Source organism: Staurois parvus, unplaced genomic scaffold (assembly GCF_062004578.1).
Source record: "Staurois parvus isolate SC_StPar_1 unplaced genomic scaffold, SC_StPar_1.0 ptg003732l, whole genome shotgun sequence".
In the NCBI taxonomy this organism is placed as follows: domain Eukaryota; kingdom Metazoa; phylum Chordata; class Amphibia; order Anura; family Ranidae; genus Staurois; species Staurois parvus.
In genome coordinates, this window is record NW_028321528.1 from 22,501 (window position 1) to 85,544 (window position 63,044).

At 48.4% G+C, this 63,044-nt stretch overlaps 1 protein-coding gene across 1 annotated transcript; it reads right to left on the bottom strand.

The window, feature by feature from the left end:
- Nucleotides 1-41,524: 41,524 nt before the first annotated feature.
- LOC149427471 (uncharacterized) lies at nucleotides 41,525-57,410 on the bottom strand. The gene is made up of 3 exons (XM_089667996.1): nucleotides 57,179-57,410; nucleotides 55,808-55,934; nucleotides 41,525-52,306 (listed from the first exon to the last, which is right to left on the bottom strand). Exons 1-3 carry the CDS (start codon nucleotides 57,269-57,271, stop codon nucleotides 50,490-50,492), a joined length of 2,037 nt encoding a protein of 678 aa, XP_089524122.1. The 5' UTR covers nucleotides 57,272-57,410; the 3' UTR covers nucleotides 41,525-50,489.
- Nucleotides 57,411-63,044: the final 5,634 nt, after the last annotated feature.

Here is a 63,044-nt window from a genome sequence, read left to right on the forward strand (position 1 = left end):
ACTGGCTCGTGTTCACTATCAACAATTGCCAATTTTTACATAAAATAATGTTTTCACTGGTTTTTTTAGTCTTTTCTCCCGTCTCGGTGTTGCTGATCTCCTCCAGAGCCTTCTGGCCACCTCCTCACTACAGGCACTCCCTCCAGTGTCGGCTCTGGACAATGGTGGACCATGGTGGACAATGGTGGATCATGGTGGACAATGGTGGACCATGGTGGACCATGGTGGACAATGGTGGACCATGATGGACAATGGTGGACCATGATTATTATTATTATTATTACTACGAGTTTATATAGCGCCAAAGGGTTTGCTCAGCGCTGTACAATAGGGGGGACAATACATGGCACAGTACAACAAAGACAGACAGCGTACGAGGGGTAAGAGGGCCCTACTCTTACGAGCTTACAATCTAGGAGGTGGACAATGGTGGACCATGGTGGACACTAGTGGACCATGGTGGACAATGGTGGACAATGGTGGACAATGATGGACAATGGTGGACCATGATGGACCATGGTGGACCATGATGGACCATGGTGGACTATGGTGGATAATGGTGGACCATGATGGACAATGGTGGATAATGGTGGACCATGATGGACAATGATGGACCATGGTGGACAATTGTGGACAATGGTGGACCATGGTGGACCATGGTGGACCATGGTGGACAATGGTGGACCATGGTGGACAATCGTGGACCATGGTGGACCATGGTGGACCATGGTGGACAATGGTGGACTATGGTGGACCATAATGGACAATGGTGGATAATGGTGGACCATGATGGACAATGGTGGATAATGGTGGACCATGATGGACAATGATGGACCATGGTGGACAATGGTGGACTATGGTGGAGAATGGCGGACTATGGTGGACAATGGTGGACCATGATGGACAATGGCGGACTATGGTGGACAATGGTGGACCATGGTGGACAATGGTGGACAATGGCAGACTATGGTGGACAATGGTGGACCATGGTGGACAATGGCGGACTATGGTGGACAATGGTGGACCATGGTGGACAATAGCGGACTATGGTGGACAATGGTGGACTATGGTGGACCATGATGGACAATGGTGGACTATGGTGGACAATGATGGACAATGGCAGACTATGGTGGATCATGCCTGTGCAGCTTGTATGGACTTGTAGTCTACTTCTAGGGCGCATGTGACAAGGTGACAACACCGGAGCACAGTCGGGGGAAAAGGGACAGAGCGTTGTCACTAGGAACCCGCGTCGTTTGGTCTGCACTGGACATGTGCGGAACAAAAAAAATTGTCTCCTTTATTTAGATCATTTTGTTTCGTTAAATACGTTCAGTTTGCTTTCAGAACTCATTTTGTTCCGTTTTCTAATTAAATTCGATCTAAACTTTGACTGAACTGGGAAAATTCGAATCGGCATTTGAATTCGAACTTATTCTCTTTTCTTTCATTCTATTTATTGGGTTTTTTTTCTATTCTGTTCTCATCTATTTGAATTTATTCTATTCGAAATTTGAATTTCGGAAAATGACGATCATATTCTATTTAGTTTTGTTTTATTTTATTGGGTTTTTTTCTATTCTGTTCTCTTATTTTCTATTCTAATCTATTAGAATTTCAGAAGACGAACATGTTATATTTTATTTCATTCTATTTTATTGTTTTTTTATATAATAATAATAAGAAGAAGAATAATATTAGTGATGATAATAAATAATAAATAAGAATAATAATAAGAATAATAATAGTAGTAATAAAAAAAAATAATAGTATTATTATCACTAATATTTTAATTATTATTATCATCATCACTACTATAATTTTTTTGTAATTATTGCTTTTATGATTCCTAATAATAGTAGCAATGAATAATAATAATAATAATAATAATAATGTTGTGTGTTGCAGGCTCGGTGATGCGGCAGTCAGCGCTGAGAGTTGGATTTGCGCTCCTCGCGCCGCGTTCTCTTTGTTGCCTCCATATTGCATTTCTCTTCTCTGCTGTTTTCTATGTTGGACAGTTGGGTGATTTGCACCCCGGGGGGGGGGGGACGCGGTAATTGTTGTCTGCAGCCTTTGTGCCATATCACCCATCGCACCCCCGGGGACACGTCAGGGGACACGTCAGGGGAGAGGTCAGGCTGGTGACGGGAAGGCTGTAATGTGTGACGCGGCGAGGAGGAGAGCGGGAAATCCTCCGGTGGGGACAAAACTCCTCCGACTTTGTAGAGATTTTCTCTTACCTTTGGTGTCACCGGGACAGGAAGTGCAGATAAATCTCCCCGATGGAAAGACTGACGGGGGGGGGGTCTAACCCTTTCCCACTCCCACCAAAGCAAGATTGGTTTGGGCTTTGGGCGGACTTTATCTGGGGGGGGTCAGTATGCAGGGGGGGGTCAGTATGCGGGGGGGTCAGTACGCAGGGGGGGTCAGTACGCAGGGGGGTGGGGTCAGTACGCGGGGGGTCAGTACACGGGGGGTCAGTACGCAGGGGGGTGGGGTCAGTACGCGGGGGGTCAGTACACGGGGGGTCAGTACGCGGGGGGGTCAGTACACGGGGGGGCAGTACGGGGTCTAGATATAAATATCCGGCAGATCTGCATTCATTCTGTGTAAATCGGGCAAAAAGGAGGAATTTCTCTTCTGTAACAATCGATGTTCCATTTAGGAGCGCAGGGAACCGCTGACTCCTCCCCCGCAGCACATCGATGCCCCCACCGCTGGCGTCCTTTCAGGGGGTCACCCTGCTGTCAGAGAGGTGGGCGGGCCAGGCTCTGAGTGATCAGTCCGTTACAGCCAATGGCAGTGGCCTCAGCGGCAGCAAATCAGACACAAGACCCGTCCATAGAAAAGAAAACTTTATTCATAAAATGACATTTCCATCGGGTACAAAAGTCTCATTTCCTGAGATATATATACAGCCCCCCCCCCCATATATTACAGGACCATCGCCAGACGGGGGCGCCGCCCACCACAGGCAACGCTTCATGCACATTCACCGTATGAAGTCCACTGTCCTCGCAAAAATCAAACGCCCATCGCCCTTCCTGACACCGCCACAGAGCTCCCTCCTGATTGGCTGACGGATGACATCTCATTCTGTTATTTCATATATTTTCTTGTTAATAAATTAAATCGGCGATCTGACGCTTCGTCTCCACGCAACGCCGGCGCCGGGCAAGAACAGAATATGCTGGAATTTATTTTTTTTTTTTCGTTTTGGGTGGAGTAGGGAAGGGCGGGACCCTCTGCCCGTGTCCCCGCCCATATGGAGGAAAATTATATTTGAAATGCTACAATTTTGGCCGTATTCAATATATGAAAAATATATTTCGATAAATAAATATATATACTGCGTGCTGAAATGCATTTTTATTACAAAATATATGAAAAATATTTTTAAAAATACATTTCAAGTACACTGCATGTCATTTACATAGTATATATTAAAGTGTATGTTTGTATCTCTATATATATATATACACACACTGCGTGTTGAAATGTGTTTTTATTACAAAAAATATATGAAAAATATTTTTAAAAATACATTGCAAATATACTGTACGTCTTTAAAAATACAAATCTACATTTTTGGAATGAATTTATAAATATATGTAAAAATATATGTTAAAATTCCTTTTTTATATGTTAAAACAAATCTGAAGAATATATTTAAAAAAATTTTTTTTAATATATATATATATATATATATATATATATATATATATATATATATATATATATATATATATATGTACACAAAATATTTTTTTTTAAAATATATCCTCCAAATTTTTTTTAACATATAAAAAAGTCATTTTAACCTATTTTTACATATATTTGTAAATGCCATTCCAAAAATGTAGATTAAAACCCTGCAATCCATCTATTATAATCATTATTTATTACAGGTACTTATATAATGCTGTGTATTTGTTGTCTATCTCTATATACTGTGTGATGAAATGCATTTTTATTACAAAATATATCAAAAATATTTTAAAAAATAGATTTTAAATATACTGTATGTCTTTAAAAATATAAATTTAAATTTTTGGAATGAATTTACAAATATATGTAAAAATATATGTTAAAACGACTTTTTTATAAGGTAGAAAAAATCTGCCGAATATATTTTAAAAAATATATTTCTAAAAATATTTTTTATATATTTTGTAATATATAAACAAACGCATTTCAACATGCAGTATATATATATATATATATATATATATATATATATATATATATTTATAGATATACACATACATACATACATACAAAATATTTTTTTTTAAATATATTCTCCAAATTTTTTTTAACATATAAAAAATTTATTTTAACATATAAAAAATTTATTTTAACATATATTTTTACATATATTTGTAAATGCATTCCAAAAATGTAGATTTTAGTAGTTATATAGTGCTGTCTATTTGTCTATGTTAAAAAAAAATCTGAAGAACATATTAAAAAAAAATATATATTTTTTAAAAAATATTTTTCAGATATTTTGTATTTAAAAAAAAAGTATTTCAACATTATATATATATATACTGCATGTTGAAATGTGTTTTTTATATATTACAAAATATATGAAAAATATTTGTAAAAATATAATTATTTAAATATATTCTTGATATTTTTTTTAACTAAAAAAAAAAGTCATTTTAACATATATTTTTACATCTATTTGTAAATTCATTCCAAAAATGTAGATTTGTATTTTTGAAGACATACAGTATATTTGAAATGTATTTTTTAAAATATTTTTCATATATTTTGTAATAAAACTGCATTTCAACATGCAGTGTATACATATATATATATATTGAAATATATTAAATAGGGCCAAAATTGTAGCATTTCAAATATATTTTTCTTCCGTGTGGCCGTTGGGGAGATTCACCCTCTCCATTTGTTCTGGCCGCCATCGTCACAGAGATGGGAAACCCCAAAATGTTGCAGTTTTCACTGTAACAGGAACAGTTGGGAAATCTTCCAATGGGGAAGATGAAGGGAATTTCCTTGGCCTTGAGATTAATTTCATACCACTTCCTGTTGTGTCAATGGGACAGGAAGTGAAGGGAAAACTCCCCAATGGGGACACAGAGATAAAAAAAGAGAGACAAGAAAACTGAGGGGTTCCAATCATACTGTAGACTATTATTTACTGCTTTTGTCTTCTGCCTGGTTCCCTTCTATCGAGATTTTATATTTTATTTTATTTTGTAATTTTGTGAAAAGGAAAATTGAAAATCTGAATAAAGATAATTAAAAAAAAAAAAAAAGTTCTTACAGATACACTGAGCCCCCTTCCCCCTCATGAGCATTTTAATAAAATGATTCAGTAAAACTTTTCCATTTTTATTACACATCTTACTTTGGTCTCAGTGATGTCATCACTGGGCCTCTGTGCTTCTCTATGCAATGCAGGCAGATCGTGGCTGGTGGGAGGGGCCGGCAGGGGGCTGTACATAGCTTCCTGAAAACATCCCAGGACTCCTCTCAAGAGCCCTTAGTCTCAAGCAGGGGGAGGGGTTATGCAAATATCATAATGCCTTGATGGGTGGGTGTCAGTCTAGAAGAGTGGGCGTTCCTAGACAGGCTGTATTTGCATAGGTAACGCCCACCTATAATGCTACAGTACAAGGGCCAACCAAAACAACCCATACAACTGATATCCAGTCGGGTAGGTATAGCAGTCGGCCAATCGGATTGTACCACATCCGGCCAACTTGGCAGGTCCAATCCAATACTCAGCTCCTCCAGGGCAAGATTTACAGAACAAGAAAATTAAATAATGGAACGTTCCTTTAAGGAGACCGCCCACTTCAAAGAGACCACCCACTCATTACATATAGGCGGTCACGGCATCCAATCAATTGAGTGCCCCCCCCCCCCACTCATGAGATATTGGCCTCCATTGTATACAAGCAGCATGAACGGCAACTAACTGGACTCAGCAGGAGCATAGTCAAATTGGAAAAAAGGGTGGAGCTACGTAGTCTAGCGGCCAATCAGATTTCCGGTTCCTGGGTAATGAAGGGTGAAACCTGACGGGTTTTCTCTATATTACTTTGCTCCAATCGGTTCAAATAAATATGGAAAGGAAAAAAAAAAAGTAATACGCCATCACACAATGTATTGTGGCTCCAGGGCCCTTGGGGCCCCGGAATATCATCTAACGAAGCACCAAATTCTAACTCAGGTGCCCGTGGCCAGCAAGTCCATACTTAGCAACCCTATGGTCCCAGGACACTATTAACCCCACCCACAGTCTGCATTTCCAGGTGGGCATGCCAAAATTACACCAACTTTATAGGATGGTACCACTCAGACCACACCTCTAAATATCTGAGGACCAACCATCAGGCCTACTTTATGGTTGGTCCCACCCAGACCCCCTCTGGTTAAAATGTGGAACCACTCATTCATTGCAAGTAACGCCTTTTTTGAGTTATTACATAGTAACTGAGGTTGATGCTGTAATCCCGTGACATGGCCCAGGACACAAGATAGGCAGGATGGAGGACCAAGATGCTGGACTGTTCCAACATATCGGGGACAGTTGGCATGTATGTAAGGAATACCAGAAAAGAGGTCCACTAAAATTTGCCAGTCATTAATAAATCCAGAAATAGTCAATACAGAAAGTACGGGCGATGCATACTGCATGTAGAGACACCAAGTGCTGACGGGCACCACAGAAATGATACTTTACAATCCATCTGTGAAGGTTCTCCTTTATCCATGGTAGGTTGGAGAGGTTTTTTGCTTGTCCAAGCCACCAAAAGAAGTGAAGAAGTTCCTTGGAGAAGCTATGAAACATCTTCAACGTTACAGAACAAATCCAGTAGAATGCAACCAACTTCTACTACTGGATATTTCACAATCCATCCATAAACGTTCTCCTTCATTCAGGTCACGATATGTTGGAGACATTTTGTAGCTTGTACAAGCCACTGAAGAAGTGGTCTGGAGAAGTTACAAACCATCTTCAACATCACAGAACAAGTCCAGTAGAATGTGACCAACTAGTACTACTGAATATTTTACAACCCATCCATGAAGGTTCTCCTTAAATTCAGGTCATGGTATCTTGGGAACGTTTCATAGCTTGTCCAAGCTGCTGAAGAAGTGAAGAAGTGGCCTGAAGAAGCTACAAAACGTCTCCAGCACCACAGAGCAAGTCTAGTAGAATATGACTTTCTATTACTGGATATATTTTACAATCCAACCCTGAAGGTTCTGGAGATGTTTCGTAGCTTGTCCAAAATACTGAAGTGAAGAAAAATAGTGACTTATAAAGGTTCTCCTTTATCCATGGTAGGTTGGAGAGGTTTTTTGCTTGTCCAAGCCACCAAAAGAAGTGAAGAAGTTCCTTGGAGAAGCTATGAAACATCTTCAACGTTACAGAACAAATCCAGTAGAATGCAACCAACTTCTACTACTGGATATTTCACAACCCATCCATAAAAGTTCTCCTTCATTCAGGTCACGATATGTTGGAGAAATTTTGTAGCTTGTTCAAGCCACTGAAGAAGAAGTGGCTTGCAGAAGCTACGAAACATCTTCAACATCACAGAACAAGTCCAGTAGAATGTGACCAACTAGTACTACTAAATATTTCACAACCCATCCATGAAGGTTCTCCTTTTATTCAGGTCATGGTATCTTGGGAACGTTTCATAGCTTGTCCAAGCTGCTGAAGAAGTGAAGAAGTGGCCTGAAGAAGCTACAAAACGTCTCCAGCACCACAGAGCAAGTCTAGTAGAATATAACTTTCTATTACTGGATATATTTTACAATCCATCCCTGAAGGTTCTAGAGATGTTTCGAAACTTGTCCAAGCAGAAAAAATCAAGCAGAATGCGACCAACTACTCCTACCGGATAATTTACAATCCATCCATGAAGGTCCTCCTATTTTCAGGTCATGGTATGTTGAAGACATTTGGTAGCTTGTCCAAAATACTGAAGAAGTGAAGAAAAATAAGTGGCTTGGAGAAGCTATAAAACATCTTCAAAATTACAGAAAAAATCCAGCAGAATGTGACCAACTAGTATTACTGTATACTTCACAACCCATCCATGAAGGTTCTCCTTTATTCAGGTCATGGTATCTTGGGAACGTTTCATAGCTTGTCCAAGCTTCTGAAGAAGTGGCCTGAAAGGCTACAAAACATCTCCAGCATCACAGAACAAGTCTAGTAGAATATGACTTTCTATTACTGGATATATTTTACAACCCATCCCTGAAAGTTCTGGAGATGTTTCGAAGCTTGTCCAAGCCACTGAAGAAGTGGTCTGGAAACGTTATAAAACATTCTCCTATTTTCAGGCCATGGTATGCTGGAGACATTTCGCAGCTTGTCTAAGCCACTAAATAAGTGAAGAAGAAGAAAAAGAAGCTTGTTCAAGCCACTGAAGAAGAAGTGCTCTGGAGAAGTTATGAAACATTTTTAACATTACAAAACAAGTCCAGCAGAATGTGACCAATTACTACTACTGGATATTTCACAATCCATCCATGAAGATTCTCCTATTTTCAGGGTAAGGTATGTTGGAGACATTTCGTATTTTGTCCAATCCATTGAAGAAGTGAAGAAGAAGAAGTGGCTTTGGGAAGCTACAAAACATTTTCGACATTACAAAACAAGTCCAGTCAAATGTGACCATCTAGTACTACTGGATATTTCACAACCCATCCATAAAGGTTCTCCTTTTATTCAGGTCAAGGTATGTTGGAGACGTTTTGCAGCTTGTCTAAGTCACTGAAGAAGAAGAAGTGGCTTGGAGAAGCTACAAAACATCTTCAGCATTACAGAACAAGTCCAACAGAATGTAACCCACTACTACTACTGGATATTTCACAACCCAGCCATAAAAGTTATTTTATTCAGGTCAAGGTATGTTGGAGACGTTTTGTAGCTTGCCCAAGCCACTGAAGTGAAGAAGTGACTTGAGGAAGCTACGAAACATCAACATTACACAACAAGTCCAGAAGAATGTGACCTTCTAGCACTGCTGGATATTTCACAATCCATTCATGAAGGTTCTCCTTTTATTCAGGTCATGGTATGTTGGGGATGTTTCACAACTTGTCCAAGTCACAGAAGAAGTGAAAAAGAAGTGGTTTGGAGAAGCTATGAAACATCTCCAGTATTACAGAACAAGTCCAGTAAAATGTGACCAACTACTACTGGATATTTCACAACCCATCCATAAAGGTTCTCCTTTTATTCAGGTCAAGGTATGTTGGAGACGTTTTGCAGCTTGTCTAAGTCACTGAAGAAGAAGAAGTGGCTTGGAGTGGCTACAAAACATCTTCAGCATTACAGAACAAGTCCAACAGAATGTAACCCACTACTACTACTGGATATTTCACAACCCAGCCGTAAAAGTTATTTTATTCAGGTCAAGGTATGTTGGAGACGTTTTTCAGCTTGTCCAAGCCTCTTCATGCCACTTCTTCAGCAGCTTGGACAAGCTATGAAACGTTCCCAAGATACCATGACCTGAATAAAGGAGAACCTGAATGGATGGATTGTTAATTATCCAGTAGTAGTGGGTCACATTCTGTTGGACTTGTTCTGTGATGTTGAAGATGTTTTCTAGCTTCTTCAGGCCGCGTTTTCTTCTTCAGTGACTTGGACAAGCTGCAAAACGTCTCCAACATACCTTGACCTGAATAAAAGGAGAACTTTTATGGCTGGGTTGTGAAGTATCCAGTAGTAGTAGTAGGTCACATTCTGTTGGACTTGTTCTGTAATGCTGAAGATGTTTTGTAGCTTCTCCAAGCCACTTCTTCTTCGTCAGTGACTTAGACAAGCTGCAAAAGGCCTCCAACATACCTTGACCTGAATAAAAGGAGAACCTTTATGTATGGGTTGTGAAAGAAGAAGTAAAAGAAGTGGCCTGGAGAAGCTTTAAAACATCTTCAAAATTACAGAACAAGTCCAGTAGAATGTGACCAACTAGTACTACTGGATATTTCACAACCCATCCATGAAGGTTCTTCTTTTATTCAGGTCATGGTATCTTGGGAATGTTTCATAGCTTGTCCAAGCTGCTGAAAAAGTGGCCTGAAGAGGCTACAAAACATCTCCAGCATCACAGAACATGTCTAGTAGAATATGACTTTCTATTACTGGATATATTTTACAATCCATCCCTGAAGGTTCTGGAGATGTTTCGAAGCTTGTCCAAGCCACTGAAGAAGTGGTCTGGAAACGTTATAAAACATTCTCCTATTTTCAGGCCATGGTATGTTGGAGACATTTCGTAGCTTGTCTAAGCCACTGAATAAGTTAAGAAGAAGCTATAAAACATCTTCAACATTACAGAACAAATCCAGTAGAATGCAACCAACTTCTACTACTGGATATTTCACAATCCATCCATAAATGTTCTCCTTCATTCAGGTCATGATATGTTGGAGACGTTTTGTAGCTTGTATAAGCCACTGAAGAAGTGGCTTGGAGAAGCTACAAATCATCTTCAACATCACAGAGCAAGTCTAGTAGAATATGATTTTCTGTTACTGAATATATTTTACAATCCATCCCTGAAGGTTCTGGAGATGTTTCGAAGCTTGTCCAAGCAGAAAAAGTCAAGCAGAATGTGACCAACTACTCCTACCGGATAATTTACAATCCATCCATGAAGGTCCTCCTATTTTCAGGTCATGGTATGGTAAAGACATTTCATAGCTTGTCCAAAATACTGAGTGAAGAAAAAGAAGTGGCCTGGAGAAGCTTTAAAACATCTTCAATATTACAGAAAATGTCCGGCAGAATGTGACCAACTACTACTACTGGATATCTCACAATCCATTCATAAAGATTCTCCTTTATTCAGGTCACAGTATGTTGGAGACTTTTCGTAGCTTGTCCAAGCCACTAAAGGAGTGAAGAAGAAGTGGCCTGGAGATGCTACAAAACGTCAACATTACAGATCAAGTCCGGAAGAATTTAACCCACTACTACTACTGCTGGATATTTTACAATCCAGTTCCTCAGACTCCTCTTCTTGGAAGATCAGCTCAAGGAACTGACCACCAGACCACCTACATGGTTAGGGTTAGGTTGGCGTCAGTACTGGCCTGCTTCAAGTGGTCTTCACACTAACGCACTGTGGTAAAATGCAGTAATAAATGCACATAATCACACGCTACTGCAACAAAATAGAACACGCGGCTCTTTGTAACGTGTTGCAGCACCAATTATTTAAGATGAGAAGCCAACACACAGGTAAGGTAGCTTACAACCCAACTGTGCCACAGTGCCCAACAAGGTTTCTTTTCGGCCCTTGCCGTGCATTGGCAGTCCATTTAACTAAGGGAAGAATGTCCCTTACATTGGGAGTCAGTGGGAAGAATGTCCCTTACATTGGTGGTCAGTGGGAAGAATGTCCCTTACATTGGGGGTCAGTGGGAAGAATGTCCCTTACATTGGGGGTCAGTGGGAAGAATGTCCCTTACATTGGAGGTCAGTGGGAAGAATGTCCCTTACATTGGTGGTCAGTGGGAAGAATGTCCCTTACATTGGGGGGTCAGTGGGAAGAATGTCCCTTACATTGGGGGTCAGTGGGAAGAATGTCCCTTACATTGGGGGTCAGTGGGAAGAATGTCCCTTACATTGGTGGTCAGTGGGAAGAATGTCCCTTACATTGGTGGTCAGTGGGAAGAATGTCCCTTACATTGGGGGTCAGTGGGAAGAATGTCCCTTACATTGGGGGTCAGTGGGAAGAATGTCCCTTACATTGGTGATCAGTGGGAAGAATGTCCCTTACATTGGGGGTCAGTGGGAAGAATGTCCCTTACATTGGGAGTCAGTGGGAAGAATGTCCCTTACATTGGGGGTCAGTGGGAAGAATGTCCCTTACATTGGGAGTCAGTGGGAAGAATGTCCCTTACATTGGGGGTCAGTGGGAAGAATGTCCCTTACATTGGGGGTCAGTGGGAAGAATGTCCCTTACATTGGTGATCAGTGGGAAGAACGTCCCTTACATTGGTGATCAGTGGGAAGAATGTCCCTTACATTGGGGGTCAGTGGGAAGAATGTCCCTTACATTGGGGGTCAGTGGGAAGAATGTCCCTTACATTGGGGGTCAGTGGGAAGAATGTCCCTTACATTGGGAGTCAGTGGGAAGAATGTCCCTTACATTGGGGGTCAGTGGGAAGAATGTCCCTTACATTGGGGGTCAGTGGGAAGAATGTCCCTTACATTGGGGGTCAGTGTGAAGAATGTCCCTTACATTGGTGGTCAGTGGGAAGAATGTCCCTTACATTGGAGGTTAGTGGGAAGAATGTCCCTTACATTGTAGATCAGTGGGAAGAATGTCCCTTACATTGGGGGTCAGTGGGAAGAATGTCCCTTACATTGGTGATCAGTGGGAAGAATGTCCCTTACATTGGGGGTCAGTGGGAAGAATGTCCCTTACATTGGGGGTCAGTGGGAAGAATGTCCCTTACATTGGTGGTCAGTGGGAAGAATGTCCCTTACATTGGGGGTCAGTGGGAAGAATGTCCCTTACATTGGTGATCAGTGGGAAGAATGTCCCTTACATTGGTGATCAGTGGGAAGAATGTCCCTTACATTGGTGATCAGTGGGAAGAATGTCCCTTACATTGGGAGTCAGTGGGAAGAATGTCCCTTACATTGGGGGTCAGTGGGAAGAATGTCCCTTACATTGGGGGTCAGTGGGAAGAATGTCCCTTACATTGGGGGTAAATGGGAAGAATGTCCCTTACATTGGGGGTCAGTGGGAAGAATGTCCCTTACATTGGAGGTCAGTGGGAAGAATGTCCCTTACATTGGGGGGTCAGTGAGAAGAATGTCCCTTACATTGGGGGTCAGTGAGAAGAATGTCCCTTACATTGGGGGTCAGTGGGAAGAATGTCCCTTACATTGGTGGTCAGTGGGAAGAATGTCCCCTTACATTGGGGGTCAGTGGGAAGAACAACTCTTACATTGGGGATCAGTGGGAAGAATGTCCCTTACATTGGGGGTCGGTGGGAAGAATGTCCCTTACATTGGGGGTCAGTGGGAAGAATGCCCCTTACATTGGTGATCAGTGGGAAGAATGTCCCTTACATTGGAGGTCAGTGGGAAGAATGACCCTTACATTGGGGGTCAGTGGGAAGAATGTCCCTTACATTGGGGGTCAGTGGGAAGAATGTCCCTTACATTGGGGGTCAGTGGGAAGAATGTCCCTTACATTGGTTGTCAGTGGGAAGAATGTCCCTTACATTGGTGGTCAGTGGGAAGAATGTCCCTTACATTGGGGGTCAGTGGGAAGAATGTCCCTTACATTGGTGATCAGTGGGAAGAATGTCCCTTACATTGGGGGTCAGTGGGAAGAATGTCCCTTACATTGGGAGTCAGTGGGAAGAATGTCCCTTACATTGGGGGTCAGTGGGAAGAATGTCCCTTACATTGGGAGTCAGTGGGAAGAATGTCCCTTACATTGGGGGTCAGTGGGAAGAATGTCCCTTACATTGGGGGTCAGTGGGAAGAATGTCCCTTACATTGGGAGTCAGTGGGAAGAATGCCCCTTACATTGGGGGTCAGTGGGAAGAATGTCCCTTACATTGGGGGTCAGTGGGAAGAATGTCCCTTACATTTGGGGTCAGTGGGAAGAATGTCCCTTACATTGGGGGTCAGTGGGAAGAATGTTCCTTACATTGGGGGTCAGTGGGAAGAATGTCCCTTACATTGGGGGGTCAGTGGGAAGAATGTACCTTACATTGGGGGTCAGTGGGAAGAATGTCCCTTACATTGGGGGTCAGTGGGAAGAATGTCCCTTACATTGGTGATCAGTGGGAAGAATGTCCCTTACATTGGTGATCACTGGGAAGAACGTCCCTTACATTGGTGATCAGTGGGAAGAATGTCCCTTACATTGGGAGTCAGTGGGAAGAATGTCCCTTACATTGGGGGTCAGTGGGAAGAATGTCCCTTACATTGGGGGGTCAGTGGGAAGAATGTCCCTTACATTGGGGGTAAATGGGAAGAATGTCCCTTACATTGGGGGTCAGTGGGAAGAATGTCCCTTACATTGGTGATCAGTGGGAAGAATGTCCCTTACATTGGTGGTCAGTGGGAAGAATGTCCCTTACATTGGGCGTCAGTGGGAAGAATGACCCTTACATTGGGGGTCAGTGGGAAGAATGTCCCTTACATTGGGGGTCAGTGGGAAGAATGTCCCTTACATTGGGGGTCAGTGGGAAGAATGTCCCTTACATTGGTGATCAGTGGGAAGAATGTCCCTTACATTGGGAGTCAGTGGGAAGAATGTCCCTTACATTGGGGGTCAGTGGGAAGAATGTCCCTTACATTGGGGGGTCAGTGGGAAGAATGTCCCTTACATTGGGGGTAAATGGGAAGAATGTCCCTTACATTGGGGGTCAGTGGGAAGAATGTCCCTTACATTGGAGGTCAGTGGGAAGAATGTCCCTTACATTGGGGGGTCAGTGAGAAGAATGTCCCTTACATTGGGGGTCAGTGAGAAGAATGTCCCTTACATTGGGGGTCAGTGGGAAGAATGTCCCTTACATTGGTGGTCAGTGGGAAGAATGTCCCCTTACATTGGGGGTCAGTGGGAAGAACAACCCTTACATTGGGGATCAGTGGGAAGAATGTCCCTTACATTGGGGGTCGGTGGGAAGAATGTCCCTTACATTGGGGGTCAGTGGGAAGAATGCCCCTTACATTGGTGATCAGTGGGAAGAATGTCCCTTACATTGGAGGTCAGTGGGAAGAATGACCCTTACATTGGGGGTCAGTGGGAAGAATGTCCCTTACATTGGGGGTCAGTGGGAAGAATGTCCCTTACATTGGGGGTCAGTGGGAAGAATGTCCCTTACATTGGTTGTCAGTGGGAAGAATGTCCCTTACATTGGTGGTCAGTGGGAAGAATGTCCCTTACATTGGGGGTCAGTGGGAAGAATGTCCCTTACATTGGTGATCAGAGGGAAGAATGTCCCTTACATTGGGGGTCAGTGGGAAGAATGTCCCTTACATTGGGGGTCAGTGGGAAGAATGTCCCTTACATTGGTGATCAGTGGGAAGAATGTCCCTTACATTGGGGGTCAGTGGGAAGAATGTCCCTTACATTGGGAGTCAGTGGGAAGAATGTCCCTTACATTGGGAGTCAGTGGGAAGAATGTCCCTTACATTGGGGGTCAGTGGGAAGAATGTCCCTTACATTGGGGGTCAGTGGGAAGAATGTCCCTTACATTGGGGGTCAGTGGGAAGAATGTCCCTTACATTGGGGGTCAGTGGGAAGAATGTCCCTTACATTGGGAGTCAGTGGGAAGAATGCCCCTTACATTGGGGGTCAGTGGGAAGAATGTCCCTTACATTGGGGGTCAGTGGGAAGAATGTCCCTTACATTTGGGGTCAGTGGGAAGAATGTCCCTTACATTGGGGGTCAGTGGGAAGAATGTTCCTTACATTGGGGGTCAGTGGGAAGAATGTCCCTTACATTGGGGGGTCAGTGGGAAGAATGTCCCTTACATTGGGGGTCAGTGGGAAGAATGTCCCTTACATTGGGGGTCAGTGGGAAGAATGTCCCTTACATTGGGGGTCAGTGGGAAGAATGTCCCTTACATTGGTGATCAGTGGGAAGAATGTCCCTTACATTGGGGGTCAGTGGGGAGAATGTCCCTTACATTGGGGGTCAGTGGGAAGAATGTCCCTTACATTGGTGGTCAGTGGGAAGAATGTCCCTTACATTGGTGGTCAGTGGGAAGAATGTCCCTTACATTGGGGGTCAGTGGGAAGAATGTACCTTACATTGGGGGTCAGTGGGAAGAATGTCCCTTACATTGGGGGTCAGTGGGAAGAATGTCCCTTACATTGGTGATCAGTGGGAAGAATGTCCCTTACATTGGTGATCACTGGGAAGAACGTCCCTTACATTGGTGATCAGTGGGAAGAATGTCCCTTACATTGGGGGTCAGTGGGAAGAATGTCCCTTACATTGGGGGGTCAGTGGGAAGAATGTCCCTTACATTGGGGGTAAATGGGAAGAATGTCCCTTACATTGGGGGTCAGTGGGAAGAATTTCCCTTACATTGGGGGTCAGTGGGAAGAATGTCCCTTACATTGGGGGTCAGTGGGAAGAATGTCCCTTACATTGGGCGTCAGTGGGAAGAATGTCCCTTACATTGGGGGGTCAGTGAGAAGAATGCCCCTTACATTGGTGATCAGTGGGAAGAATGTCCCTTACATTGGTGATCAGTGGGAAGAATGTCCCTTACATTGGTGGTCAGTGGGAAGAATGTCCCTTACATTGGGCGTCAGTGGGAAGAATGACCCTTACATTGGGGGTCAGTGGGAAGAATGTCCCTTACATTGGGGGTCAGTGGGAAGAATGTCCCTTACATTGGGGGTCAGTGGGAAGAATGTCCCTTACATTGGTGATCAGTGGGAAGAATGTCCCTTACATTGGTGATCAGTGGGAAGAATGTCCCTTACATTGGGAGTCAGTGGGAAGAATGTCCCTTACATTGGGGGTCAGTGGGAAGAATGTCCCTTACATTGGGGGGTCAGTGGGAAGAATGTCCCTTACATTGGGGGTAAATGGGAAGAATGTCCCTTACATTGGGGGTCAGTGGGAAGAATGTCCCTTACATTGGAGGTCAGTGGGAAGAATGTCCCTTACATTGGGGGGTCAGTGAGAAGAATGTCCCTTACATTGGGGGTCAGTGAGAAGAATGTCCCTTACATTGGGGGTCAGTGGGAAGAATGTCCCTTACATTGGTGGTCAGTGGGAAGAATGTCCCCTTACATTGGGGGTCAGTGGGAAGAATGCCCCTTACATTGGTGATCAGTGGGAAGAATGTCCCTTACATTGGAGGTCAGTGGGAAGAATGACCCTTACATTGGGGGTCAGTGGGAAGAATGTCCCTTACATTGGGGGTCAGTGGGAAGAATGTCCCTTACATTGGGGGTCAGTGGGAAGAATGTCCCTTACATTGGTTGTCAGTGGGAAGAATGTCCCTTACATTGGTGGTCAGTGGGAAGAATGTCCCTTACATTGGGGGTCAGTGGGAAGAATGTCCTTTACATTTGGGGTCAGTGGGAAGAATGTCCCTTACATTGGGGGTCAGTGGGAAGAATGTCCCTTACATTGGGGGTCAGTGGGAAGAATGTCCCTTACTTTGGGGGTCAGTGGGAAGAATGTCCCTTACATTGGGGGTCAGTGGGAAGAATGTTCCTTACATTGGGGGTCAGTGGGAAAAATGTCCCTTACATTGGGGGGTCAGTGGGAAGAATGTCCCTTACATTGGGGGTCAGTGGGAAGAATGTCCCTTACATTGGGGGTCAGTGGGAACAATGCTACCCTTACATTGGGGGTCAGTGGGAACAATGCTCCCCTTACAGTGGTGGTAAAAATGCCATCGTTACAGATAGCTAAAAAGATCACTGACGTCATGCCGCTGGTTTTGCCAATTGCATTGCACCCGGGACTCTGCAGGCACCAGATGGAAGGTGAATCGGCCTCAGTTTCAGAAACTCCTAGACACTTCAGGAGGAACTTCGGGGGGGTTTCATGGAACCCTGGTTGGGAATGGTTGCCGTAAACTGAATTTATTACTCCTTCAATATAACTACTCTTGGTGGCTAATCATTGTAGATGGCAAATAGCCCCGCCCCCATCGATATCTGATGATCTGCCGCCATATTGTATACGGTATAACTCATCACCAACCTGCGAGCTGCTGCCACATTCTGAAACTTCCAATGTAGTGGCCATTTACTCACCATGCTCAGAAGCAGATGAAGGGCCCTTTAACTCATTTAACACAACTCCCTGTATTCCAGGAAGGATAAGTAATCCCTCCCTAATTCCTACCAGAGTACACCAGGTCCTGCGGGGTGCCCCAATCCCATATCCTTGGTTCCCTCCAGCAGTACACCTGTGTTATCAGAGTACTGTAGTTCTACTTGAAGGATCCAATACCCCCCTCCCCCATGTCCTTGGTTCCCTCCAGCAGTACACCTCTATTATTGGAGCACTCTAGTTCCACTGGAGGGATCAAGGCCTCCCAGCATCCTCAAGCCTTGGATCCCTTCAGCTGTTCACCTGTGTTATCAGAGTACTCTAGTTCCACTTGAAAAATCTAATACCCCCCTCCCCCGTGTCATTTGTTCCCTCCAGCAGTACACCTGTGTTATTAGAGTACTCTAGCTCCACTGGAGGGGTCCAGGCCTCCCTGCATCCTCAGCCCTTGGATCCCTTCAGCTGTTCACCTGTGTCACCGGAGTACTCTACTTTCAGTGGAGGGATCTAATACCCCTCTTAATCCTCAGACCTTGGATCCCTTCAGCTGTTCACCTGTGTTACAAGAGTACTCTAGTTCCACTGGAGGAATCCAATGCCCCTATGTGTCCTTGGATTTTGGATCCCTCAGCTGTTCACCTGTGTTGACAGAGTACTCTAGTTACACTGGAGGGATCCAATGCCCCCCTGTGTCCATAAGCCTTGTGTCCCTTCAGCTGTTCACCTGTGTTATCAGAGTACTCTAGCTCCACTGGAGGGGTCCAGGCCTCCCTGCATCCTCAACCCTTGGATCCCTTCAGCTGTTCACCTGTGTCACCAGAGTACTCTAGTTCCACTGGAGGCATCCAATGCCCCCCCCCCCACCATGTCCATAAGCCCTGGGTTCCTTCAGCTGTTCATCTGTGTTACCAGAGTACTCTAGTTCCACTTGAAGGATCCAATACCCCCCTCCCCCCGTGTCCTTGGTTCCCTCCAGCAGTACACCTGCGTTATTAGAGTACTCTAGCTCCACTGGAGGGGTCCAGGCCTCCCTGCATCCTCAACCCTTGGATCCCTTCAGCTGTTCACCTGTGTTACAAGAGTACTCTAGTTCCACTGGAGGGATCCCAGGCTTCCCTGCATTCTCAGGCCTTGGGTTCCTTCAGCTGTTCACCTGTGTTACAAGAGTACTCTAGTTCCACTTGAAGGATCCAATACCCCCCTCCCCCCGTGTCCTTGGTTCCCTCCAGCAGTACACCTGCGTTATTAGAGTACTCTAGTTCCACTGGAGGGGTCCAGGCCTCCCTGCATTCTCAGGCCTTGGGTTCCTTCAGCTGCTCACCTGTGTTACCAGACTACTCTAGTTCCACTGGAGGGATCCAATGCCCCCCATGTGTCCTCAGATCTTGGATCCCTTCAGCTGTTCACCTGTGTTGCCAGAGTACTCTAGTTCAGCGGTTCTCAACCTGGGGGTCGCGACCCCTTTGGGGGTCGAACGACCATTTCCCAGGGGTCGCCTAAGACCATCGGAAAACACATATTTCCGATGGTCTTAGGAACCCAGACACCGCTCCTGTTTCCGGCGATGTGTGGGCGGGATGATATGCTGCCCCTGTCACCGCCTCCTCGCCGCTGATTGGCCACCGGAACTGTAGCTCAGGAGAGGCACACAGGCGGCCAATCACCGGCGAGAAGGTGGAGCTTGGAGAGGAGGAGCCGAGCGGCAGCGCGCGGAGATCGAAGAAGATCGAGGGAGCTGCAGGAGCGAGTGAAGAGAGAGGCCAGAGAAGGAAGACAGCTGACAGGTAAGTGCAAATTTTGCTGCTGCAGCCAGGAATGCAGATTGTAGATGGGGGAGGGAGAGAGCGAGCCCAGGCTGGAGCAGGGGTCAGCAAGGTAAGTATCATTGGTGTCAGTGGGAGGGATAGTGCCCCATGATTGGTGTCAGTGGGAGGGATAGTGCCCCATGATTGGTGTCACTAATACCAACGATGGGGCACTATTCCTCCCCCCACTGACACCAACGATGAGACACTATTCCTCCCCCCACTGACACCAACGATGAGACACTATTCCTCCCCCCACTGACACCAACGATGAGACACTATTCCTCCCCTCACTGACACCAACGATGGGGCACTATTCCTCCCCCCACTGACACCAACGATGGGGCACTATTCCTCCCCCCACTGACACCAACGATGGGGCACTATTCCTCCCCCCACTGAAACCAACAATGGGGCACTATTCCTCCCCCCACTGACACCAACGATGGGGCACTATTCCTCCCCCCACTGACACCAACGATGGGGCACTATTCCTCCCCCCACTGACACCAACGATGGGGCACTATTCCTCCCCCCACTGACACCAACGATGGGGCACTATTCCTCCGCCCACTGACACCAATGATGGGGCACTATTCCTCCCATTGACACCAATGATGGGGCACTATTCCTCCCACTGACACCAATGATGGGGCACTATTCCTCCCACTGATAGTAATGATGGGGCACTATTCCTCCCACTGACGCCAATGATGGGACACTATTCCCTCCCACTGATACTAATGATAGGGCACTATTCCCCCCACTGACACCAATGATGGGACACTATTCCCTCCCACTGACACTAATGATGGGACACTATTCCTCCCACTGACACCAATGATGGGGCACTATTCCTCCCACTGACACCAATGATGGGACACTATTCCTCCCACTGACACCAATGATGGGGCACTATTCCTCCCACTGACACCAATGATGGGACACTATTCCTCCCACTGACACTAATGATGGGACACTATTCCTCCAACTGATAACAATGATGGGGCACTATTCCTCCCACTGACACCAATGATGGGGCACTATTCCTCCCACTGACACCAATGATGGGGCACTATTCCTCCCACTGACACCAATGATGGGGCACTATTCCTCCCACTGACACCAATGATGGGACACTATTCCTCCCACTGACACCAATGATGGGGTACTATTCCTCCCACTGACACCAATGATGGGGCACTATTCCTCCCACTGACACCAATGATGGGGCACTATTCCTCCCATTGATACCAATGATGGGGCACTATTCCCCCCGCTGATACCAATGATGGGGCACTATTCCCCCCACTGACACCAATGATGGGACACTATTCCTCCCACTGACACCAATGATGGGACACTATTCCTCCCACTGACACCAATGATGGGACACTATTCCTCCCACTGACACCAATGATGGGGCACTATTCCTCCCACTGATACCAATGATGGGGCACTATTCCCCCCACTGATACCAATGATGGGGCACTATTCCTCCCACTGACACCAATGATGGGGCACTATTCCTCCCACTGATACCAATGATGGGGCACTATTCCCCCCACTGACACCAATGATGGGGCGCTATTCCTCCCACTGACACCAATGATGGGACACTATTCCTTCCACTGACACCAATGATGGGGCACTATTCCTCCCACTGACACCAATGATGGGGCACTATTCCTCCCACTCATACCAATGATGGGGCACTATTCCTCCCACTGACACCAATGATGGGGCACTATTCCTCCCACTGACACCAATGATGGGGCACTATTCCTCCCACTGACACCAATGATAGGACACTATTCCTCCCACTGACGCCAATGATGGGGTACTATTCCTCCCACTGACACCAATGATGGGGCACTATTCCTCCCACTGACACCAATGATGGGGCACTATTCCTCCCACTGACACCAATGATGGGGCACTATTCCTCCCACTGACACCAATGATGGGGTACTATTCCTCCCACTGACACCAATGATGGGGCACTATTCCTCCCACTGATACCAATGATGGGGCACTATTCCTCCCACTGACACCAATGATGGGGCACTATTCCTCCCACTGACACCAATGATGGGACACTATTCCTCCCACTGACACCAATGTTGGGGCACTATTCCTCCCACTGACGCCAATGATGGGACACTATTCCTCCCACTGACACCAATGATGGGACACTATTCCTCCCACTGACACCAATGATGGAGCACTATTTCTCCCACTGACACCAATGATGAGGTACTATTCCTCCCACTGACACCAATGTTGGGGCACTATTCCTCCCACTGACACCAATGATGGGACACTATTCCTCCCACTGACGGCAATGATTGGGCACTATTCCTCCCACTGACACCAATGATGGAGCACTATTCCTCCCACTGACACCAATGATGGGGCACTATTCCTCCCACTGACACCAATGATGGGGCACTATTCCTCCCACTGACACCAATGATGGAGCACTATTCCTCCCACTGACACCAATGATGGGACACTATTCCTCCCACTGACACCAATGATGGGGCACTATTCCTCCCACTGACACCAATGATGGGACACTATTCCTCCCACTGACACCAATGATGGGACACTATTCCTCCCACTGACACCAATGATGGGACACTATTCCTCCCACTGACACCAATGATGGGGCACTATTCCTCCCACTGACACCAATGATGGGACACTATTCCTCCCACTGACACCAATGATGGGACACTATTCCTCCCACTGACACCAATGATGGAGCACTACTCCTCCCACTGACACCAATGATGGAGCACTATTCCTCCCACTGACACCAATGATGGGACACTATTCCTCCCACTGACACCAATGATGGAGCACTACTCCTCCCACTGACACCAATGATGGAGCACTATTCCTCCCACTGACACCAATGATGGGACACTATTCCTCCCACTGACACCAATGATGGGACACTATTCCTCCCACTGACACCAATGATGGAGCACTACTCCTCCCACTGACACCAATGATGGAGCACTATTCCTCCCACTGACACCAATGTTGGGGCACTATTCCTCCCACTGACGCCAATGATGGGACACTATTCCTCCCACTGACACCAATGATGAGGCACTATTCCTCCCACTGACGGCAATGATTGGGCACTATTCCTCCCACTGACACCAATGATGGAGCACTATTCCTCCCACTGACACCAATGATGGGGCACTATTCCTCCCACTGACACCAATGATGGGACACTATTCCTCCCACTGACACCAATGATGGGGCACTATTCCTCCCACTGACACCAATGATGGGGCACTATTCCTCCCACTGACACCAATGATTGGACACTATTCCTCCCACTGACACCAATGATGGGACACTATTCCTCCCACTGATACCAATGATGAGGCACTATTCCTCCCACTGACACCAATGATGGGACACTATTCCTCCCACTGACACCAATGATGGGGCACTATTCCTTCCCCCACTGATACCAATGATGGGGCACTATTCCTCCCACTGACACCAATGATTGGACACTATTCCTCCCACTGACACCAATGATGGGGCACTATTCCCCCCACTGATACCAATGATGGAGCACTATTCCCCCCACTGACACCAATGATGGGGCACTATTCCTCCCACTTACACCAATGATGAGGCACTATTCCTCCCACTGACACCAATGATGGAGCACTATTCCTCCCACTGACACAAATGATGGGGCACTATTCCTCCCACTGACACCAATGATGGGACACTATTCCTCCCACTGACACCAATGATGGGGCACTATTCCTCCCACTGATACCAATGATGGGGCACTATTCCTCCCACTGACACCAATGATGGGGCACTATTCCTCCCACTGACACCAATGATGGAGCACTATTCATCCCACTGACACCAATGATGGGACACTATTCCTCCCACTGACACCAATGATGGGACACTATTCCTCCCACTGACACCAATGATGGAGCACTATTCCTCCCACTGACGCCAATGATGAGGCACTATTCCTCCCACTGACACCAATGATGGGGCACTATTCCTCCCACTGACACCAATGATGGGGCACTATTCCTCCCACTGATACCAATGATGAGGCACTACTCCTCCCACTGACACCAATGATGGGGCACTATTCCTCCCACTGACACCAATGATGGGGCACTATTCCTCCCACTGACACCAATGATGGGACACTATTCCTCCCACTGACGCCAATGATGAGGCACTATTCCTCCCACTGATACCAATGATGAGGCACTACTCCTCCCACTGACACCAATGATGGGGCACTATTCCTCCCACTGACACCAATGATGGGACACTATTCCTCCCACTGACACCAATGATGGGACACTATTCCTCCCACTGACACCAATGATGGGACACTATTCCTCCCACTGACACCAATGATAGGGCACTATTCCTCCCACTGACGCCAATGTTGGGGCACTATTCCTCCCACTGACGCCAATGATGGGACACTATTCCTCCCACTGACACCAATGATGGGACACTATTCCTCCCACTGACACCAATGATGGGACACTATTCCTCCCACTGACACCAATGATGGGGCACTATTCCTCCCACTGACACCAATGATGGGACACTATTCCTCCCACTGACACCAATGATGGGGCACTATTCCTCCCACTGACACCAATGATGGGGCACTATTTCTCCCACTGACACCAATGATGGGGCACTATTCCTCCCACTGACACCAATGATGGGGCACTATTGCTCTCACTGACACCAATGATGGGGCACTATTCCTCCCACTGACACCAATGATGGGGCACTATTGCTCTCACTGACACCAATGATGGGGCACTATTCCTCCCACTGATACCAACGATGGGACACTATTCATCCCACTGACATCAGTGATGGGGCACTATTCCTCTTACTGACACCAATGATGGGGCACTATTCCTCTTACTGACACCAATGATGGGGCACTATTCCTCCCACTGCAAAATTACAGTTATGAAGTAGCAACGAAAATAATTTTATGGTTGGGGGTCACCACAACATGAGGAACTGTATTAAGGGGTCACGGCATTAGAAAGGTTGAGAACCACTGCTCTAGTTCCACTGCAGGGATCCAATGCCCCTTTTAATCCTCAGGTTTTGGATCCCTTCAGCTGTTCACCTGTGTTACCAGAGTACTCTAGTTCCACTGGAGGGATCCAATGCACCCCTCCCCCATGTCCTCAAGCTTTGGGTCCCTTCAGCTGTTCACCTCTGTTACCAGAGTACTCTAGTTCCACTGGAGGGATCCAGTGCCCCCCCCCTGTGTCCTCAGGCCTGGGATCCTCCAGCTGTTCTCCTGCATTACCAGAGCCACCCTGGACTTCACAGCGAAGGACGCGGTCTATAAGGACAAGCACAAGCAGTTGTGTGTGTTCAGAACTGTTTTACGGATGTAGTGATTCCCAGATGGATTCTCTCTATTCTATGCCATCACATTACCCTGACGGAGTCACAGAGACGATGCTGTGAAGGGTCCAGGTTTGTACAGCTTTATTCATCTGCATTATTCTGCAGTATATGCATGCTCTTTGCCATTCTGACCCCCTTTTGCAATATTGGCTGTAATTTGCACCTTTTTTAGTAAACTGCAGGTTACAGTTACTCTCTGTCTGATCATTCAGTCACTAACAAGTCCTGTTACACTTTGCATCTACGAACAGGATCATGTCCAACAATGGGAATGGGAGTGACTGGACAGCAGCTAATGGCACTACCACTGCAGAGGGAAGCAGGCAACACACCATACCTGCCGTGATGACCCCTCAACAATGACCCCTTATCCCTGATGGGATTCCTTCTTCAATGCATACCCAAGTACACAGGAGCAGGTCAGCACTTGGGTGATTGGCACAAAAAATGGCAGAGCCTGATCCAATTATATGGACTCCTACCCACTCAGCGGGAAGAATTAGCTAACAAAGTTCTAGGGGGGGGGGGGAGGCAAAATGGTAAATCCTGCACCTCCCAGTGGAAGATCAAAATTTCCTTGGCTTAGAAGTGATACGTAACCAGGGGGGGATGTATTCCGAAATATGCACTGGACCGGCAAGATAAAGCAGCAGAGATATGCCGTAGGGAACGGGGCTGAGTAGGACAACCTGGCCGGGGTGATGTGGATTGATGGCTGAAAGCTCAGTATGTAGATGGATTGCTGTCCAACGAGATCAACAAAACCTTGCAACCCCAATTTGACGTTTCATGGACTGTTAGAAGCAGCCATAGCTTTCAGTAGCAGATATAACAGGATCAAATGCACCTGTGGTCATCAATAAACATGAATACTCTTCTGTAGGACAAGGAGGGGATGCCCCCTCATGGAGAAGATGAACACTGCCTTGGAGGTAGCCATCTCCACGATGGAACTGTTGAGTTGGGCCACTACCAGAGACTATGTAACAGACACAGTGAAAGCTGTTAAACTAGAACGCCCATCTGCCAATAGTCGAGCAGTGGGGGTGGAAAAGTGGAATGATTCCCCATTCCAGGACTGAAGATGCGGATGAAGAAGCTAAGGAGATAGCAATCTCGAACTTGACTGGAAAAAGGCCAGCTCTTACCAGAAATGAAGGAACTGCTGAGTCAATGGTCCCATCTCTTCCAGAGAGGTAGTTTGCTGTACTGCAGAATATTATTCTCCCATGAGTAGTCTTTGCCCATTTATGGGCTTCTCTGTAGGCATCTCAGTCTTTGCTGTGTTACTGAGATGCCTACAGGGAAGCCCATAAATGGGTTTTCGAATAACCTGTCCAAATTCACGAGCCACAAATGCCTCTGCCACCAGAGATTCAATGATAGCTGCCTCCTTCTGTTCCACCATTATCTCCAAGACCCCCAGGAGAAGCCATGGATCCAGACATTATCATACAGCACAGGTCCATGCTACCGCTGTGGAGCCCTCAGAACCACCATCCACTGACACACTTGAAGACAGAGACAGTTGTTGCCTGTTGTGCCAGGAGATGGAACCAAGACTCAACTCCTGAGGTACCCCAAAGAAGTAACAGAAGGAGATCCCATGTACACTTTGAGAAGGATGAATCTGAATGATCTGCTAATTTGCCGGGGACAGCAAGTTCAAGTGGGGTGGAACGTAGTGGGGTGCCCATTTACTCACTATGCCCACAGCTTTCTGGGTTCATCATTAAAACAATCCAGAGCACAAACAATCATGTCCATATGCAGATAACGACCATCTAACCGTGCTGCTTGAAGTTCACTTTAATACAAATCTACACATTTATTGTGGCCATAGAGATCAAAAATATATTGAAGATGCGTCCCATGACTGCCCAAACTGTAGACAAACATCCTGAAAAGAGGGCTTATGAGTAGATAAAGTAGTGCAAGACGCATTAAGGCATTCTTCAGATGACTGCCGTCTCCCTGCTGATGTTCTGACTTACATAAAAGTTTGTTGGTTCCAGGATTCGGCAATGAGAAAGACCATCTTTTAAATGTTGGTGTACAAAAACTACAGATTAAAAGGGAAAATAAAATCGGTGAATCCATAAAGGTCAGGGGTCAGGCTCGGTGACCAGTAGCAATAGCAGTAGAGAAGCTCCCACCTACCAGCAGGATAAATACAGAAGCAGGTCACCCTGGTGGATAATGCAGAGGTCTAAGCGCTAACTGGTGTTCACCAGAGCTCCTGATGGTGGAGACGGGTTTTGCTGCATGTTAGTATCAGGTCGTGTTCCTCAGAATTGCCCCACCAGGAGGTGAGCAAGCTGGGTATTGCAAGAAGGGATCAAGTAGAAGTGTAGTCAGTAAACAAGCCAAAGGTCAATAGCGAATGGTTGAAGTTTGGGATCAAGTGGAAGCATAGTCAGTAAACAAGCCAAAGGTTGATAGCGAATGGTTGAAGTTTGGGATCAAGTAGAAGCGTAGTCAGTAAACATGCCAAAGGTCAATAGCGAATGGTTGAAGTTTGGGATCAAGTAGAAGCGTAGTCAGTAAACATGCCAAAGGTCGATAGCGAATGGTTGAAGTTTGGGATCAAGTAAAAGCGTAGTCAGTAATCAAGCCAAAGATCGATAGCTATTGATTGAAGTTTGGGATCAAGTAGAAGCGTAGTCAGTAATCAAGCCAAAGATCGATAGCTATTGGTTGAAGTTTGGGATCAAGTAGAAGCGTAGTCAGTAAACATGCCAAAGGTTGATAGCGAATGGTTGAAGTTTGGGATCAAGTAGTAGCATAGTCAGTAATCAAGCCAAAGGTCGATAGCGAATGGTTGAAGTTTGGGATCAAGTAGAAGCATAGTCAGTAATCAAGCCAAAGGTCGATAGCTAATGGTTGAAGTTTGGGATCAAGTAGAAGCGTAGTTAGTAATCAAGCCAAAGATCGATAGCTATTGGTTGAAGTTTGGGATCAAGTAGAAGCGTAGTCAGTAAACAAGCCAAAGGCTGATAGCGAATGGTTGAAGTTTGGGATCAAGTAGAAGCGTAGTCAGTAATCAAGCAAAGGTCGATAGCTATTGGTTGAAGTTTGGGATCAAGTAGAAGCGTAGTCATTAATCAAGCCAAAGATCGATAGCTATTGATTGAATTTTGGAACAAGTAGAAGCGTAGTGAGTAATCAAGCCAAAGGTCGATAGCGAATGGTTGAAGTTTGGAATCAAGTAGAAGCGTAGTCAGTAATCAAGCCAAAGGTCGATAGCTATTGGTTGAAGTCTGGGATCAAGCAGAAGCGTAGTCAGTAATCAAGCCAAAGGTCGACAGTGAATGGTTGAAGTTTGGGATCAAGTAGAAGCGTAGTCAGTAATCAAGCCAAAGATCGATAGCTATTGGTTGAAGTTTGGGATCAAGTAGAAGCGTAGTCAGTAATCAAGCCAAAGGTCGATAGCTAATGGTTGAAGTTTGGGATTAAGCAGAAGCGTAGTTAGTAATCAAGCCAAAGGTCAATAGCGAATGGTTGAAGTTTGGGATCAAGTGGAAGCATAGTCAGTAAACAAGCCAAATGTTGCTAGCGAATGGTTGAAGTTTGGGATCAAGTAAAAGCATAGTCAGTAATCAAGCCGAAGGTCGATAGCTATTGATTGAAGTCTGGGATCAAGTAGAAGCGTAGTCAGTAAGCAAGCCAAAGGCTGATAGCGAATGGTTGAAGTTTGGGATCAAGTGGAAGCATAGTCAGTAAACATGCCAAATGTTGATAGCGAATGGTTGAAGTTTGGGATCAAGTAGAAGCGTAGTCAGTAATCAAGCCAAAGGGCAATAGCGAATGGTTGAAGTTTGGGATCAAGTGGAAGCGTAGTCAGTAAACATGCCAAAGGTTGATAGCGAATGGTTGAAGTTTGGGATCAAGTAGAAGCGTAGTCAGTAATCAAGCCGAAGTTCGATAGCTATTGATTGAAGTCTGGGATCAAGTAGAAGCGTAGTCAGTAATCAAGCCAAAGGTCGATAGCTAATGGTTGAAGTTTGGGATCAAGTAGTAGCGTAGTCAGTAATCAAGCCAAAGGTCGATAGCTAATGGTTGAAGTTTGGGATCAAGTAGAAGCGTAGTCAGTAAACAAGCCAAAGGCTGATAGCGAATTGTTGAAGTTTGGGATCAAGTAGAAGCGTAGTCAGTAATCAAGCCAAAGGTCGATAGCGAATGGTTGAAGTTTGGGATCAAGTAGAAGCGTAGTCAGTAATCAAGCCAAAGGTCGATAGCTATTGGTTGAAGTCTGGGATCAAGCAGAAGCGTAGTCAGTAATCAAGCCAAAGGTCGACAGTGAATGGTTGAAGTTTGGGATCAAGTAGAAGCGTAGTCAGTAATCAAGCCAAAGATCGATAGCGAATTGTTGAAGTTTGGGATCAAGTGGAAGCATAGTCAGTAAACAAGCCAAATGTTGATAGCGAATGGTTGAAGTTTGGGATCAAGTAGAAGCGTAGTCAGTAAACATGCCAAAGGTTGATAGCGAATGGTTGAAGCTTGGAATCAAGTAAAAGCATAGTCAGTAATCAAGCCAAAGGTCGATAGCTATTGGTTGAAGTTTGGGATCAAGTAGAAGTGTAGTCAGTAATCAAGCCAAAGGTCGATAGCTAATGGTTGAAGTTTGGGATCAAGTAAAAGCGTAGTCAGTAATCAAGCCAAAGGCTGATAGCGAATGGTTGAAGTTTGGGATCAAGTAAAAGCGTAGTCAGTAATCAAGCCAAAGGTCGATAGCTATTGGTTGAAGTCTGGGATCAAGCAGAAGCGTAGTCAGTAATCAAGCCAAAGGTCGACAGTGAATGGTTGAAGTTTGGGATCAAGTAGAAGCGTAGTCAGTAATCAAGCCAAAGATCGATAGCTATTGGTTGAAGTTTGGGATCAAGTAGAAGCGTAGTCAGTAATCAAGCCAAAGGTCAATAGCGAATGGTTGAAGTTTGGGATCAAGTAGAAGCGTAGTCAGTAAACATGCCAAAGGTTGATAGCGAATGGTTGAAGTTTGGAATCAAGTAAAAGCATAGTCAGTAATCAAGCAAAGGTCGATAGCTATTGGTTGAAGTTTGGGATCAAGTAGAAGTGTAGTCAGTAATCAAGCCAAAGATCAATAGCTATTGATTGAATTTTGGAACAAGTAGAAGCGTAGTGAGTAATCAAGCCAAAGGTCGATATCGAATGGTTGAAGTTTGGGATCAAGCAGAAGCGTAGTTAGTAATCAAGCCAAAGGTCGATAGCGAATGGTTGAAGTTTGGGATCAAGTAGAAGCGTAGTCAGTAATCAAGCCAAAGGTCGACAGTGAATGGTTGAAGTTTGGGATCAAGTAGAAGCGTAGTCAGTAATCAAGCCAAAGGTCGATAGCTATTGGTTGAAGTCTGGGATCAAGCAGAAGCGTAGTCAGTAATCAAGCCAAAGGTCGACAGTGAATGGTTGAAGTTTGGGATCAAGTAGAAGCGTAGTCAGTAATCAAGCCAAAGGTCGATAGCTAATGGTTGAAGTTTGGGATCAAGTAGTAGCGTAGTCAGTAATCAAGCCAAAGGTCGATAGCTAATGGTTGAAGTTTGGGATCAAGTAGAAGCGTAGTCAGTAAACAAGCCAAAGGCTGATAGCGAATTGTTGAAGTTTGGGATCAAGTAGAAGCGTAGTCAGTAATCAAGCCAAAGGTCGATAGCGAATGGTTGAAGTTTGGGATCAAGTAGAAGCGTAGTCAGTAATCAAGCCAAAGGTCGATAGCTATTGGTTGAAGTTTGGGATCAAGTAGAAGCGTAGTCAGTAATCAAGCCAAAGATCGATAGCGAATGGTTGAAGTTTGGGATCAAGTGGAAGCATAGTCAGTAAACAAGCCAAATGTTGATAGCGAATGGTTGAAGTTTGGGATCAAGTAGAAGCGTAGTCAGTAAACATGCCAAAGGTTGATAGCGAATGGTTGAAGTTTGGAATCAAGTAAAAGCATAGTCAGTAATCAAGCCAAAGGTCGATAGCTATTGGTTGAAGTTTGGGATCAAGTAGAAGTGTAGTCAGTAATCAAGCCAAAGGTCGATAGCTAATGGTTGAAGTTTGGGATCAAGTAAAAGCGTAGTCAGTAATCAAGCCAAAGGCTGATAGCGAATGGTTGAAGTTTGGGATCAAGTAAAAGCGTAGTTAGTAATCAAGCCAAAGGTCGATAGCTATTGGTTGAAGTCTGGGATCAAGCAGAAGCGTAGTCAGTAATCAAGCCAAAGGTCGACAGTGAATGGTTGAAGTTTGGGATCAAGTAGAAGCGTAGTCAGTAATCAAGCCAAAGATCGATAGCTATTGGTTGAAGTTTGGGATCAAGTAGAAGCGTAGTCAGTAATCAAGCCAAAGATCGATAGCTAATGGTTGAAGTTTGGGATCAAGCAGAAGCGTAGTCAGTAATCAAGCCAAAGGTCAATAGCGAATGGTTGAAGTTTGGGATCAAGTAGAAGCGTAGTCAGTAAACATGCCAAAGGTTGATAGCGAATGGTTGAAGTTTGGAATCAAGTAAAAGCATAGTCAGTAATCAAGCAAAGGTCGATAGCTATTGGTTGAAGTTTGGGATCAAGTAGAAGTGTAGTCAGTAATCAAGCCAAAGGTCGATAGCTAATGGTTGAAGTTTGGGATCAAGTAGAAGCGTAGTCAGTAATCAAGCCAAAGATCGATAGCTATTGATTGAATTTTGGAACAAGTAGAAGCGTAGTGAGTAATCAAGCCAAAGGTCGATATCGAATGGTTGAAGTTTGGGATCAAGCAGAAGCGTAGTTAGTAATCAAGCCAAAGGTCGATAGCGAATGGTTGAAGTTTGGGATCAAGTAGAAGCGTAGTCAGTAATCAAGCCAAAGGTCGATAGCTATTGGTTGAAGTCTGGGATCAAGCAGAAGCGTAGTCAGTAATCAAGCCAAAGGTCGACAGTGAATGGTTGAAGTTTGGGATCAAGTAGAAGCGTAGTCAGTAATCAAGCCAAAGGTCGATAGCTATTGGTTGAAGTCTGGGATCAAGCAGAAGCGTAGTCAGTAATCAAGCCAAAGGTCGACAGTGAATGGTTGAAGTTTGGGATCAAGTAGAAGCGTAGTCAGTAATCAAGCCAAAGATCGATAGCTATTGGTTGAAGTTTGGGATCAAGTAGAAGCGTAGTCAGTAATCAAGCCAAAGGCTGATAGCGAATGGTTGAAGTTTAGGATCAAGCAGAAGCGTAGTCAGTAATCAAGCCAAAGGGCAATAGCGAATGGTTGAAGTTTGGGATCATGTTGAAGGGTAGTCAGTAATCAAGCCAAAGGTCGATAGCTATTGGTTGAAGTCTGGGATCAAGCAGAAGCGTAGTCAGTAATCAAGCCAAAGGTCGACAGTGAATGGTTGAAGTTTGGGATCAAGTAGAAGCGTAGTCAGTAATCAAGCCAAAGGTCGATAGCTATTGGTTGAAGTCTGGGATCAAGCAGAAGCGTAGTCAGTAATCAAGCCAAAGGTCGACAGTGAATGGTTGAAGTTTGGGATCAAGTAGAAGCGTAGTCAGTAATCAAGCCAAAGATCGATAGCTATTGGTTGAAGTTTGGGATCAAGTAGAAGCGTAGTCAGTAATCAAGCCAAAGGCTGATAGCGAATGGTTGAAGTTTAGGATCAAGCAGAAGCGTAGTCAGTAATCAAGCCAAAGGGCAATAGCGAATGGTTGAAGTTTGGGATCATGTTGAAGGGTAGTCAGTAATCAAGCCAAAGGTCGATAGCTATTGGTTGAAGTCTGGGATCAAGCAGAAGCGTAGTCAGTAATCAAGCCAAAGGTCGACAGTGAATGGTTGAAGTTTGGGATCAAGTAGAAGCGTAGTCAGTAATCAAGCCAAAGGTCGATAGCTATTGGTTGAAGTCTGGGATCAAGCAGAAGCGTAGTCAGTAATCAAGCCAAAGGTCGATAGTGAATGGTTGAAGTTTGGGATCAACTAGAAGCGTAGTCAGTAATCAAGCCAAAGGTCGATAGCGAATGGTTGAAGTTTGGGATCAAGCAGAAGCGTAGTCAGTAATCAAGCCAAAGGTCAATAGCGAATGGTTGAAGTTTGGGATCAAGTGGAAGGGTAATCTAGGCACAAGCCAAAGGTCCGTAACGAGTGGTAGTAGAGATATGGACATCTGCAGGTACGTAAAGGTGCAAGATATCAGCTTACGAGAGCACAATAATCTGGCAAAAAGGCAGTGCAGAGACATGGCTTAAATCAGGAAGTTCATGGGAAGTGCAAAGAGTTGAAGGTTCACCAGAAACAAGAGACAAGGCAAGATTTTTCTAAGAGATCAGACAGGGAGATGCCCAGCATCTTCAGATGGCTCAGAGAGAGCCATCTCCAGCTGCAGCAGAAGTCGTGGGTTCAGATCCCGATCATGACATTGACCCTACATCTGGCTAGGTTTGCGATGCAGAAGATGTACATGTGTCAGGGTCCTGTCCATGGCAGAAGTTCTGGAAGATCTGGCATTTCTGCCAGTACTCTACATGGCCGCAGAAGTACACATCAGCCTCAGTCTGGTGCCAGACGGCCTTTAAAAGGAGGCTCATCACTTCCTCTAGTTGCTGGATGATCTCTAGCTCCCCATTCCCTGTTCCTGGTTCCTGTTTCCTGTGATTCTGACTTATGATTTCCTGTTACCGACCCAGCTTGCTCCTGGACCTGTCTACTCTGATTTACCCCTGACCTGACCTCAGCTTGGCTTATGGATACTCTCTCTCTCTCTCTCTCTCTCTCTCTCTCTCGCTCCTCTGTGAATGACCTCGGCTATCCCATCTGGCTACGTCCGCTCTGATTCCCACCTGGTACCTGACCTTGGCTTGAACCGACTACCCACTAAACATCCAAATCCCAGAAGGGCTTGCATACCACGCACAGGCGCCTCCTGTCTGCAGACCTATCTCTGTGCATCTGCTGTGCTTCTGAGTGGACCACCAACCAGCACTCCTACAGGCGACCTGTGCAACTTTGGGCCTGACTCCCGCTGTCCCACTCTCAGTTGAGTCCGGAACTTAGCCACAAGGGAAGCCCTCTCTCCATTGGCCTCCATCACCAGGTACGTGATAACATGTCCTTCTATAAATTGGACACCATTATCCAATAAGGTCCATTGGCTAATGAAGAAAATTTTCTAATTGACTATTTCCAGACCAGGTGCTAACAAGGATCTTTTACACCCAAGTGGTTGAACAACTGTTGTGGGTCTGTGACCAGATGGAGGAGGAGCTTTGTGAAACAACTAAAACATATCGGATTTCATAAAGAAAGTTTTCACAGAGAATCGATGGAGAATCTTGGGATGTATAGAGATCTGTAGCAACTTTTAACCTTTTAACATGCCAAAAGACATAAAATAATGAGACAGATGTCAAGAGACAATCTCATATCTAAGGCTGGTCATGAATCTTCCAATTCTGCTTTGATCCAATGGTCATGCCTCACGTCTTGGCCATTTAAAGGTATCATCATGAGGTGATAATAGGAATTTCTGGGGTAATAAGAGCTTAGTATTACTTGTGCAACCATAGATGACCCTTCCCCCTTCTAGGAACATTCATGTCTTGAAGGAAGGTGTTAACTGCACTTAGACTTGACCTTTGACTTGAACAAGTGGTCAACTGTTTGGGTAGTCTTAAGGGTCAGCAGGTTAGAAAAACTTTCCATAATAAGCTGGTAGCACTTCAGTGCCTCCTCAGCCTCTCTGTAGGCACAAACATGGATGCCCGGTGGAAGGAAACCTGAATATTTAGCCTGAGAGCAGTCAGATGGTGCCTACACACTGGTCTACACACCGAGGTCTTCAGGGAACTTTAAAAGCTATAAATACTGATCAGGATGTATAATACTTTCAACGGTTGTATGGAAGATGTGTCTTCTCTTTGAAAAAAACTGCAATTTGCACCCTACACTAAGTCAGGAAGAGTTTGTTTTACATATTAGCGCCTAGATGGAAATGCCTCCGGTAAAGAATGTTGGGCAGATAGGCCTCTCCCCATCCGCACTCCCCATCCGCACTCCCCATCCGCACTCCCCATCCGCACTCCCCATCCGCACTCCCCATCCGCACTCCCAAATACCCATCACTGTGTTCCTTCCAGTTCATCCAATGGCTAACTGTGGTTCAAGCCTAAAATGTAGTGATGGTCTACAAGTTCGAGTCGAACGTGAGTTCGACTTGAACATGGGCCGTTCGTGTGTTCTGTGAACACACGAATGGCAAGGGCGTTTGGTGGGCTGTTCGCGCCATGACAGTGCATTGTGATTCGCCAAAGCATAGCACCTGACCACACCGTCCCAATGCCAAGGGCACGGTGCTCATTTGTCCCCCCCCCCCTTTCCTGACCTGTCAGGCCTGTGCTCGGATCAAGGGTCTAATAGGAATTTAGGGGGGACTCCCATGCTCCACCCCCCCTCATTTTTTTTGGGGTTGTGGGGTTCCCCTTAAAAGTCCTACCAGACCTATAGGGCTTTTAGGGGGAACCCCAAGCCCCCATACCCCTTTTATGGCCAATAATTTGCATAGAAGCCTTCATATTGGGCACTTTTGAATTTACAAGTTCGAGTCCCATAGACTTGCATTATGTTCGATTGCTCCACCGCGAACCGAACACGGAAGGTGTTCAGACCGTCACTACTAAAATATAATACTGCCTTTAGAAATGGTCAGTACATATATGAAGCAGCCCTACCCCTCGGTATGGTCAGGGCTGTGGATAAGGGGGTACCACAAGTCCTCCTGTACGGGGCCAAGGCCAGCATGGGGGGCCCAGGCAGTTGGGTGAATTGAATGCGGGAAGAGAGGGTTATCGGCACAGTGGGGGGGGGGGGCAATTACTGGAACCAATGCCCTGTATGGCTCTCTCTGCAGCATCTGAAAGCTAGATTCTTCTCCTTTCCCTCCCACTGGCTTTCAGCTGCTGCAGAGAGAGTCATACAGGGGATCGGTTCAAGTAATTGCTCCACCCACCATGCCGATCACCCCTCCTTTCTGATTCACCCATCTGCATGGGCCCCCACAATGCCGGCTTCCCTTTTCTCCTTTCCCTCCCGCTGGCTTTCAGCTGCTGCAGAGAGAGTCATACAGGGGATCGGTTCCAGTAATTGCTCCACCCACCACGCCGATCACCCTTCCTGTACACATCTGATTCACCCAACTGCTTGGGCCCCCACAATGCCAGCTTCCCTTTTCTCCTTTCCCTCCTGCTGGCTTTCAGCTGCTGCAGAGAGAGTCATACAGGGGATCGGTTCCAGTAATTGCTCCACCCACCATGCCGATCACCCCTCCTTTCTGATTCACCCATCTGCCTGGGCCCCCACAATGCCGGCTTCCCTTTTCTCCTTTCCCTCCCGCTGGCTTTCAGCTGCTGCAGAGAGAGTCATACAGGGGATCGGTTCCAGTAATTGCTCCACCCACCACGCCGATCACCCTTCCTGTACACATCTGATTCACCCAACTGCTTGGGCCCCCACAATGCCAGCTTCCCTTTTCTCCTTTCCCTCCTGCTGGCTTTCAGCTGCTGCAGAGAGAGTCATACAGGGGATCGGTTCCAGTAATTGCTCCACCCACCATACCGATCACCCCTCCTTTCTGATTCACCCATCTGCCTGGGCCCCCACAATGCCGGCTTCCCTTTTCTCCTTTCCCTCCCGCTGGCTTTCAGCTGCTGCAGAGAGAGTCATACAGGGGATCGGTTCCAGTAATAGCTCCACCCACCACACCAATCACCGTTCCTGTGCACATCTGATTCACCCAGCTGCCTGGGCCCCCACAATGCCGGCTTCCCTTTTCTCCTTCCCTCCGGAAGCTGCAGCACACAATAGGATCCTTCAGGATGGAGAGTGGGGGAAGGGTCTGATAAATATGTCACATAAACCAGAACCTTCCTTTCCTGAATTAACACATTTGAGTGATCTGCACCGATCACTCACTGTGTTCATTCATAACCGAAGCATAGTAAACTGTGTTTTTTTGTTTTTTTTAAGGGAGTCCTGTCAGGTTGGCTGTATGGGGCCCCGTGGTTTCTATCAGCAGCCCTGAGTATGGTACAAGCCAGAAAAATTCTCACAATTCAGGTAAAAATGTGAATGGTCTAGTAACTTGATTCGCTGCAACTAGCAGAAGAGTGACCGTGCCCAAAAAATCGGCAGTAACTGAGGACCCTACAAAGAACATATCGTTGCTGTTAGGCAGTTTCATGCCGATTATCTGCAGGAGAGTGACCACCGAAATCGCAGGACATACCGTACATATACAAGAAATCAGCTATGATCAGGAAGACTACAGGAACGTCAAGCATGTGGCCATGGCCAAGAGAACCTTAGAGACGAGGTGGGGCTACACCGGTCACATAGATGGAGCCAGGAACAAGGCATGACTCCGTTTTCCTGTACCCCTTAGACCTAAAGAACTTTTAACCCTTGCAATGGAGGGGTATTTCTTTTTTTCCTGCCCAGAGTTCAGCTTGAAAACTTCCAGTATGTCATCTCAGTGGAGAGGAGGGCAACTTCCGCGGTACTTCCAGTGTCCTCAAGGAGGGGCTTGCCCTCCTGAATTCTCCCCAAATTCCTCCTAAGTTTTGAGATCTTGTATGGAGGTCGTTCCATGGATGACTACATGTCTGTGCAAATCTCAAATACAGGAACCTAAAAGACAGGGGCTGTCCTCGGCCAAAATGTGGGGGGGCACTTGAGACCATGGACCATTTTTTGGTCCAGTGCCCTTTCAACACAGAGGTACATGGGGGGGTAGGGGATGCCATTGGCTATCCCCGGCCCTCCTGTCTCTTTCTGAGGGAGTGTATGGCGACTTCAGGGTAAGGAGGGGGTTTGAGTTATCCACTCTTTATTTAGTGTAGTCATGCTTTTCTACACGTGGCACGCCCGGTGTCTTCTGTCCACTAGGGGCAAAATCCTGTCAGTCCATTTGGTGGTGAGGGACACTTTTGGTGAACTGGTGAAGGTGAGGAACCTTGAACCTTGAAACCTTGAAAAGGGACAGTACCTCATCTCAGTGGAGAGGAGGCACCTTCTGCGGTAGTTCCAGTGTCCTCAGGGAGGGGCTAACCCTCCTGAATTCTCCCTGAATTCCTCCTAAGTTTTGGAATCTTGTAGGGAGGTGTTGCGGTTTCCTATCCTGTCACACACACAACCTGCATTGCCAAAATACACGGCAACGCATCTACTCTATGAGAGATGTGTTGGGACTCATTGTGAACGGCGCCCCAAAGCATTGTGCAGTAGAGTCCAACACTCAACCCATTACAGCACCTTGTTCAGTCTTGTGATCCAGACAAATCTGCGACCACTTTTTTTCTACTGCACCGAAGCAATACTGCTTGGTCTAGTGGCCACCTCCTGGACTGAAAGAAATAACTCTCTAGCGTCTCAAAGGAGGTCAATGCCAGGAGGAAACCAGGGAATCAGATGTATTAATGGCCTTGGCCCTCCTCAGATTGGGAGATCAAACAGAAACTGGAAGAGAAGCACGCAGGTGGCGCAAACACCTAGCGCATTATCCAAAGATTTATTTAAAATGGTAAAAACAGAAAACATACTCACAAAACAAGGTGCATAAAAAAGCCTATAGAGCCACTGGGATGGCCCAACGTGATGGCAGAGAGTCCAACTGGTGGTGAGGTCGGCCTACTGATGAAATTCAGGGACGTGTCCCGTTTGAAACAAACCTTGGATACAGGGGCGGACTGACAACTCATGGGGCCCCCGGGCAATAGGGGATCATGGGGCCCCTGTATCTTTGCCCACACTCAAAGCACACCCAAAAAAGCCTATAAAAAGATACCAGGGGCATTTCATGGGGCCACCCACTGACCCCAGGCCCTCAGGCAGTGCCCGAGTGTTCGAATGGTCAGTCCGCCCCTGCAATGCGCCAGGTGTTTGCACCACGGGTGTCCTTCTTTTCTATTGGTCACCCCTTGCCTATCCACTGGCCAATGACCAATAAACAGCACGGTGATGTTCTCCCCCCCAGCAATTGTGTCGCCTGTGCTAGACCGACACTATTGGAAACAAAAGAACCTGAATTGGCCAGAGCACTGACCCTCCCAGAGTGGGTGCTAACAAATCTATAAATGGACTGATCTGCCCGAAGTGAAAGAAGAGACGTAAACCATCCAAAATAAAAGTAAAATCTGAATTGATACATACGAATCCCATGAGGGAACACACCCACCGTCAGAGTCTGAGTATTGGCGGGCAAGTCAACGGCTGAAAAAGAGGTAAGTCGAATTACAAATTCCTCCATGAGGAGGCCTGACTTGCTTGTTGGTACAATTTAAACAAAATGAAACTAGACATCAAAATTCATCTGATTTTGCTGTTCCCGAGATTCTACTTCCTCCCCCCTACAGAGTCTGTAAACCACCTTATACACTATATGGCCAAAGGTTGGTTTATGGACCCTCCTCCAAATGATGCAGTTCAGGTGTCTCCAGTGAAAGGTAGTGCCAATACTCCATCATACAAAGACTTTGCAGACAACTGTGCTCCTCCAACCTTGTGGTAACAGTTGGGTGAAGACCTTTTTCTGTTCCATCATGACTGTCCCCTGTGTACACAACTAGCTCCATACAGACATGGTTTGACCAGTCTGGTGTGGAGGAACTGTACAGAGCCCTGACCTCAACCCTACTGAACATCTTTGGGATGAATTGGAATGCCGATCGTGAGTCAGGTCTTCCCATCCAACATCAGCACCCGACCTCACAAATGGGTGCAAATTCCCACAGACACTATCCAAAATCTTGCAGAAGGTCTTCCCAGAAGAGTGGAAGATGTTATAGCCGGGGGGGCAGTTCCTTATTAATGTCCATGGTTTAGGAATGGGGGGCAACTTCATATTATTGGCCATGGTTTTGTTAAATGGGGGGAACACAATATTATTGGCCATGGTTTTGGAATGGGGGGGTGTAACTCCATATTAATGGCTATGATTTTGGAATGGGAGGCAACTCCAAATTATTGGCCATGGTTTCGGCATAGAGGGGCGAGTAACTCCATATTTTTGGAATAGGGGGGAACACAATATTATTGGCCATGGTTTTGGAATGGGAGGCAACTTCATATTACTGGCCATGCTTTTGGAATGGGAGGCAACTTCATAATACTGGCAATGGTTTTGGAATGTGAGGCAACTTCATATTTTTGGCCACGGTTTTGGAATGGGGGGGAGGCAACTTCATGTTACTGGCAATGGTTTTGGAATGGAAGGCAACTTCATATTTTTGGCCACGGTTTTGGAATGGGCGGGGAGGCAACTTCATGTTACTGGCCATGGTTTTGGAATTGGGGGCAACTTCATATTTTTGGCCATGGTTTTGGAATGGGCGGTGAAGCAACTTCATATTACTGGCCATGATTTTGGAATTGGAGGCAACTTCATATTACTGGCCATGGTTTTGGAATTGGAGGCAACTTCATGTTACTGGCCATGGTTTTGGAATGGGAGGCAACTTCATGTTACTGGCCATGGTTTTGGAATGGGAGGCAACTTCATGTTACTGGCCATGGTTTTGGAATTGGAGGCAACTTCATATTACTGGCTATGGTTTTGGAATGGGAGGCAACTTCATATTACTGGCTATGTTTTTGGAATGGGAGACAACTTCATATTACTGGCCATGGTTTTGGAATGGGAGGCAACTTCATATTACTGGCCATGGTCTTGGGATGGGAGGCAACTTCATATTATTGGCCATGGATTCAGAATGGAGGGGCGAGCAACTCCATATTAATGGCCATGGTTTGGGTATGGGGGCAACTCCATATTTATGTCTTTGGCTTTGGAATGAGGGGCAAACTCCACATTAATGGCCATGGTCATGAAGACCCTTTTCTGCTCCACCATGACTGTGCCCCTGTGTACAAAACCAGCTCCATAAAGACATGGTTTGACCAGTTTGGTGTGGAGGACCTCAAGTGCCCTGCTCGGAGCCTACTGAACACCTTTGGGATAAATTGAAAAAGGCAATTGTGAGCCAGATCTTCTCAGCCAATGTCAGTACCTGACCTCAAAAATGGGCACAAATTCCTTCAGATACATGACAAAATCTTGCGAAAAAGCTTTTCTAGAAGAATTATAGGCAAAAGGAAGGCCAACTGTATATGAATGGCCATTCTTTTCAATTTGAGGTGTCCAACAAGCTCATATACAGTAGGTCTAACAGTCAGGTGTCCACAAACTTTTAGACGTATAGTAAACATCCAGGCCAGAACATCACCAAAGTCAAAGTGGTACAAAAATTTTACAGGACTTCAGGGCAACCACTCATGAAATCAAAACTGACCAAGTATTGTGGATCATACTTTTGGCTCAGACAATTCCCTCCATACTGAGGGTTTCCAAGTCAAAAGATCACACAGCGCCGAGCCGGACACACACGTTTCTTACAATGAGACATGGTCTATACAGTGCTGTCCGCAGGGACAGAGGACAATTGTCGTACAGTTATAAATGCTGACTGCTGAATAGATAAAATAGAGAACTTTATTTTCTACATATAGACATCGGTCTACACATAGATCTCATACAATTAAATATAGAAGAACACTCAGCAGAATCGCTGCCGTATTGTGCAAATAATAAAATCGGTCCCTCTAGCACCAATCAGTGTCGACTGCCAAAACAGTGAGGGACCATGTGGGACCATGTGCTTGCCTGGCAATGGTCATGTGACACAAATGGGCAGTCCAATCACTGTTTCCCAAGCAGGCTCCTTCGCCCACACAGATCATAAAGATCACATATTCTTCTGGATGCTCCACCTGTTTTCTTTTGGACCAGCTCTCCACATCAACAATTAAGTACTCAGAACGTCTGGTACAAATTGGCCAATAGGGTATCTTGCTGGAGGAAGATGCCAGCCTAGAATCATTATTACTGGTGATTCCACTAATGAAAGTGCAATGAATGGTCTTCAGCCACCCAATGCGCCTTCATCAAGGGGAATTTCAAGGGGGCATGAAGACATATTAATCACAAACACATGTGCACCATCATCTCAGAAGAGCAAACTTTCACCTGTTTTTTGTTTGTTTTGGCACCTCAATGGAGGTCAGAGGAGGACTGGGAGGAGAACAGGGAGGCATCTCAAGACAATACTAATGAGATAGACTGGGTTGGTGGCCCTGAGTGGAGATACTTCACCATTTAGGCATTGATCAGAGTGGAACCTGAAGTCAATGACACATGCTGGGTGTTATAGAGCTACCTGTTCCTCATTTAGATCTGCAGTCCACGCATCTGGCAGAGGGGACTTTCCAGCACCAATAATCTGTCCGGCTCTGAGATATCATTTGACTTAATGCCAAGAGCCAGGAAGGAATCCGATGTTGGAAGATAGCCAGTGGTAGTCACATTCAACTGGACTTGTTCTGCAACGTTGAATGTTGTGTTTGGGTGTTGAGTCTTTGGGGAATTACCAGTTATCCAGGCTTCCTGACACCAACAGTGATATTATGTAACTAAATTCCACAAACTTCACACCTTCCATCTTGTTCTTCGCTAATTAACATCTACAAGTTCCATGGTGATTGGACGAAGGTGTGTTAAAGTATATATATATAAATGCTCATTGACATTTATTGATACTAAGTAAGTGGCTTGAGGAAGCTATGAAACACCTTCATCATCACAGAACAAGTCCGGCTGAAAGAACTGCTACTAGCCATGACCTGGATAATTGAGAACCTTCACAGACATAGATGCTGGAAGATCTGAAGATTTGTCACAATAAACCTTGTCATTTATGGATGCCCACATGTCAATATGGCACTGTGACACACTTTCCATTTTTATTCCCGACCATAAAATGGCTAGTTGTTTGTGTTTGCCCGGCAGCCCAAAGGTTCCCAGTCCTTCCCTGGTGGAAGGTTCCCAGTCATCCTCTGGTGGAAGGTTCCCGGTCATTCCCTGGTGGAAGGTTCCCAGTCATCCCCTGGTGGCAGGTTCCCAGTTATCCCCTGGTGGAAGGTCCCCCAGTCCTCCCCTGGTGGAAGGTTCCCAGTCATCCCCTGGTGGAAGGTTCCCAGTACTCCCCTGGTGGAAGGTTCCCAGTTATCCCCTGGTGGAAGGTTCCCAGTCATGCCCTGGTGGAAGGTTCCCAGTCATGCCCTGGTGGAAGGTTCCCAGTCATCCTCTGGTGGAAGGTTCCCAGTCATCCTCTGGTGGAAGGTTCCCGGTCATTCCCTGGTGGAAGGTTCCCAGTCATCCCCTGGTGGAAGGTTCCCAGTTATCCCCTGGTGGAAGGTCCCCCAGTCCTCCCCTGGTGGAAGGTTCCCAGTCATCCCCTGGTGGAAGGTTCCCAGTACTCCCCTGGTGGAAGGTTCCCAGTTATCCCCTGGTGGAAGGTTCCCAGTCATGCCCTGGTGGAAGGTTCCCAGTCATGCCCTGGTGGAAGGTTCCCAGTCATGCCCTGGTGGAAGGTTCCCAGTCATCCTCTGGTGGAAGGTTCCCAGTCATCCCCTGGTGGAAGGTCCCCCAGTCCTCCCCTGGTGGAAGGTTCCCAGTCATCCCCTGGTGGAAAGTTCCCAGTCATCCCCTGGTGGAAGGTTCCCAGTCATCCCCTGGTGGAAGGTTCCTAGTCATCCCCTGGTGGAAGGTTCCCAGTACTCCCCTGGTGGAAACTTCCCAGAACTCCCCTGGAGGAAAATTCCCAGACCTCCCCTGGTTGAAAGTTCCCAGAACTCCCCTGGTGGAAAATTCCCAGACTTCCCCTGGTGGAAAGTTCCCAGACTTCCCCTGGTGGAAAGTTCCCAGACTTCCCCTGGTGGAAAGTTCCCAGAACTCCCCTGGTGGAAAATTCCCAGACCTCCCCTGGTGGAGAGTTTCCAGAGATCCCATGGTTGAAAGTTCCCAGGACTCCCCTGGTGGAAGGCCCCTAGTGGAAGGTCCCCCAGTCCTCCCCTGGTGGAAGGCTCCTAGTCCTCCCCTGGTGGAAGGCTCCTAGTCCTTTCCTGGTGGAAGGCTCCTAGTCCTCCCCTGGTGGAAGGCTCCTAGTCCTTTCCTGGTGGAAGGCTCCTAGTCCTCCCCTGGTGGAAGGTTCCTAGTCCTCCCCTGGTGGAAGGTTCCTAGTCCTCCCCCGGAGGAAGGTTCCCAGTCCTCTCCTGGTGGAAAGTTCCCAGACCTCCCCTGGTGGAAAGTTCCCAGACCTCCCCTGGTGGAAAGTTCACAGACCTCCCCTGGTGGAAAGTTTCCAATGCTCCCATGGTGGAAAGTTCCCAGAAATCCCCTGGTGGAAGGCTACCAGTCCTCCCCTGGTGGAAGGCTCCTAGTCCTTTCCTGGTGGAAGGCTCCTAGTCCTCCCCTGGTGGAAGGCTCCTAGTCCTTTCCTGGTGGAAGGCTCCTAGTCCTCCCCTGGTGGAAGGTTCCCAGTCCTCCCCTGGTGGAAGGTTCCTAGTCCTCCCCCGGAGGAAGGTTCCCAGTCCTCTCCTGGTGGAAAGTTCCCAGACCTCCCCTGGTGGAAAGTTCCCAGACCTCCCCTGGTGGAAAGTTCACAGACCTCCCCTGGTGGAAAGTTTCCAATGCTCCCATGGTGGAAAGTTCCCAGAAATCCCCTGGTGGAAGGCTACCAGTCCTCCCCTGGTAGAAGGTCCCCCAGTCCTCCTCTGCTGGAAGGCTCCTAGTCCTCCCCTGCTGGAAGGCTCCTAGTCCTCCCATGCTGGAAGGTTCCCAGTCTTCCCCTGGTGGAAGGTTCCCAGTCCTCTCCTGGTGGAAAGTTCCCAGACCTCCCCCTGTGGAAGGTTCCCAGTCCTCCTCTGCTGGAAGGCTCCTAGTCCTCCCCTGCTGGAAGGCTCCAAGTCCTCCCCTGCTGGAAGGCTCCTAGTCCTCCCATGCTGGAAGGTTCCCAGTCTTCCCCTGGTGGAAGGTTCCCAGTCCTCTCCTGGTGGAAAGTTGCCAGACCTCCCCCTGTGGAAGGTTCCCAGTCCTCCCCTGGTGGAAGGTTCCCAGTCCTCCCCTGGTGGAAGCCATCATACTATCATACAAAGCCTGGTGCCAAAACCCAAAAAAAAGGTTTGCCAAACACTTCACCAAACAAAGTGACATCAGATGGCTTTAGCGCTTGGCAGCATGTTTGTAAACAACACAAAAATGGACACAATGGGGGTTATACTAGTCACACTGTAAGTATTAGCCGTAGAGAGAGTCTGAGAGGTGGGTGGTGGTAAGTGAACATATTACACTCAGTCCTACAGAAACGATGCATTAGGACTGCACAGATCCCAGAGCTAGGCCGCCAATATGCTATCAAAAATATATACGGGTGCTGGTGCCTGCTTTCCGGGAATCTCTTTCGGTGAAGTCAATGAATGAAGATCTTCCTTGGCATCCTGAAGGTCCCAGCAGGCCGCTGTGTGACTCCTGATTTGTACATCCAACTTGCCTGTTCCTGCATGATGGGGAAGACAGCAAGACGCAGGAGACTGTTTGTTGGATCTTCCACATGTCCCTCATCGAATGAAGACGTCATGAAGAACTAAGTCTACCTTGTTGTGAGGATGACCATGCACGACCCACCGCTGTCCCCTGAAGGGACACATCTGAACACTGCTGGGGCGGTGAAGGGGTTCATTTCTGCCAAACTTTAATGTCTTCTAGAGCTCAGTGACTTTACAAAGTCTCAGGTTTCTAAAGAGGACCTGTCGTATTATTGCCTTGTATGTGATGGTCCTACAGACCTCCACCATGGGCCTTCCCTGTTCACCATATCTGCCACCTGGGGGCTCTCTCTCAATTCATCTGGGGTGGGTGGGGGGTTCTGGGTAACAAAAGCAAAGTCTTCATAATACAAAATGGAAGAAGAGTAAGGTGTCACTGACTGTACGGACTCTTACGCTTGGCACATTTCATTCCTTTTAATCGTCTCCATTTACTCATTGTATTGGTAGATTGCACTTTTGTTTTTCTCTGATGAATAAATGACGATATATAGCAGTGGTCTCCAAACTGCAGCCTGGGGGGCCAAATGCGGCCCTATGCTGCCCTTGGGGGGTTTGTTTTGCTCCCGCTGATACAAGGCACTATTCTTTCCACTGACACCAAAAATGGGGCAATGATTCGTGCACTGACGCCAATGATGGGGCACTAATTCTCCCACTGACAACAATGATTGGTCACTATTCCTTCCAATGACACCAATGATGGGGCACTATTTCTCCCACTGACACCAATGATTGGTCACTATTCCTTCCACTGACACCAATGATGGGGCACTATTCCTCCCACTGACACCAATGATGGGGCACTATTCCTCCCACTGACACCAATGATGGGGCACTATTCCTCCCACTGACACCAATGATGGGGCACTATTCATCCCACTGACACAAATGATGGGGCACTATTCCTCCCGCTGACACCAATGATGGGGCACTATTCCTCCCGCTGACACCAATGATGGGGCACTATTCCTCCCGCTGACACCAATGATGGGGCACTATTCCTCCCACTGACACCAATGATGGGGCACTATTCCTCTCACTGACACCAATGATGGGGCACTATTCCTCTCACTGACACCAATGATGGGACACTATTCCTCCCACTGACTCCAACAATGGGGCACTATTCCTCTCACTGGCACCAAGGATGAGGCACTATTCCTTCCACTGACTCCAACAATGGGGCACTTTTCCTCCTACTGACACCAAGGATGGGGCACTTTTCCTTCCACTGACTCCAACAATGGGGCACTATTCTCCCCATTGACACCAAGGATGGGGCACTATTCTTTCCACTGACTCCACCAATGATGGGGCACTATTCCTCCCATTGACACCAATGATAAGGAACTATTCCTCCCACTGACTTCAACAATGGGGCACTATTCCTCCCACTGATACCAATGATGGGACACTATTCCTCCCACTGACACCAATGATGGGGCACTATTCCTCCCACTGACACCAATGATGGGGCACTATTCCTCCCACTGACACCAATGATGGGGCACTATTCCTCCCACTGACACCAATGATGGGGCACTATTCCTCCCACTGACACCAATGATGGGGCACTATTCCTCCCACTGACACCAATGATGGGGCACTATTCCTCCCACTGACACCAATAATGGGGCACTATTCCTCCCAATGACACCAATAATGGGGCACTATTCCTCCCACTGACACCAATGATGGGGCACTATTCCTCCCACTGATACCAATGATGGGGCACTATTCCTCCCACTGATACCAATGATGGGGCACTATTCCTCCCACTGATACCAATGATGGGGCACTATTCCTCCCACTGACTCCAACAATGGGGCACTATTCCTCTCACTGACACCAAGGATGAGGCACTATTCCTCCCACTGATACCAATGATGGGGCACTATTCCTCCCAATGACACCAACGATGGGGCACTATTCCTCCCACTGACACCAATGATGGGGCACTATTCCTCCCACTGACACCAATGATGGGGCACTATTCCTCCCACTGATACCAATGATGGGGCACTATTCCTCCCACTGACACCAATGATGGGGCACTATTCCTCCCACTGACACCAATGATGGGGCACTATTCCTCCCACTGACACCAATGATGGGGCACTATTCCTCCCACTGACACCAATGATGGGGCACTATTCCTCCCACTGACACCAATGATGGGGCATTATTCCTCCCACTGATACCAATGATGGGGCACTATTCCTCCCACTGACACCAATGATGGGGCACTATTCCTCCCACTGACACCAACGATGGGGCACTATTCCTCCCACTGACACCAACGATGGGGCACTAACAATTCCCCTAATACCAAAGATGGGACATAGTTTGCACCCACTGATGCCAGGACATTTCCTACAACCCACTGGGCATGGTTCCCACCCCCCAAGAAAGTCTGAAGGACAGTAAACTGGCCCTTTGTTCAGAAAGTTTGGAGATCCCTGATACGTAGCATCAACAAGGCCAATCAGGAGAATTATTTGATACATTTGTATCTGCAGACATTTTATCAGCGATGCTCTAACCTTCATTGGACCACACCAATAGGAAACATTCTGTTCCACCAAAGACGTGGTGGGCAATCCAGGTCTACACTGGAGTCATCAACCCATCTTAAAGGCCACATATAGTGCTGTTCCTAAACTACTTCAGGATCAAGGGAATAGGGAAGAGACCTTCTTAGAAGTGCCCTGGGTCTGCCAAACTGTAGGGTGGGAGTGGCTTTTCACTATCATGGGACACCTGGGAACCACTAGGCTGACCCAGCTGTGCCAACAGTGCACTGGGTCTGCCATATTGTAGGGTGGGAGTGGACTTTCACGATCATGGGACACCTGGGAACCACTAGGCTGACCCAGCTGTGCCAACCAAGTGACCATAGGACCTTCTTAGAAGTGCACTGGGTCTGCCATACTGTAGGGTGGGAGTGGACTTTCACGATCATGGGACACCTGGGAACCACTAGGCTGACCCAGCTGTGCCAACAGTGCACTGGGTCTGCCATATTGTAGGGTGGGAGTGGTCTTTCACTATCATGGGACACCTGGGAACCACTAGGCTGACCCAGCTGTGCCAACCAGCAGTGACTATAGGACCTTCTTAGAAGTGCAGTTGGTCTGCCATACTGTAGGGTGGGAGTGGACTTTCACGATCATGGGACACCTGGGAACCACTAGGCTGACCCAGCTGTGCCAACCAAGTGACCATAGGACCTTCTTAGAAGTGCACTGGGTCTGCCAAACTGTAGGGCGGGAGTGGACTTTCACGATCATGGGACACCTGGGAACCACTAGGCTGACCCAGCTGTGCCAACAGTGCACTGGGTCTGCCATATTGTAGGGTGGGAGTGGTCTTTCACTATCATGGGACACCTGGGAACCACTAGGCTGACCCAGCTGTGCCAACCAGCAGTGACTATAGGACCTTCTTAGAAGTGCAGTTGGTCTGCCATACTGTAGGGTGGGAGTGGACTTTCACGATCATGGGACACCTGGGAAGCACTAGGCTGACCCAGCTGTGCCAACCAAGTGACCATAGGACCTTCTTAGAAGTGCCCTGGGTCTGCCATACTGTAGGGTGGGAGTGGACTTTCACTATCATGGGACACCTGGGAACCACTAGGCTGACCCAGCTGTGCCAACCAAGTGACCATAGGACCTTCTTAGAAGTGCCCTGGGTCTGCCAAACTGTAGGGTGGGAGTGGACTTTCACGATCATGGGACACCTGGGAACCACTAGGCTGACCCAGCTGTGCCAACCAACAGTGACCATAGGACCTTCTTAGAAGTGCACTGGGTCTGCCATACTGTAGGGTGGGAGTGGACTTTCACTATCATGGGACACCTGGGAACCACTAGGCTGACCCAGCTGTGCCAACCAAGTGACCATAGGACCTTCTTAGAAGTGCACTGGGTCTGCCATACTGTAGGGTGGGAGTGGACTTTCACGATCATGGGACACCTGGGAACCACTAGGCTGACCCAGCTGTGCCAACCAACAGTGACCATAGGACCTTCTTAGAAGTGCACTGGGTCTGCCAAACTGTAGGGCGGGAGTGGACTTTCACGATCATGGGACACCTGGGAACCACTAGGCTGACCTAGCTGTGCCAACAGTGCACTGGGTCTGCCATATTGTAGGGTGGGAGTGGTCTTTCACTATCATGGGAAACCTGGGAACCACTAGGCTGACCCAGCTGTGCCAACCAACAGTGACCATAGGACCTTCTTAGAAGTGCACTGGGTCTGCCATACCGTAGGGTGGGAGTGGACTTTCACTATCATGGGACACCTGGGAACCACTAGGCTGACCCAGCTGTGCCAACAGTGCACTGGGTCTGCCATATTGTAGGGTGGGAGTGGTCTTTCACTATCATGGGACACCTGGGAACCACTAGGCTGACCCAGCTGTGCCAACCAGCAGTGACTATAGGACCTTCTTAGAAGTGCAGTTGGTCTGCCATACTGTAGGGTGGGAGTAGACTTTCACGATCATGGGACACCTGGGAACCACTAGGCTGACCCAGCTGTGCCAACCAACAGTGACCATAGGACCTTCTTAGAAGTGCACTGGGTCTGCCATACTGCAGGGTGGGAGTAGACTTTCACGATCATGGGACACCTGGGAACCACTAGGCTTACCTAGCTGTGCCAACCAAGTGACCATAGGACCTTCTTAGAAGTGCACTGGGTCTGCCATACTGTAGGGTGGGGGTGGACTTTCACGATCATGGGACACCTGGGAACCACAAGGCTTACCCAGCTGTGCCAAATTTGCAGTAATCCCAAGCAGTTTGTACAATGCAGACATGTTCCTGGTCCCAGGTCCACACCACACACATCTCCTGGGCCACCACCTGAGCACCACTGCTCTACAGGGTTGCATCCTATAGCAACTGGTCTCCAACTCCACGCCGGCCACAGAAGTAATAAAAGAGCAACACTAAAACTTTTTATAAAAAGCCATTCATTTTGACCTTACAAGCCAATGCCATGGATCTTTTGGTGCGTGGTTAGATTCTGCTTGTGCCGAAAAGTTTTGCCGCAGTCATTGCATTGGTAAGGTCTCTCCCCGGTATGGGTACGGAGATGTGCAATGAGGTGGTGTTTCTGGATGAAGCTTTTGCCACACTCGGAGCAGGTAAAAGGCCGTTCCCCGGTGTGGGTCTGCTGGTGGCACTTGAGGTACTCCCGCTTACGGAAGCTTTGCCCGCAGTCGTTGCACTTGTACGGTTTTTCCCCCGTGTGGGTGCGGCCGTGTATCTTGAGATGTTCGCAGGTGCTGAACGTTTTCCCGCATTCGCTGCAGATGTAGGGTCGTTCCCCGGTGTGAGTTCTCTGGTGTCTCACCAGGTGCTGCTTCTGAATGAAGCCTTTGCCGCAGTCGGCGCAGGTGAACGGTCGCTCCCCTGTGTGGATCTGTTGGTGCCTCTTCAGGCAGTCCCGTTTGCGAAATGTTTTCTGGCAAGACTCGCACTTGAAGGGCCTCTCCCCGGTGTGGGTGTGAAGGTGGAACTTCAAGTGCTTCAGGAAGCGGAACATTTTGCCGCACTCGCCGCACTCAAATGGCTTCTCTCCAGGTGCTGGCCGCTGGCTCTCGCTGTTCTCGCTGTCTTCATCCCGGCACTGCCCCGTCTCCTCATCCTGGGCCTTTTTGTGGGCTTTCAAAAGCTTCTGAGACTTAAAGGTCCTGCCGCAGTCTTCGCACTTGTTGGGCCGCTGACCAGTGTGGAGACGGTTGTGTCTCTTCAGGTGCTCGTACGTGGTAAAGCTTTTTCCGCACTCGCTGCAGATGTGTGGGCTGCCTCGGCAGTTGCCATTGGATGAGTTGGCGTACGGTAACTCTTCTACAATGACCACAGTGAATGGTCGTTCACCAGAATGGGTCCTCTGGTGGCGAATAAGGTGATGCTTCTGGATGAAGCCCTTGCCACATTCCTCACAGGAGAAAGGACGTTCGCCCGTGTGGATCTGCTGATGACGTCTCAAGTGTTCCCGTTTTCGAAACCCCTTGCCGCAGTCCTCGCACTCATGCGGCTTTTCTCCGCGGTGCAGCTTCTGGTGGAACTTCAGGTGCTTGAAGGTTCGGAAACTCTCGTCGCACTCATTACAGCTGTAACTGGTCTCCCCAGAATGGCTTCTCTGGTGAGCCATGAGCGTCTGCTTGTGCCGAAAGCGTTTGCCGCACTCCTCGCACTTGTGGATGCGTTCGCCGGTGTGGGTCTGCTGGTGAACCTTCAGCACTCTGTGGGCTCGGAAGCTCTTGCCGCAGTCCTCGCACTTGTAGGGGCGTTCACCGGTGTGGATCCTCTGGTGGATCTTCAGCCGTTCGTTGGTGCTCAGGCTCTTCCCACACTCCTCGCACTTGTAAGGCCGTTCCCCCGTGTGGGTCCTGAGGTGGGTGACCAAGTGCTGCTTCTGGATGAAGCTCTTCCCGCACTCTATGCAGTTATAGGGGCGCTCTCCCGTGTGAGTCTGCTGATGGCGCTTTAGGCTGTCTCGCTTTCTGAAGTTCTTCCCGCACTCTGTGCACTGGTAGGCTTTCTCCCCCTCGTCCCTGGTGGGGTCGGCCATGCCGGGGCTGAAGCTGTCCAGGTAGGAGGAGGCGTGTTCGGAATGGACCTCTTCCTTGTTCCCCTGGAGCTGACCGCCGGCAGACTGACTGCTACTGTTACCCACGATGCCAGAACATGCCGAAGACGGATCCAACACGGGCAGCGCCGATGGGACAACATTGTCCAGCTTCTCGCTGTACTTGGAGATAATCTTCTCCTTGTCATTCACTGGTCCATCCTCTACGACAGAGAGAGAGAGAGAAAGTGAATAACCGCACCAAGGGCCGCTATGTGGTGAACGCTCAACGCAAAGAAAATGTGACCACAAGAGTAACGTGAAGCTTCTGGGACCCCATGATGGTTGATCTGTGATCCCCCCCACCCCACCACAAGTACAACGTGAAGTTTGTGGGACCCCATGAAGGTTGATTTGGGATCCCCCCACCCCACCACAAGCACAACGTGAAGTTTGTGGGACCCCATGAAGGTTGATCTGGGATCACCCCACCACAAGCGTAACGTGAAGCTTCTGGGACCCCATGAAGGTTGATCTAGGATCCCCCCCACTCCACCACAAGAGTAACGTGAAGCTTGTGGGACCCCATGAAGGTTGAACTGGGATCCCCCCACCCCAGCACAACGTGAAGCTTCTGGGACCCCATGACGGTTGAACTAGGATCCCCCCACCCCACCACAAGCGTAACGTGAAGTTTGTGGGACCCCATGAAGGTTGATCTGGGATCCCCCCACCCCAACACAAGCGTAACGTGAAGTTTGTGGGACCCCATGAAGGTTGACCTGGGATCCCCCCACCTCAACAGAAATGTAACGTGAAGTTTCTGGGACCCCATGAAGGTTGAACTGGGATCCCCCCACTCCAACACAAGCGTAACGTGAAGCTTCTGGGACCCCATGAAGGTTGAACTGGGATCCCCCCACCCCACCACAAGCGTAACGTGAAGTTTGTGGGACCCCATGAAGGTTGACCTGGGATCCCCCCACCCCAACAGAAGCGTAACGTGAAGTTTCTGGGATCCCATAAAGGTTGAGCTGGGATCACCCCACCACAAGCGTAACGTGAAGTTTGTGGAACCCCATGAAGGTTGATCTTGGATCCCCCCACCCCACCACAAGCGTAACATGAAGCTTCTGGGACCCCATGAAGGTTGATCTGGGATCCCCCCCACCACATGGTACTCCCACCTTGTGCCAAGATACTCCAAGTGGCTGAAGAGTTATTTTAGATCTTTCTTTACACATTGAGAGGGAAATTCAAAAGATTTTGGAGAAACGATCGACACCTTGACATCCCTCTCCAATTCTTTGGAATATCCCAGAGCCTTTGAGAGGTGGAAATTCACCCGAATAACACGAAAGAGCTCAAACATCGCTGAGGTAAGTAATTAACTAGCAAGGTGAGTCAGTCATAGGGCATTGGACGGTGTCAGTCATAGAGCAGTGGACGGTGTCAGTCATAGGGCAGTGGACGGTGTCAGTCATAGGGCAGTGGACGGTGTCAGTCATAGGGCAGTGGACGGTGTCAGTCATAGGGCAGTGGACGGTGTCAGTAGGGCAGAGGACGGTGTCAGTAGGGCAGAGGACGGTGTCAGTCATAGAGCAGTGGACGGTGTCAGTAGGGCAGTGGACGGTGTCAGTCATAGAGCAGTGGACGGTGTCAGTCATAGAGCAGTGGACGGTGTCAGTCATAGAGCAGTGGACGGTGTCAGTCATAGAGCAGTGGACGGTGTCAGTCATAGAGCAGTGGACGGTGTCAGTCATAGGGCAGTGGACGGTGTCAGTCATAGGGCAGTGGACGGTGTCAGTCATAGGGCAGTGGACGGTGTCAGTCATAGGGCAGTGGACGGTGTCAGTCATAGGGCAGTGGACGGTGTCAGTCATAGGGCAGTGGACGGTGTCAGTCATAGGGCAGTGGACGGTGTCAGTCATAGGGCAGTGGACGGTGTCAGTCATAGGGCAGTGGACGGTGTCAGTCATAGGGCAGTGGACGGTGTCAGTCATAGGGCAGTGGACGGTGTCAGTCATAGGGCAGTGGACGGTGTCAGTCATAGGGCAGTGGACGGTGTCAGTCATAGGGCAGTGGACGGTGTCAGTCATAGGGCAGTGGACGGTGTCAGTCATAGGGCAGTGGACGGTGTCAGTCATAGGGCAGAGGACGGTGTCAGTAGGGCAGAGGACGGTGTCAGTAGGGCAGAGGACGGTGTCAGTAGGGCAGAGGACGGTGTCAGTAGGGCAGAGGACGGTGTCAGTAGGGCAGAGGACGGTGTCAGTAGGGCAGTGGACGGTGTCAGTAGGGCAGTGGACGGTGTCAGTAGGGCAGTGGACGGTGTCAGTCATAGAGCAGTGGACGGTGTCAGTCATAGAGCAGTGGACGGTGTCAGTCATAGAGCAGTGGACGGTGTCAGTCATAGAGCAGTGGACGGTGTCAGTCATAGGGCAGTGGATGATGTCAGTAGGGCATTGGACGGTGTCAGTCATAGGGAGGTGGATGGTGTCAGTAGGGCAGTGGACGATGTCAGTAGGGCAGTGGACGGTGTCAGTAGGGCAGTGGACGGTGTCAGTAGGGCACTGGATGGTGTCAGTAGGGCAGAGGACGGTGTCAGTAGGGCAGAGGATGGTCAGTAGGGCAGAGGATGGTCAGTAGGGCAGAGGATGGTCAGTAGGGCAGAGGATGGTCAGTAGGGCAGAGGACGGTGTCAGTAGGGCAGTAGACGGTGTCAGTAGGGCAGTAGACGGTGTCAGTAGGGCAGTAGACGGTGTCAGTAGGGCAGTAGACGGTGTCAGTAGGGCAGTAGACGGTGTCAGTAGGGCAGAGGATGGTCAGTAGGGCAGAGGACGGTGTCAGTAGGGCAGTGGACGGTGTCAGTAGGGCAGAGGACGGTGTCAGTAGGGCAGAGGACGGTGTCAGTAGGGCAGAGGATGGTCAGTAGGGCAGTGGACGGTGTCAGTAGGGCAGTGGACGGTGTCAGTAGGGCAGAGGACGGTGTCAGTAGGGCAGTGGACGGTGTCAGTAGGGCAGTGGACGGTGTCAGTAGGGCAGTGGACGGTGTCAGTAGGGCAGTAGATGGTGTCAGTAGGGAAGTGGAAGGTGTCAGTAGGGCAGTGGATGGTGTCCTCTGCTCTACTGACACCGCCCACTGCCCTACTGACACCGTCCACTGCCCTACTGACACCGTCCCCTGCCCTACTGACACCGTCCCCTGCCCTACTGACACCGTCCCCTGCCCTACTGACCATCCTCTGCCCTACTGACACCGCCCACTGCCCTACTGACACCGCCCACTGCCCTACTGACACCGTCCACTGCCCTACTGACACTGTCCACTGCCCTACTGACACCGTCCACTGCCCTACTGACACCGTCCACTGCCCTACTGACACCGTCCACTGCCCTACTGACACTGTCCACTGCCCTACTGACACTGTCCACTGCCCTACTGACCATCCTCTGCCCTACTGACCATCCTCTGCCCTACTGACACCATCCACTGCTCTACTGACACCGTCCACTACCCTATGACTGACACCGTCCACTGCCCTACTGACCCTGTCTACTGTCCTCTCCCTCCATTCATGGACGGGAAGAGCTCTGTGCAGAGGCCTCCCCCTCCATTCACAACCTGAAGCCTCATAAACAGCTTACTATGCTTCAGTAATGAATGAACATAGGAGTGATGGGCGCTGATCACTGATTGGTCCATTCAGGAAGGGGCGGGGTCATACCCAGAGATATCAGCGCCTCATAGTTCTCCTTCATCATGTCTTTGTAGAGTTCCTTCTGACATTCCTCCAGGTCCTTCCACTCGTCCTCCGAGAAGTACGCCGCCACATCATCGAAGGTCACGGGAACCTGGAACAACACGGGATGGGGGTCACACAGTGCCAGAAACATACATGTCAGGTCATCTCCCGGACTGCACCCGCATCGGCAAGTGATCCAGGAGAGACCCTCCTACATGGTATGGAGGTCATACATGTAGGTATGTAGTAGGTGATCACGTATGGAGGTTATACATGTAGGTATGTAGTAGGTGATCACGTATGGAGGTTATACATGTAGGTATGTAGTAGGTGATCACGTATGGAGGTTATACATGTAGGTATGTAGTAGATGATCATGTATGGAGAATACACATGTAGGTATGTAGTAGGTGATCATGTATGGAGGTTATACATGTAGGTATGTAGTAGGTGATCATGTATGGAGAATACACATGTAGGTATGTAGTAGATGATCATGTATGGAGGATACACATGTAGGTATGTAGTAGATGATCATGTACGGAGGATACACATGTAGGTATGTAGTAGGTGATCACGTATGGAGGATACACATGTAGGTATGTAGTAGGTGATCACGTATGGAGCACACTCATGTAGGTATGTAGTAGGTGATCACGTATGGAGGATACACATGTAGGTATGTAGTAGGTGATCACGTATAGTGGACACACATGTAGGTATGTAGTAGGTGATCACGTATGGAGGTTATAGATGTAGGTATGTAGTAGGTGATCACGTATGGAGGACACACATGTAGGTATGTAGTAGGTGATCACGTATGGAGGACACACATGTAGGTATGTAGTAGGTGATCACGTATGGAGGACACACATGTAGGTATGTAGTAGGTGATCACGTATGGAGGACACACATGTAGGTATGTAGTAGGTGATCACGTATGGAGGACACACATGTAGGTATGTAGTAGGTGATCACGTATGGTGGATACACATGTAGGTATGTAGTAGGTGATCACGTATGGAGGACACACATGTAGGTATGTAGTAGGTGATCACGTATGGAGGACACACATGTAGGTATGTAGTAGGTGATCACGTATGGAGGACACACATGTAGGTATGTAGTAGGTGATCACGTATGGTGGATACACATGTAGGTATGTAGTAGGTGATCACGTATGGAGGACACACATGTAGGTATGTAGTAGGTGATCACGTATGGAGGACACACATGTAGGTATGTAGTAGGTGATCACGTATGGAGGACACACATGTAGGTATGTAGTAGGTGATCACGTATGGAGGACACACACGCCCCGTCTCATATCATACATGTACAGGTCTCTCCTACCTGTGCCGTGTCCCCCTCCGGCAGGGGTTTCTCCAGCTCCCTCCGGTTGGAGGAGAGGCTCAGTCTGTCTCCAGCCGTCACGGAGCAGATCATCTGGGAGCCGTCCAGGGGCCCTCCGCCGGCCAATCACAGCCTGACCAGAGCCATGGGGATCTCCCAGAACCCCCAGCACAGACCTGCAGAGCCCCGGGCCCCCGAGATCAGCCCTGTGCTGGAGAGGAAGCAGGAAGTACCTCCCCCCCTCCGTCACATCCAGAGCTACAACCCCCCCCCCCCCCTCCAGCACTGCTCCCTCCCCCGACACCACACGTCACTGACACACACTGAGGAGCCAACCTGCCCAGCCAGACACTGACATTCCCCACTATGGGGGGGGGTAATAATACGGCACAAAACGCATACAGAATACTGAGAGCAGGAAAGGGGGGGGGGGTTGGGGCTGCCTTTTCCTGCGACTTCGAGGGCAACATTGAAAACAGACAATCCCTTTAAATAACGCGTTCGGGGGAAGTCTTAAAGCTGCGCGCGGCGCGGCAAAACGGAGTGACTTTCCTGGACGGCCTCAGACGCGGCGCGGCAAAACGGAGCGACTCTCCTGGACGGCCTCATACGTGGCAAAATGGAGCGACTTTCCTGGACAGCCTCATACGTGGCAAAACGGAGCGACTCTCCTGGACGGCCTCATACGCGGCAAAACGGAGCGACTTTCCTGGACAGCCTCAGACGTGGCGCAACAAAAAAGAACGACTTTCCTGGACGGCCTCAGACGCAGCGCGGCAAAACGGAGCTACTTTCCTGGACGGCCTCAGGCGCGGCAAAACGGAGTGACTTTCCTGGACGGCCTCAGACGCGGCGCGGCAAAACGGAGCGACTTTCCTGGACGGCCTCAGGCGCGGCAAAACGGAGTGACTTTCCTGGACGGCCTCAGACGCGGCGCAACAAAAAAGAACGACTTTCCTGGACGGCCTCAGACGCGGCAAAACGGAGCGACTTTCCTGGACGGCCTCAGGCGCGGCAAAACGGAGCGACTTTCCCGGACGGCCTCAGACGCGGCGCGGCAAAACGGAGTGACTTTCCTGGACGGCCTCAGACGCGGCGCGGCAAAACGGAGCGACTTTCCTGGACGGCCTCAGACGCGGCGCGGCAAAACGGAGCGACTCTCCTGGACAGCCTCAGACGTGGCAAAACGGAGTGACTTTCCTGGACAGCCTCAGACGCGGCGCAACAAAACGGAGCAACTTTCCTGGACGGCCTCAGGCGCGGCGCGGCAAAACGGAGCGACTTTCCTGGACGACCTCAGACGCGGCGCGGCAAAACGGAGCGACTCTCCTGGACAGCCTCAGACGTGGCAAAACGGAGTGACTTTCCTGGACGGCCTCAGAAGCGGCGCAACAAAAAAGAACGACTTTCCTGGACGGCCTCAGACGCGGCGCGGCAAAACGGAGCGACTTTCCTGGACAGCCTCAGACGCGGCAAATCGGAGCGACTTTCCTGGATGGCCTCAGACGCGGCGCGGCAAAACGGAGCGACTTTCCTGGACGGCCTCAGACGCGGCACGGCAAAACGGAGCGACTTTCCTGGACGGCCTCAGACGCGGCGCAACAAAACGGAGCGACTTTCCTGGACGGCCTCAGACGCGGCACGGCAAAACGGAGCGACTTTCCTGGACAGCCTCAGACGCGGCGCAACAAAAAAGAACGACTTTCCTGGACGGCCTCAGACGCAGCGCGGCAAAACGGAGCGACTTTCCTGGACGGCCTCAGACGCGGCGCGGCAAAACGGAGCGACTTTCCTGGACGGCCTCAGACGCGGCGCAGCAAAACGGAGCGACTTTCCTGGACGGCCTCAGACGCGGCACGGCAAAACGGAGCGACTTTCCTGGACGGCCTCAGACGCGGCGCAACAAAACGGAGCGACTTTCCTGGACGGCCTCAGACGCAGCGCGGCAAAACGGAGCGACTTTCCTGGACGGCCTCAGACGCGGCGCGGCAAAACGGAGCGACTTTCCTGGACGGCCTCAGACGCGGCGCAGCAAAACGGAGCGACTTTCCTGGACGGCCTCAGACGCGGCGCGGCAAAACGGAGCGACTTTCCTGGACGGCCTCAGACGCGGCGGGCGCTGGCAGCGCATATTTGGCAATTTAATTTTTATCTAAATGTTTATCCTGGCTGAATACGGACGCACATTGGACGCATTCTTGGCGGGTTTTTTAGGTTTTTTTTTTTCTCTTTAAGCAGCGACGCACATTTCTTCATTCCACGGCAATAGACGTGCTTCAAGGGCTCGTTCACGGTGCTTTGCCCTCTGAAGAGCGATTTGCAGTCGGATCGCTTTTCAGAGAGGGTTTGGCAAGCAGCGAGGAGGCGTTGTATTGCCTTCACACCGCGCACTTTAACCCCACAATCAGGAGCATTGCTTGCAGAGGAGGCACCTCTACTTCCATGGGCTGTCTGCAGTCTCTGGTCATCTCCTGTACTATGTCCGCAGTCTCTGGTCATCTCCTGTACTATGTCCGCAGTCTCTGGTCATCTCCTGTACTGTGTCCGCAGTCTCTGGTCATCTCCTGTACTATGTCCGCAGTCTCTGGTCATCTCCTGTACTGTGTCTGCAGTCTATGGTCATCTCCTGTACTGTGTCTGCAGTCTCTGGTCATCTCCTGTACTGTGTCTGCAGTCTCTAGTCATCTCCTGTACTGTGTCTGCAGTCTCTGGTCATCTCCTGTACTATGTCTGCAGTCTCTGGTCATCTCCTGTACTATGTCTGCAGTCTCTGGTCATCTCCTGTACTGTGTCCGCAGTCTCTGGTCATCTCCTGTACTGTGTCCGCAGTCTCTGGTCATCTCCTGTACTATGTCCGCAGTCTCTGGTCATCTCCTGTACTGTGTCCGCAGTCTCTGGTCATCTCCTGTACTGTGTCCGCAGTCTCTGGTCATCTCCTGTACTGTGTCCGCAGTCTCTGGTCATCCTCTGTACTGTGTCTGCAGTCTCTGGTCATCTCCTGTACTGTGTCCGCAGTCTCCGGTCATCTCCTGTACTGTGTCTGCAGTCTCCGGTCATCTCCTGTACTATGTCCGCAGTCTCTGGTCATCCTCTGTACTGTGTCTGCAGTCTCTGGTCATCTCCTGTACTGTGTCTGCAGTCTCCGGTCATCTCCTGTACTATGTCTGCAGTCTCTGGTCATCCTCTGTACTGTGTCTGCAGTCTCCGGTCATCTCCTGTACTGTGTCTGCAGTCTCCGGTCATCTCCTGTACTGTGTCTGCAGTCTCCGGTCATCTCCTGTACTATGTCCGCAGTCTCTGGTCATCTCCTGTACTGTGTCCGCAGTCTCTGGTCATCTCCTGTACTGTGTCCGCAATCTCTGGTCATCTCCTGTACTGTGTCCGCAGTCTCTGGTCATCCTCTGTACTGTGTCTGCAGTCTCTGGTCATCCTCTGTACTGTGTCCGCAGTCTCTGGTCATCTCCTGTACTGTGTCCGCAGTCTCTGGTCATCTCCTGTACTGTGTCCGCAGTCTCTGGTCATCTCCTGTACTGTGTCCGCAGTCTCTGGTCATCTCCTGTACTATGTCCGCAGTCTCTGGTCATCTCCTGTACTGTGTCCGCAGTCTCTGGTCATCTCCTGTACTGTGTCCGCAGTCTCTGGTCATCTCCTGTACTGTGTCTGCAGTCTCTGGTCATCTCCTGTACTATGTCCGCAGTCTCTGGTCATCTCCTGTACTGTGTCTGCAGTCTCTGGTCATCTCCTGTACTGTCCGCAGTCTCTGGTCATCTCCTGTACTGTCCGCAGTCTCTGGTCATCTCCTGTACTATGTCCGCAGTCTCTGGTCATCTCCTGTACTGTGTCCGCAGTCTCTGGTCATCCTCTGTACTGTGTCTGCAGTCTCTGGTCATCTCCTGTACTGTGTCTGCAGTCTCTGGTCATCTCCTGTACTGTGTCTGCAGTCTCCGGTCATCTCCTGTACTATGTCCGCAGTCTCTGGTCATCCTCTGTACTGTGTCTGCAGTCTCTGGTCATCTCCTGTACTGTGTCCGCAGTCTCTGGTCATCCTCTGTACTGTGTCTGCAGTCTCTGGTCATCCTCTGTACTGTGTCTGCAGTCTCTGGTCATCTCCTGTACTGTGTCTGCAGTCTCTGGTCATCTCCTGTACTGTGTCTGCAGTCTCCGGTCATCTCCTGTACTATGTCCGCAGTCTCTGGTCATCCTCTGTACTGTGTCTGCAGTCTCTGGTCATCTCCTGTACTGTGTCCGCAGTCTCTGGTCATCCTCTGTACTGTGTCCGCAGTCTCTGGTCATCCTCTGTACTGTGTCTGCAGTCTCTGGTCATCTCCTGTACTGTGTCTGCAGTCTCTGGTCATCTCCTGTACTGTGTCTGCAGTCTCTGGTCATCTCCTGTACTATGTCCGCAGTCTCTGGTCATCTCCTGTACTATGTCCGCAGTCTCTGGTCATCTCCTGTACTGTGTCTGCAGTCTCTGGTCATCTCCTGTACTGTGTCCGCAGTCTCTGGTCATCTCCTGTACTGTGTCTGCAGTCTCTGGTCATCTCCTGTACTGTGTCTGCAGTCTCTGGTCATCTCCTGTACTATGTCTGCAGTCTCTGGTCATCTCCTGTACTATGTCTGCAGTCTCTGGTCATCTCCTGTACTGTGTCTGCAGTCTCTGGTCATCTCCTGTACTATGTCTGCAGTCTCCGGTCATCTCCTGTACTGTGTCTGCAGTCTCTGACCCATAATATAAATATCTGAACCTCAGTTAGACCCCCTGTCAGGTTTTTATTACTGTCTGTGTCCCCAATAAGGAGATCCTTCCTCTCTGTTTGTCCAGTTTACCGTTATCACCAAGATTGAAAGAAAATTCCAAATGTTTGGTTGCCTCCAGAACAGGAATAGAGGGGAAATCCTCCAATGGGGACACTAGTTCTGGAGACTATGGGACAGGAAGTGATGGAAGATCTCCCTAATGGCACACAGGGGGTATACCCCTCCCTTCCTCCATCCATCTCAGGGTTCCGTGTCTTCTGTCCATACATGGAAGGAAATCACTTCATTCCTGATCTGCACATACCCACCTTCTCAGGATGGGGGAGGGGAGCCCAGTGATAGTCCTTCATGGAGCTTACCAAGGGATGAGGACTCCCTCTGGCCCCGAGCGGCAGCCTTAGGCCTCATCCTTCACTCCTCATTATGCATCCCACAATCCTCGTCCTTCAACTTGTATCCCCGTTCCTCAATCCTCTATGCCCAATACCATCATTCCTCAACTGTCATCCTTCAAACGCCATCCCGTCCCTCTACTCTAATCCTCATCACCATCCCTCAGTCCTCAACTCTCCATCACCCTCAATCCTCATCTCTCCATCCCTCATTCCTCATCTCTCCATCATCATCCCTCAATCCTCATCTCTCCATCATCCTCCCTCAATCCTCATCACCATCCCTCAGTCCTCATCTCTCCATCACCATCCCTCAATCCTCATCTCACCATCCCTCATTCCTCATCTCTCCATCATCATCCCTCAATCCTCATCTCTCCATCATCATCCCTCAATCCTCATCACCATCCCTCAGTCCTCAACTCTCCATCACCCTCAATCCTCATCTCTCCATCCCTCAATCCTCATCTCTCCATCCTTCAATCCTCATCTCTCCATCATCATTACTCATCCCTGAATCTTTATCCTTCAAACGCCATCCCATCCCTCAACTCTAAATCCTCATCACCATCCCTAAATCCTCATCTTTGCATCATCATTCCTCAATCCTCATCTCCATCATCATTCCTCAACTCTCCATCATCATTCCTCAATTATCTTCTCTCAGTCCTGATCCTTCAATCTCCATGCTCCTGTCCCTCAATCCTCATCCTTCA

Coding starts and splice junctions, on each gene's coding strand:
- LOC149427471 (XM_089667996.1), bottom strand. CDS start 57,271: ATGATCTGCTCCGTGACGGCTGGAGACAGACTGAGCCTCTCCTCCAAC. Junction 55,935..57,178: donor CGGAGGGGGACACGGCACAG/GTAGGAGAGACC, acceptor GTGTTGTTCCAG/GTTCCCGTGACCTTCGATGA. Junction 52,307..55,807: donor TGAGGCGCTGATATCTCTGG/GTATGACCCCGC, acceptor TCTCTGTCGTAG/AGGATGGACCAGTGAATGAC.